At 35.5% G+C, this 72,089-nt stretch overlaps 3 protein-coding genes across 7 annotated transcripts in view; 2 read left to right on the plus strand and 1 right to left on the minus strand.

Moving 5' to 3' along the window:
• Positions 1-298: 298 nt before the first annotated feature.
• Positions 299-41,893, minus strand: LOC134841440 (uncharacterized). 5 transcript variants are annotated; one of them, XM_063857431.1, is made up of 8 exons: positions 41,681-41,893; positions 40,050-40,171; positions 8,833-8,883; positions 6,460-6,542; positions 6,125-6,178; positions 5,043-5,298; positions 3,424-3,497; positions 299-493 (listed from the first exon to the last, which is right to left on the minus strand). In XM_063857431.1, the coding sequence occupies exons 2-8, from the start codon at positions 40,151-40,153 to the stop codon at positions 420-422; spliced, it is 696 nt and encodes a 231-aa protein (XP_063713501.1). In that variant the 5' UTR covers positions 40,154-40,171; positions 41,681-41,893; the 3' UTR covers positions 299-419. The 5 variants fall into 5 exon arrangements, with proteins under 5 accessions (XP_063713501.1, XP_063713502.1, XP_063713503.1 ...); XM_063857432.1 differs by having other exon boundaries at positions 41,649-41,893; XM_063857433.1 differs by lacking the exon at positions 8,833-8,883.
• Positions 41,894-44,078: 2,185 nt separating this feature from the next.
• LOC134841617 (uncharacterized) lies at positions 44,079-44,816 on the plus strand. The gene has a single exon (XM_063857643.1). The coding sequence runs from the start codon at positions 44,079-44,081 to the stop codon at positions 44,814-44,816; it is 738 nt and encodes a 245-aa protein (XP_063713713.1).
• A 17,465-nt stretch (positions 44,817-62,281) lies between these two features.
• Positions 62,282-72,089, plus strand: part of LOC134842642 (tachykinin-like peptides receptor 86C) — a 96,061-nt gene continuing 86,253 nt past the window's right edge. Inside the window, exon 1 of the mRNA XM_063859079.1 lies at positions 62,282-62,445. Within this exon, the coding sequence (XP_063715149.1) occupies positions 62,294-62,445 (152 nt within the window). The 5' untranslated portion in view covers positions 62,282-62,293. The remainder of the gene's footprint in view (positions 62,446-72,089) is intronic.

Consider the following 72,089-nt stretch of genomic DNA (forward strand, 5'->3'; position numbering starts at 1 on the left):
AATCTTATTTCTAACTAAGGTATTTTTTTTAACTTGCATAAAAATTTGTAGGAATTGAAACTTTGTCACAAATCATTATTTTTGCTTTTTATTGTTTTTTTGTTTTAAATATAATAATGATCTTGATACGCAAATTGAATATTGCGTCTATTTAACTCAGTTTTTTCTTCTTAGCTGTAACGAAGGTTCGTAGGACTTCAAAATGTTATTTTTTCGTGCTAATTCATCACATTTTTTTATCTCTTCGGTTTTGTTTCTATGTCACTTCAGTCGGTATTGTAGCAAAAGCAATACCAAATTTCTCAAAAGCTGAAGCAAATTTTGAATTGACGTTTAAGGAATTTAAAAACAGCTGTTAAGTGAGCACTTGAGGTGATTATTAGTTTATTGGCAGCAGGCAGTGAGTATATTTGGCGAGTTTACTTCAGTGGAGACGATCCGATTCCGAAGTAGGACTTGTAAGCTCCGAACGGAGTGCCAAATTTAACGTGCGCTAAAAAGAAGAAACATTAAATCAAAATTTGTTTCCTTGTCAAAATGAACAGAAGCGCATAATTAAATCATAATAAAGCAAATCAAGCATTAAAGTGAACATGACGCGCAGAACAAAAAAGAGAAGATCTTACTACCAAACTCAAAAGGAGTTTTTCTCTCGACAAACTTCGGTAAAAGGTTCGAACTTTCTGAGTAATACTGATTGACCCCAATTCATTAACAACTAATCCATAAGTTCCATAAATTGAGCGTATGACCAAATGATGGTCCTATTTTTCTAAGATGTAAAACACATTACGAGCATCCACCTTATGGATGCGCCTAATTTTTTGTCAATTATTGACTGCAGAAAAGACGCAAAAAGCTTTATTATGTTAATGTTCTCATTTTAAAAACTGCGTAATAACTAAAAGTTATGTATATTTTGAAAAAAAATGATTATCTGTCAGACCTTAAACAGCATTTTGACTCTTGGGTGATATTATACAGAGCTGCTTTTAATCCAAGTTATATTAACCCTGATTGCATTTGAGAAATTGGGTAAATAGTTCTCTTTTTCAAATCCGCTGTGAAACTTTTAAAATCTCAATACATTATTGAAAAAAAAAGTGAAACCATATTTTTGAACCGTCGCGACTTTCGAAAATTTAATTATCGGAAAATGCAATTTGACTCTATTATCCGAACTGGAATTTCATGGATAAAAATTGGTTTAATTTGCGTTTTATTGTCAGTATCCATAAAAAGGAAAAATTAAAAGTGTCCACAAAATTATCCATTAAATAAGGATTATAAATCTATAATTAAAAAAGCAAACAATAAAAATTGATTATTTTTGTTCTGACTTTCGAAGAAAGTGACGGAATATTTAGGCTCGGGTTTTTTTACAGGCAAGTTCCGTTTTTTAACTAGCCATTTTTGATGGAAAATATTTATATCATTTAAAAAAAGGTATTGTTATTCTGAGCTCAAATTTAAAAACTTCACATGTGATGATTTTTGCAAAGTTATGGAAGTTACAGATTGGCAATTGGGAAAATTGGACGATCAACGCGCAAAATATTTTGTGCTATTAATGCGTAAGCAGAAGTTTAATCCGTCGCAGAATTTTTTCCAAATTGAACCGAGAACCGAGGCGTGCTGTTTAGTCTATTCAATACAATGCTGCATGCGAAACCTATCCTTTTGTTCTTCACATAGAGTTTGTTAGATAATTTTTTTGAAATCTTCATATTTTAAAGCGGAGACTATTGCATAGACCCTAAAAAGCAGTGGGAATATTCAGGGCTTTGCCTTGATACTAGCAGTCTTGTTTATTTTTATAGATAAAAATACAGAAATTTTAGAATTGGTTTTTTCCACTTTATTGAGATTCTTTGCACGTTTCAAATTCAAATTGGTTACATTTCGTTCAATTCGCGCAACTTCGATTTTTTTTCCTCGTTTTTTGTTTAATTTTGTTACTTTCAATCATTTTCTTTATTTATAGAAGCTTAAGGTGGGAGGAAAATTAGAGCCGAACAAAGTTTTTTGTAATCCAAAAATTCCCAAAAACTATTTTTTCCTTTACAAAACTAACATCTGTGGAGGAGAATAATTTTGTGTATATGAATGTTGTTTCACTAATATATATGACAACATTACTTTTTGCAGGAATTGAGTGCCGGAAAAATCCATTTTTTGGCCGAAATTTTGAAAATTGTATTTTGTTAACCTGTATTTTCAAAAAATAGTTAAAATCTGTCAAAAATTTTGGGGGTTTCAAAAATGTGGGGAGGGGTTGGTCGAAGGTGCAAATGTGGCGCAAGGGAATGGATTTTTTTTGCATTTCGAGATAGTTTAGAAATCGAGCAGGCCGTACACTCGTTTTGCAAAATTTTTCACGACGCGAAACAAGAATAAAGTGGAAAATAAATCCAATTTAATTGATATTCACTGGAAAATAATTATTTTTATCTTTGATAAAATAATTGATTAAAATCGATTTTTGTTTCATTTTGTTGTCTGGGGGCAACATGGGAAGCAATTATATTGTTTAGACCACAAAAATCTATTGTAACTGATTTCTTTTCAATTTTCCTTGATGCGGGTTGCTTTTCCTAGATGCGGGTTAAATGAGAAAACTAAATATCTAATTACGAAAAAAGAAAATAAAAATAACATTTTTAATCTTTTTTTCATTAAAAACATAGAAAATCAAACAACCTATAGAAAATTTTAAGCGGTTTAGGTTTTTTTTCACTGAAAAACTAAAAACAAGTAATGCAGGTTTTGTGAGTGTACGGAACTTTGTAGGTAGGACCCAAAAAATGCATGCTAGATCCTTGCTCAAAAATATTTTGACAGCCCTTTTGAGAGCATAAAACTCCAGAACCATTGAGTGTTATGCAAATTGACCTATAAAATGATGTGTTTAATTTAGTTTTAAATAAAATAACTTCATAAATAACTTGACACTGTGTTAAAAGTTTTGAAATTGCTTTAAAAGGAATTGAGCTTTCTGAATATAAGAAATTAGCAAAACATCGAAGTATAAAATTTTTGTGATCGTAGCAACTGTATTTTAGTTTTTGAGGATGTTAGACACTCATTTTTGCGTCATGGGGAGTGAACCGGAATAATTGTTGTTACGAGGGATCCCAACAGCAGTCTTTTTCAGCATTTTTTTCAACTCTTGGATTAAAAAATATTGACTAACAAGGTCCTACCCTACTGTGGTTTCATCAAATCAGAAGTTACAACAGCTAGCTTTGAAACAAAAAACAAAAGTGCACCCGGATCAAAAGTTATGTTTTTGTAGTGTGCGTTAGTTTTTGGCAATTAATCTGATTTAGGGCTTGAAGGTAACTTTCTACATTTATTCTCCAGCAATTGGTCGACAATTCATTGTTGTGAAATTTTGATTTGAGATAAAAATTAAATGCTTACGGTCAATTGTGACGTGTTTGAAGTCAGGGTCTTCCCACCAGTAGATGTGACCTCGCTTCGCCTTCAGGTGGTAGCTAGATCAGAAATAAGTTTTAGGTATAAATTAAGCTCAGAAAAAGTTTTGTAACTTAAATTCAAAGTGGACGAACTTTTCAAAAAAAAAAATGAAAATTTGGTTCATTAAGGCATCTATTTTTGACCAATTTGGCTAAACACGTTTTCAGAGCCGCATTTATTACATTACGTATAACAAAATTGCGTAGTTTTGTCAATTTCACCTCACGAAAATCATTGAAATTAACCAGACTGCTCATATATTAGTGCAAAGACCTGAATGTTTATGAACCACTTTAAGGTAAAATAAAAGTTTTTCATTTTTTCATTCCTTTCAATTTATCCCCTCACGCTAAAACAAATTGCTTTGGGATAGCTTTAGCATCTTGTAAAGTATTACTACTGGCATCAATTCAATTTGGAACGCATTCATTCGCCGCTTAAAAACGCAATATACCGCGCGTTAAGTTTCCAAATTGACCAACTTAGCATTTTTCAAACCTTAAATTAATTTTATGAAAAAAACTATCACAAGTAAAAAAAAATCTTAATCTTCTTATTTGAGCTTAGAAAAATTATATCCCTCAGATGCTATAAAAATTTTTGTAGGAAATGCTTAGTTAAAAAGTCGAAAATTGATTGAATAAAAAACAACACAAGCTCAAACATTCCGCACTTTCCTTGAAATTCACAAAAATTAATTTATTTGAATTGTTTATCAGCTCGTGGCATGTATTCAACACGGTGCATAGAACAGAACAAAACATAGACAAAAAGTTCAATATACAAAGCAGTCAAAAAATCATAAAACAAACAAAAAATACAGCCCGATAACCGACTTCTTGGCAATAATTTGCTTTAATTTTTGTATGGAGTCATACAATCATTAAAACACAACAAATAAAACACAAAATATATTTGAAGAAGAGCTGGTGATTGATCCCAACATTCGAGACCTGTTAAAGACTTTTGTCCCGATTTTTGAAGCTTTTTTCTCCAGAAAAATTTCAACTTTTTAACTAGGAATTTTATATGGAACTTTTTTATATCAGCCGAAAGGTATTGCCGAATCTATTTCATTGGTGATTACTTTTTTGTAAAAATATGAAGGTTTGCCAATTTGGATAATTAAGGCTCGTTATATTTTGTGCTAGTAACGCTTGAGCGGAATTAAAATACGTCTTAGAAATAAATTTAATTTAAATTGAGGCATCATATTTGGTCTATTTAATGCTTTGCTTCATCTGAAATCTTAAATAGCGTGTGGTTATGGTTTCGAAGAAAAAAATTTCAAGAAATAATTCAAAATGTTTTCACTTATTTTAAAAAATTTCATCATTTTTTTTAATAGCGAACACTACTCAATAGAGCTTAAGAGGCAGTCAGATTATCAAGGCTTTGTCCTGATACGAGCAGTCTTGTTAAAGTGAATTTAAGCCGTTTTCTCTTCTAGGAAAAGGACCAACATACGAGGCGCTCAATTCTTCACAGACAACCGCTGTTGAGCCACTGCTTAAAAATTAAATGAAATTTTTTGGCTGTTTTTCTGATTCGACTAATGTGACCTGTTGTTCCAGACGTTGGTTTCTCTTGCACTGCTCCTCCTCCTGAGACTAGGGAAGTCCCTCCTCCTTATATGTATCTCCCCACTCATTCCCCCTCCCCCGACTGACGGAAGAGTACCTCTTTCCCAGCTTGTCATTGGAACGCCATCCCGCGAGAATCCTTGTTGCTGCTCTTGGGTTTTTGAGGTGCTCAGTGCAGCTGCTGTTTTTGGTCGGCTTACATAAGCAGTCTCTTGTTTTCTTGACTTCCAGCGGTCTAAATATGGACATTTCATGAACCAGTTTTCAGAACAAAATGCTCTAAATACAACCGTTGAAACCCAAGAATAATACCAAATCTACAAACTATCCATAGTTTTCTATCAGTAAAACCTCTGATGCGCTCTTAATTAAGACTTCAGCCCGAATGTTTGGTTATTAACTATCGGGGAGGGGGTTGCTAGAGATGGGTATCAACAAGTTTCAATGATTTAGTCGACCCTTTTTTAGGGTGAACAAATAAATTTGCTGAGTTCTCCTGAAAATCTAAAAGAACCCAATTTAGGCCAAATTTTTCCCACCGCAGGCAAAAATAGGAAATATGAAGTCAAAAATACAGTTTTTCTTTCTTTAGGGGTTGTTTTGACCAACGTATAGCTTTTTTTTCGGCGCGCGTTCACCCTAAAACTTGGTATATAATGACACCAGTAGCAGCAGCTCAAATCTAGATGCAAAAAAATTCCAACAGGTCCTCCTTTGGCTCCAATATATGCTAATTTTGAGGAGAGCGCGTGCTGAAAAAACACATTTATTAGGTCAAAACTTTACAAAAACAGCTCAAAATTGGCTCGAAAAATCAAAGTGACAGACCTAAAAAAGGTAGATTTTCAACCCCTCCCCCGTCGAAAATTTCCTGCCCACACTGCTGATTGGCGAAAAGAATATATTCAGAATAAGTTATGTTTAATTGGTCGGTCAAAAAATGGGGAACCGTGAAGGTTAGGGTTTCAATTGAAGCTTCATTTGAGGCGGAAGCAATAATTACGGCTTCCATGTAACAAATGTTTTCAGAATTTATTCAACTTTTCATTAGGTATCCAAACCTGTTTCTGGCAGAGCAATTGGGAATCTTGGCAACAGTCCTTCCGATTTCAGAACCTAGAACAGCGACTGGATGTTTCTGCGACCAAGTTTTAATGAAATATTCACCGAATCAAAATGGAACTCGTAATTAAATTTTAAAGCTCAGTAATTTTCTTGGCTCTTCTAAGTTTAAGCTCAGCTGCAGAAAGTTACGACAAACTAATAGGTTTTTGATCAACTGCAAATTTTATAATCGTTCCGTTATATATAAGAAACAACTAATTTTAAGCTTAAAAAGTAGGCGTGATTAGAGAGTTGGAAGAAACAAAAAGTATCGCGAAGCCGTCTCAACTCCCCTCAGTCTTCATTTTGGCCCAGTGGTCGTTGCCTGGTCTAGGGGTGTGCATCGCAGGCTCCCAACTGCTCCATCTAGAAAACCTGAAACATCAATCAATCACATAACTACCTCAGCCACCATTGGAATTTTTATCGCACGTGCTTCACTTTGTTACAAAAATTGTGCCTACAGAGAATTTCTTGTTGAAAAATAAGTGCTTGTCGCCTCTTTGAGTACAAATTACTATAGGTTGTTTAATAGTTTCATTTGTCTAAAAATTTATCGGCCGCGTACTTCTTTTCTGCAAAGCTGTGTCTTCGGTTTCTTACCGGTGTTTCAGCGGGACGCATCTGTGGGTGAAATTTTTTTCAAGCTCAGAAAATTAAGATTTTGTAAATAATCAATTCATAATTTTGGGTTATTTTTCGAGTACATACTTTTCTGGAAAAGTTTATTGGCTTTACTGTCCTTTTATGATTTGGGGAGGGGACTATACTAAACATATTCATTCTGTCTCATTCTATCTCGGTTTACGGACCGCCCATAGGGTACCCATTTGCTATCTACTTTTGACGCTCGAACTCTGAAATTTAAGGAAAGAGTGAGCACAAAAAAATCAAATTTTTGATCGAAACATACTAGAAAGTGTCTAATTACAACAGCTTAGGCTTGTATTCTTGTGAAAAACTTGAATGCGGCACAAACTTTTCTCGTCTTTTTCATCTTTGAGGAGAGCTTGTAAAATCATTTTTGCTCACCTGAACAAGTATTGTTTTTTTAGTCGCCTATTTTTAGGGGATTTTAGCTTCCCCCGATAAAACTCTACGTATGCGCATGGGATATAAATTGAGAGGTTATAGTTTTTAAGTTTTTAAACAATCCAACCATTTAAAAAAGTTTGATGGAGTACAAAATCTCCAATTATCCTTTTCTCCTCATTCAGTTAGCAAATTTCGCGGAGTTCACGTAGTTGCCATTTTATATGTTCTTTTGAGGTACAGAGTTTTAAGTTCTGAATTCATAGCCTTGCAGATTGAGATTTCTGAGAAATAACAATCAGTGAAAAAAGTAATCATAAGTTTTTCATTGAAAAAATCTTTTTGTTATTTAGTTTTTGATGTCTGATACAATCGACATTGCTTTCAACCGAGTAAACGAACAAACTTTTTTCTTTGAGTTTTTCTTATTTTCTCTGCAACTTTTCACATCAGGTTCAGTAAAATTTTCACAAATTTTATCATGTGAAAAAAATTATTTCGTTAGCCTCCTAGATAACAGTTTCAGTGGCGTCCTTCATGATAGAAGGACCGACTGTTGGAGTATTATTCTAAGTTATTTTCAGCCAATCAGAAGTGAGTGTTCAACAACCTCAAGGAAATTGCAAAAATTTCGAAGAAAGCAAACAAATCCAGGTGATTGCAATTAGTATTGACCGAATAGAAAAAAAGCAGATACACGGATTTTCAATTAATAGGAAATTGAAATAGGGCATTGAAAAAAACTGAAATTGTTTTAACAAAAATAAAAATTGAACTGTTTTGCTGCTATAACTCATTTTCTGTAATTAGTGACTTCAGTTTTGTGCTAAACTCATTTAGCCAGAAGGAACGTCCAAACCATTCACGTTGGTGAAAAGTTTTTCATCATTCGGTCCCTCCATTATGCATAAGAAAACGATTACTTTGATCTCAGGCCCCAAAAATTTCTGCAGCTGTTATATAGCAAATTCTTTATAGCTTTATAGAAAAAACTGTTTTTTTTTTCTGCTCGATGGAAATTCTCATTAAGTACAAATTCTCATTGCGTTTAGTACAAATTAACTACTGTTTTTATTGCTCTTCAGAAAAAATCAATTTGAAAAACAAGCAGAGCACTTTCTGGAAGCAAAATAGTAAATTAGTGTTTCCGAGGAACTGAATTGCAGCTTTCATTTTGTTATGTTAAAAATCTTTTTTGGAAAAGATGGCAAAATCTGCCGTGTGATTTAAATTCTGCTGTATCTGCTGTTTAATAGAATATTCTGCTCATGAGCCGAATTCTGACATTTCTGTTAAATTCGGCTGTTAGCATAATCATTTGGGGCCTGCTTTGAGCTGCTCGGCTTCAAAACCGAAAAAAAATCTTAAGTTAACAATCATTCATTTCATAGATTGAAAACAAAAAGCAAACGATTTGTCACACGACTCTAAGTGGTGGTCACTAGCAAGTCTAATACTGAACATGTAGCTAGATTCGAGATCACTATTTTGACGACTGTTTGATCATGTTTGTTTGTTTTCTCGTTTAGTTTTTTGGGGGTTCTCAAATTTTTTGCAAATATTAAATTTTGCTCAAATTGTTCCATGTTGCGATGTCTGCTGGTATTCAAATTAATTTTAATTAAAAACTCACCCGACGCTACTGTGGGGCCGTCTTTGAGATGATAGAGCCGCCACGTGAAATCTGAAACAATTCAATCTCGATAATGATCTGACCTATGATCCGACTCTACTCGAACCTTGATTCGAAATATGATTCGACCCTCATTGACTTTCATTCAGTCGTCTCAAGGTGGGTCATAAACTAGGTAATCTTTTCAGTTGAATCTTAAGTCGTCGAGCACATCATTGCACGAAATCTGCTCGATGACTAAATTATTCGCTAAAAAATGAGGTCTAGCCCTGTTCATTTTTTATCGGCTTTTTATCCTAGAGTATTTAGTTCACAGATGAACTTAAGCGCTGTGGCCTTTTTTCTGTTGCTCCCATAGTCACCCTTTTTGCACGGTGACATATATGTATTAACATTGTAGTTTAAATGATGTTTTCATTCAATTTGGAACCAATTCAAAACAAGTATTTAATATCCAATTATATTCCTGATAACTATCACTGTAAAATATTTAGAACCAAACAATCAATATCCATGACTAAGACTTATAATAATTTGTGAGGCTGAAACTATTTATAGTTTCAGCTAGAGATGAATAAAATTAACTTGGCAAACAGTTGCTCTTCCTCTCCTCTAACCTCGCAATACCACCCCGCACTCAGTAAAAAGAGAAAGTTATTGATTATATTTTTTCTGAAACTCTCTTATAATCTCTTATAATCTCTTAGTCTCTTATAATCAATCATAATCTATTATAATAGATTACAATCTTTTTTTTTCTGTCAAAAGTCTCTAAAAGTGAGATGTCTTTTCACTCTTTGGTTCATCTGAACACAAAGTTTTACCACGAAACAAAAGTTTCATAGAGATATCTCCTTCATATTAGTTGAAAGAATCCCGCAGTAGGTGAAATATAACTCATTCTATATAAATCATGAAACTAAAGCAGTGTGCTGATATTTGGTGGGCAAAAAAAACTTAAAACGTGCATCAGGAAACAACTATAATCAAGAAGAAAAGAAAAAAACGTTATAAATTTGAATTGATTTTAAAACTGTTAAAACAGTTTTCCATTTTTTTAACATAAACCAACGCCTACAAAAAGCATAAAATACAAGCAATTTAGGGGGAAGTTCGAAGACCAAATTGGCAAACAAAAGGGGTACAATCATAATCGATTGTGATGGAATTTTTCTGCAAAACAAATAAATTAGAAAATTGGATAAAAATATTCGATTATAATCTATTATAGTGTATTATAATTGATTATATTTGATTTCAAAAAGAGATATTATAATCAATTATTATTAATTGATTAAAATTAATTTTTTCGCAATTTTTGTAAGACTTGTACCAAAATCAATCGATTATTAACGCTTGAAGCTGTATACGGGACCAGTATATACTAGATTTATTGAGACTAGGAATTATAAGATAAGTTTAGGATTGGTATTAGACTAGGAAGTTTCACGAATCTATCTGGCCGAAAAAAAAGTTGAAGAACAGAAGGTGTACTTTATCTGAAATTACTCTATGAGAAAACCATCCCCGGACTTAAACTTAAATTGGAGATGAAAAGTATTGGTTACTTATTCCCGATTTATGAGGAAAAAAAACAAAAAGTCTTTTTTAACTCATGTTTCATCATTCTCGAGTTATCGCCGGCTGAAGTGCAGATGAACTTCTCAAGACAAGCCATCTCAAGCGAACTGTAGAAAGCAAATTAACAACTGCAAACTGTCAATTAAAATTCTTTTTCAAAATTGGTAGCTCACACTTCAATTGCAGGTGATATCTTGGCATCCATTTTGCGAGAGTTTATGAAATAAATATACGCAATTATCATTTAAACAGCAGCGAACGTAAACGTTTGTTTTTCTCATTAAAAATAGTCGCTTGGGCAGAAAAATGCCAATTTTGAAGAAAAATTGAAGAAGCCTCATTAATTTTAAAATTTTATAGCAAAAAAAATTGGAACAAAAAAAAGGGCAGATGTTTTTAGTTTATCCAATTTTATGCTCAAGTCAGGCTGACTGAAAATCGGAAAACTAATACAAAATGAGTTTCTTGTCCAGTTTTTTTAGTGTGTTTCTAACATTTGCATTTTTTGCGGTGTTACTCTTACCAATTGTGGAATGTTACTTGAATGGTACTAATGGCGTTGACGATGAAACTGCAATTCTCGAGCATCTCAAACAAGGAATCAATCCTGAAATATCTTTCGTTGACATTGATAAATATTTGCAACTTTCAAAGTTCAATTTTGAAACCTTACAAATATTGAGTTTGAAAACAAAAAAACTGCTTGTATCAGGTAGATCCTTGAAAGCCCAGAACTCCCCATAAAGTAATTCAAATAGTTTTTATAAATAAAAAAAAACATATTTTATAAAAAAAATTTGGTAATAACCCCGCATGCAAAGGTGAAGTACAAAATGGCAAATTTCTCATATAGCGACAGGTTAGTAGGACCTTTTAAGCGGCCTTAATGAAATTTAAAGTGATGCCTGCAGATGAAATAAATATATAATTTTGGGGTCAGGGCATCATTATCTTTCAGATGATGAAAAAAATTTCAGTAAAAAAGTCAGTTTGCTGACAAGTTCAAACTTGTCTGGAACAATGACCCCTTCGAGCAAAAATGTTCCGCCACCTTTTTCAAAAGTCGGAGAAACACGGTTATCAGGTCAAAATTATAAATAGTCAATTGATTTAGAGTGTTTTTAGTGAAAAAATTTGATGGTGCACAAATCGATTTTTTTTAAATTGAGGCTTTTAGGAAAAATTATCCCCCATCTGCCATATAAAGTACAGAGTGATAGATTTAGTAACAAATTAATTATGTCAAATAAGCTGCCTCCAACCAATGCGGAACGGTTTCTAAGACGGATTAAATCTCCGCTTACGAATGAATAGCGCGAAATATATCGCGTGTTAATTGTCTCATAATGATTAAAATGGCAATTTTTAAACCCCCATAATATTACGAAAAACAATCAGGTAAAAGTTTTAAAATTTAAACTCATGACAACAATACTTTTTGAATGATATTAAAAAATTCCGTCAAAAATGGCTAAATAAAAACTCGAAATTTGTGTGAAGAAAAAAATCACCCCGAGCACAAATATTCCGTTCCTTTTGTTACGAAAGTCGGAAAAATAAATTAGTGGTTTTGACCATATAGTCAAGTTCAAAGATTCTCAGAACTGTTTTCAAATTTTTCAGGTTAAATATTTTAGTGTTCGATTGAAAGCTTTCATTTCAATCGCCGAAATTGATTTGATGAAAAACTACCCGATCATTAACATTCCGTTATTTTCGTCAAAAAAGTTTTCTGCAAATAAAAAATCATCGATGCTAACAATTGTTCAAAATACAGACTTCAAAAGCCTGTTTTCTTTAGTACGATTTCAATTTTTTGTATAAATTTTTGGAAAGCTAACTCACTTACTCCACTCATTCTCTCTCTCTCTCTCTCTCTCTCTCTCTCTCTTTTTCCTAGTGACTTGCCAGCTTCAATTCAATTTGGAACGCATTAGTTTGCCGCTTAGGCATGTTACAAGAAAGCAATATTTTGCGCGTTAATTATCCCAAATTGGTCAAATCAGTATTTTTCAAAGCCCTGTAATTTTACAAGTTTACGAGAAATAATTACAGGCAGATTATCTTTTCAAATTTGCGTAAATAATGCGCGATTAACTTTCAGCATCAAAGTATCGATGTTCACGATAGTAAATTAGTGAGTGTTTCACAGGAATCGTCGAATCGAGATAGTCTTGTGGTGAGCGCAACCTTCAGGGAGCACCAAGATACATGAACCGACTCCCCGCGGGAATTTTTTTTCGAGAATTGGTCTTGCGTAAAAAATCAACTCGAGCATATATATTCCTTACTTTCTTCTAAAGCCGAAGCAATAAGATTGCTTGAATCAAGGCAAAGCCCTGAATGGTCGGAGTGCCATTTTATTGGTCTCAAATAGTTTTTGTAAATTAAGTTTTCACAAAACTGGGAACTTTAAGCTGATAATATCAAATTTTAAGTCTTGAAATATGAATCGTGCATGGAATTAATCAAACCAATTAGCTTATTGCCTCAACTCAAATTGCAACCAATTTGTAGAGCGGGATAATTTGCCAGGTGTAAAATATGAAACGAGCAGTTCAGACAGCTTTGAGGAAGGATACTATAGAGGCGTGATCAACCTGCTGGGCCAAAGCAGATCAATGAGGGTCCAAAAAATATTGAAGATGGTGCCAATAAAAAGAATCCACTCGAGCATATATATTCCTCCCTTTCGTATTTCCCGAGAATTTCATGGTCCAAAAAAGGCAGTAGCACGAAATCTGTTTGCCCATATTCCAAGATTGCATATAGTATCCTTTTAGTTTAAAAATGACGACTCTATTGGGCGGAAAGAAAGTGACTGAAAACTTGGCTTGTGTTGAAAGTATAACACCCTCAATGATGAAATCAAAGGCCGAAAAATAAAAGAGAAAGGATGCTTTAAAATGCATCAAAACTTTGCCTGTACGCCTGTACGCCTTAGCACTTAAAAAATAACTTACACAAATTGGTTAAAGAACAGCTTAAGTACGGTGGTTTTAGTCGAAGAATTGCAGAGATTAGTTATTTGATTCCTTGTTCAATCCAGTCCTGCCTAAGTACAGTCCCCCCAAAGACATGCAAAATGGCAGTGTGTTTGTGTACCTGGACCTGTACCACATCCTAAGTGTGAACGAAAGGGAGGGCTACGTGACTGTGAAGATGTGGCTATTCTTCTTCTACTTTTCTCTTAGTTCCCAGTGGAATGTGTCTCAGACTGGAATAGCGTGCATGATTGTGCCTCAAGACACCTTCTGGTGTCCAGATATAGGTAGTGGCGTGCGAAAAAAATGGCCTTTACTTTTAGAAAATTTTGTCAACCTTTTTTCGGGTCGGTCATTTCGATTATTCCGAACTCTATCGAAAGTCAAAAATGGCCATATTTATCAAAATTTTGTTGCGCCGCTGGCAAGTCTTTGTGTTGAAAACTACAATTTCTTCGGGTATATTTTAATTGTCAAGGAAGTGCTAAATGAAGCTTCCAAATTATTTTTCCTGGAGTACATTAAATTTTTCACTAATTAGAGGAAACATTTTTTTTTCATTAGCCTACTAGCTTGTTTCCGTTTCTCGAAATTAGACTAAAACTAAAACATAAAAGATTTGAAAGGTGCTTATCTCGACACAGGGAAAACTTTCTCAAAATTTTAAAATGTCGTTCGAATCACCACTGAAAGGGGTTTTCGATGATATATTATTCGATCCATTCTGTTTTTATTTGTGGTATATGATTTTGCGTGGAAAAAAATTGAAAAAATAAAGCACACCGAAGACAAAGTTCCCCTCTATTTTCAATGGTCGTAACAAAACTGTAATTAAACTAAAAGAACTTTGGTCAGCAGCACAAATAAATGAAATTTATAGCCACCCCGCCGAAACTTATAAACTTTTTCTCAGTGATGATGGACGCAATCGAAACCCTGTACGAGCCCTTTACGAAACAAACCATTTGGGGACATTACGGGGTCGTGATTAGCTGGTCTTCTGCTGTTACTGTTAAGATATCCTGTCAGTTTGATGTCACCGAGTTCCCCTTCGACCAGCAAAAATGTTCGATTCCATTTGAAACGTGGGTTATAGACAACTCAATTTACACATTAGGTAACAGTTTTTCATAAATTCGATCAAATTTACCGAAGGGCGGGCGCGATGATCAAACGAGTGATGATGTTTAGATTTTTTGATACACAGGCCGGCAAAATAGAATATAGATAGAGATGGCATCCCTAAAATTAGAAAAATAGCTAAAATTGCTTGTGCCATAATATCTCATACAAACTAAAAAGCTACCACAACTTACGAACAAAATTTACTTTGTTCGATTTATGCCTGATCAAAAACAAGTCCGGAGTCAAATCTTTCCTATCAGATCTGTTCTTCATTTGGCAAAAATTCTACCAACGAAGCGAATTTAAGAAAATCAATTTTAAAGTAAACGTTTGTTTGAACAGTCACAAGGTCACAGTGTCTTTATAAAAATGCTGTATGGCGTAAAACTAGCGAAACTAAATGGGAAACAAACAACAAGTTTAGCAATGATTGCCTCTTTTTTACCACCTTGAGAAAGCAAAATGAATTCTTCGACTGATAAACCTCCCAAACAGTTTTTTGACGCTGAAACCAATTGATATCAAATAAATTCCCAAAATAATAGTTTGATTTTTGACAAGAACCCAGAACCTTTACCAAAAAATTACCAAAAAGTTTCAAAGCAGTTAAATGACAATCTAAAAGGTTTTAGAGTGACACATCAATTTGACAATTACTTTAAGTACCTGGCTTAGCGAATTTACAGCGAATTTAGTACCTGGGCTTAGCGAACTTATAACAGATACGCTTGTGTTCATAAACGCTTCCAAACTTCGGTGCACATGAAAAAAAAATGAAAAACGAAATTTGGATTTTCTAAACTCGAATCGGTGCTTGTTAGATGGGCAAACCCGGAAAAAAAAGTTTTGGTTAAATTTCCAAAAAAACTGAATTATTTTTATTGGTCTATAAAAATTCTTGATATAAAGTTTCTTGGTCTATAAAGTTTCGCTGTAAATTCGTGAAATTGATCTCCTCGCCTGGCAATGATAGTGTATGAGGAAGAATTCTTATTTGACCTCTAATTTCAGGTCATTCACAGCCTGAACGACTACGGGTGTAATAATGGTACCACGTGAAAGTTTTAGACGCAAAAACGGCCTTGTAGCGCAAAAAAGAGCTTCGCTCAGCAAAATAGCTTAGTCTGGAATGTGGGGAAATAAGAAAAACTGATTATGCTTAGACAGGCTGGATAGCGTTTCATAGATCATCTACGAATCGCAGAAACCACAATTATACCAAAGTAAAAAAGTATCATCCCTAATGAAAACTATGAACTTTTCAAATAGTATAGTTTGAAATGCTTTGTCCTTAAGTTTTTTTCGCTTTATAATACACTGCAAATGAAAACATGGCAAATTTATATAATTTCATATTAAAATTTCAGAAATATTTTATAATTGATTGAAAACAATTGATTGAATATGTAACTATTTATAATAATAATAACACTAAATTTCATTAGATTATAGTAGATTATAATGAATTAAAATAGATTTTAATTCAAGTAAATGTCGAAAAAATTCTAATTTAATACAAATCCAGTCGAATTACTTTTAATCCATTATAAATGTAATTAATTATCATTTCCTTCTCCTATTTTGTTCGTAAATATCAATTGCATTATAAATTTTAAATAAACGACAATTCTTGAAAATTGTGCAAAAGTTTTGTCGTTGACTACAGAAATTTTTTCAGTGACGACAGAAAACTGCAAAATTGCGCACAAGCATAAAAATTTCTCCTGAAATTACGAATCAACCTGTATCCGATCCAAATTTTATCAAGGGCCCCGGCTTACTCTATTTTACCTGAACGGGATGGATAGTCAGTATGTTAAAAGGTTTTCATTATCAAAGTAGATTTTGTAAAATCGAAAGATTTGAATTCTACTGCATCGTGTGGGGGCCTTGCGGTAGAAGTCTAAATATGTGCCTCTGAATTTTTTTTTAATTTTCGGTACTGAAAACCATTCATCATCATTACCACCCATCCCGCTCAAGGTTTTCTCAACAACACCAAGTTGAGCGCTATCTTAACATAAACTATTTCAAAACTAGAAATTTTTTAAACCAAAAGACTCCGGAAATTGCTCGAGCTTTAATTATCAAAAACAAAATTGTGCGATGGGAAAGGAGGTCGTGGGTTGGTATGGCGTTAGGGTTTTTACCAACCCAGACCCGTTCGACTTGGGATTTGGATTGTTCTCTTAGTTCTTCTTGACGTGATTAAGTTTTGTCAAAGTAAGAGTTTATAATAAGACGTGGCCTTGACTGGTTTTTACTCCCACCGCGACTTGTGGCTGCCGGGCGAATGCTGGGACTTCATGTCTGCAGGAGTTGCAGGATAAGCTACAAGCGAGGACTCCCCAGAACCCAGCGCCGGAAGAAACTCTCACTTCTTGGAGAATACAACCGGTAAGCGGCGCAATTGTCTCAAGCTAGAAAAAAAGGCCGTGAATGCAAGATACCACCAACACGACAACCAGGACTGAACGAGCACAAAACGAGAAACGAGATCGGATTCCAAGACCTGGCTTGGGTGAATTGTTTGACAAAATCAAGAATAACAGAGGATGCTATCCACTTGAACATCGGAGATAGTCGGAGATAGTTTATTTGACTTTTTGCAGAAGTTTTAGTCAATTTTAATTGTTTAGGATCTATTTTGCTTTTTGAGTTTTCTTAAATTGGAATTGAAAATAGTTTAAACATATAAAATTAATATTTGAAATTAAGCATAGTTTTGATGAAAATACAAAACTAAATTTAATTAAATTGTTTATTTATTGAGTACGGTTAAGGAGGATTGGAAAATAATTTTGTTATGAAACCAAAATTCACCAATGAACAAAATTGATGATAGTATTTTCTGGTGAGCGGTCTGTTAAAAGACAACCGCTTAGTCATACTCGACAATAAGTACAAAAACACTGTATTAAATAATCAGAATTGAGGTAGGAAAGCAATCATGATTATTCATTTCGACAGTTTTTTTCCTATCTCAATTCACGCTGGTTAATTTAGGATTTGTCTACTTACTGACAAGTAGGAAAACGTGTCCGTCTACTTACTTCTACGTATCCAATTTTGATATACAAAACACACAAACAGACAAGGATAGCCAATTACTGTGCAAGAAGCACAGAATGTTCCGACCATAGTCTTAAAAAAGCTTTTTCAAAATAATGTCGCTTTTTTAGGTGTGATAAAACAACTGAACCGAAAATTAGAGATCAGGCAAATTTGAGATAGTAAAATAAGCAAAATGATAAGCAAATGTTGTAGAAAAATTAGTAGAAAAACGAAAGAAATAAACAAAAAAGTTTCCGAATTTTTCCCATTTTTTTGCAGTTTTTTAAAATTTTGTAATTTTTTTATGCCAAAAGGTGCTGATATGTCACTCAGCTCTCTCCGATCGTGAAAGCTAGTTTTGCACGGAAAACAAAAAAAAAGATCAAAACACACGCGAATACAAAGTTTCTTCCCATTTTTCAAACGGTCGGAAAAAAAACCGAAACAGAAACTAAGAGTAAATGGTTCAAGCAGGTCTCAAGTGCTTGATGGGCTACACTTCCAAGGAGTTTTCTCATTAAATTTCAAAAAAGTCGGACCGCATCTCTTGACGAGTACCGTACACTTAAAAAGTTTTCAATGATTTTTTGTTTATGCGTAATTCGTTGATAATAAGCTTCAGATGATTTCGATTCGCCATTGGCTGAGACCAGGGGCGGATTTAAGGGTGGTTAGATCGCCCTCTTTCCTCAGAGAACTCAGGGATTCGACCCCCTGACTCACTACCCAATGGGAGGGTTCCCGCTTTGGTATTATTTTGAGACCTCCGTTCTTGGCTGACTGTCCCTTAAATTTTTCTAAAGGCTCCAATATATACTAAATATAAGGGGGAAGCGCGCGTCAAAAAAAATGCTATTTTTGGTCAATATTTTCCAAAAGTGCCTAAAACTGCGTTTTCTTGGCCTGCTTTCTGGCCAAAACAGGGTCTTTTTAGTGCTATAGGAGAGATTGGAAAATCAAATTGGTCGGCCTAAAAAGGTCGACAAAATTTGTGAAAAACAGACCCGCAATCCTCGAGAAAATCCGAGATCCGCCCCTGGCTGAGACTATAGTTTTTTTAATTTTGTTTCATTATATTTCTCTGTTTTAATGTCCTTTCAGAAATTGCTCCTGAATTGATGCCTGAAAAAGAAGTGAGATTGCGGAACTACAGAGAAAACGAGGAATGGGAACTTATCCGACCAGTGCTCATAGAGAAACACGAGTCATACGACGACAATGGTCAAAATTGGGATGTCATTTCTCTGAACATCAGCATCAAGTCAATTCATACAATAGTTCACATTTTTGGAAACTTCTACTCCTTTTACGCCCACGACAGAGCATTCGAAATGATGCAACTTTTAAACAAAAACCTCAGTTGTTCGGAAATTCCAGTTTCCATCCAATTGCCCACTCAAAAAAAACAAAGGAAGTATGAGACCTTTAAATGGTTTAAAGGTGGTTGAGAAAATCAAATAAGCTATCCGGATTGAGGAGGTTCAACTGTGTATTAATCGTATGGTTCAACCTATGTCCGTTTTTCGACCAAAATTCTATAGGTCGAACAAATATCAGTCGACCAAATTCGATACATATGTCTACCTAGTTTTTTTTGTCTACTTAATTTTTTGCTCTAAAAAAATACAACTCCACCCATGAACTATTGTATCAAATCACTAAACCAAACACATAATCGTAGACGGCGACATTTATTCTACTCTATCGTGTTCACAATCCCACTGGCTATCCTCTACTTGTTCTCTGGATTCGTCTTTCTCATTCCGGTCGAGTCCGGGGAGAAGATATCCTTCGCCATAACTCTCCTTCTGGCTCAAACTGTAGCATGTGGGACTATAGCTGACTTCCTACCTGCCAGTTCCATGCATGTACCAAGGATTGCTCATTTTCTGACAACTACTATGCTGCAAATTGCAGTCAACTCGCTCTTCTCTATTCTAGGTGAGAACTCGGTTGGTTTTGACAAAAATTGGGCAAAATTTGTTCATTTTCCTTTCTGTTTCATTATCTAGTAAGTTATGCAAAAGGTATAACAGATATGTGCTATGGAGTTGTAATCTATAATAAAGCGATTGAGGATGAAAGTTATTATAAATTCATTATAGTTTAAATCTCTATAACGAGGTATTGTATGCCTGCTTCTGAAAACCTGAAAAGCTGACCAACGTAATTTATTAAATAAACTGTTTGAATTGAGAAATTGAGAAATGACCAAAAAACAAATAGGTTAATTGAGTAGAACGACTTTTTGATTGAACGACTTAATTGCAAGATTCAATGATATATGGAAAAAGTTTGAAAACTGGAATTGGAAAAACCTAGCCGGTTTATTCCTGCGCTTTATTTTTTTCCCTCGGATCTGACCTCAACTCAAACTGACTATCATCAGGCTACTGTCATAGTATCTAAATTTAGATCATGTTCCATTTCTAGTTGTGCTACTTAATTCATTTACCTGTCTGGCGCTAACTGGTATTTAACCTTCGGATTTTGTCTGTCACCTTCGGATGACAGCTAATTTATTGTCTCCGACTAACTTTCTAACATACGGTTACTTATCTCACTGGATTAATTTAACATATCAAACCGTATTTTCACATGGCGCAGCCAACAGGCCAAAGTGGGGGAAAAACCCACTGGGGGTTACATCGTTTTGGCCCTCGACGTTCGCAGAGCCACCAATGCTATGGGAGTTTTGGTTCAATCGTTTTCAATGGGGGATGGTGGCCAAACATAGCATAAATCCGAAGAACTTTTATTATGCCAGTACGTTAACCGCAGCGCAGGTTACAGCATTACCAGAGGAGGTAGACGGGAAGGATCGCCAGGCGTCGGAGCAAACGCTTATCTTGAACTTGTATTTGTGTCTGGGGGAGAAAGGACAGGATGAGCTACATAACAGGAGACCACACCTGGATTTATCGACAACAAGGTACTCTAGAGTTTTCGATACCATTCAAACAGAATTTAAGAAGGAATGGAACGAAACTTACGAGACATTCCAATTATTGGCACGGAAGCAACAAATAGGAGAATCGTTGGAGCAGTTCCACTCAGTGTTGAGCGGGCTGGCCGCTCGATGTAATTTTGAAATATTGGAGACCACGATTTTGCGGGACGTGTTCATTGCGAACATGAACAAAAGGGAGGCCCAAAATGAGTTATGTCGCTCGACGAAGATACCAGAGGAGGTGTACCGTATTGCACTTTCATATGAACGTGGATACAAATATGCTAAGTCATACGGATTGGCAACCGGGGGAGGAACTAGTGGCACCGCCGGTGGAACTGGAGCGTTCCAAATCAAGACGGAACCGGTGGGAACCATCCGAGGAGGATACAGAAACAACAGACAGCGGGGCCGTGGATTGTTTAGAGGACGAGCAGAAATGAGAGGGTGTGGTTCTAGAAGATGCTATAATTGTGATCAACCCAATTTTACCCCGGAACACCTTATTAATTGTCCTGACAAAAATGCAACGTGTAATTTCCGCCGGAAAACGGGACATTACGACTTGTCGGGGAAAGCGGAACAATCGGGGAAGACCGGCAGTGGGACTAATCTAAAATCAGGAGGATATGGAAGCTAGTGAAATCGGCGACGCTGAGGATACTTATTCGCAACATGAGAATTCCGTTGGCTGGGTTAATACACCGGTAAAGAAGCAACAATCGTGGGATTCGGATAGCTGAAGAGATTATGTTGTCATGGCTATCAAATCTCGGAGAGAAACGGAAATAAAAGTGGCCGGCGCCCGACTACCAATTAAGGTAAATGGGAAGCAAACGAATGTCTGGATAGATAGTGGATCACCAATTTCAATATTCACTATTGGAGAAATGAAACGGTTGTTGGGCACCGCAGGCGTCAGCGTGAATGCACCGGCACCGGAGGACGATGAATTCAGGGATTACGGAAACATTCCTTTACGACTACTAGGAACGATGAACGTCTTGTTGGAAACGAACGGATGGGTGACTAACGCGAATATCAGAGTGATTGGAGGAAGCAGACCATCAATTATTGGGAGAGACCTAATGCCAAATCTTGGATTGCAGATAGTGCAGAAGGCACCGGAGGAGAATGTGATGTCGGTACAGAGCGATCAATCTGGGGCCGAGGCAACAGAGGTGGAGGACTCACTAGACCCCTGGCAGATCTATTTCAGTAAGCAATTTGAAAATCTTTTTAACAGAGTCGGAAAAATTAAAAATTATAGGGTACACGCGGATTTTTTCGAAACGTTAACTCCGATTCAACAAAAAGGACGTAGAGTGCCCAACACATTGCAGGATAAGGTCGATAAGGAAATTAATAAACTTATACGACAAGGACACATTGAAAAGCTGAATGAATGTTCAGACAAGTATCATGTTTCTCCGATTGTAATAACGGTGAAAAAGGACGGATCAGTAAAATTAGCGTTAGAATCCCGGGAGTTGAACAAGCAATTCCACAAGAATAAATACCAAATGCCGAAAATTGAAGAGCTCGTGGATACCGTAGGACAAACGATAAGCGAACGGAAACCAAGAGACGTATATTTTTCTACAATGGATCTCACGTATGCGTACGGTCAATTACCACTTAGCCCGGAAACGAGCGTTCAATGCAATTTTTCGCTGGTGGGAGGAAAATCAACGGGCACGTATCGTTTCCAAACGGGGTTCTACGGCCTTAAAACCATGCCAGCGGAATTTCAGAGAGTGATGGATACGATCCTTTTGGAATTTCCGCAGGCGCATGCTTTTATTGATGACTTTTTGGTGGTCAACAAAGGCACTGAGATTGAGCATATCTCGGCAGTTGAGAGAATTTTGCGGAAGTTGGATCGCCAGAATATGTCGCTTAAGCTCACTAAATGCCAATTTGCGCGGAGAGAATGTGAATGGTTGGGGCACAAAATAACTCGTACCGGAATAACACCGCTCGTCCGAAAAACGGAACCGATCGAATCGCTAAAAGCGTCAAAAACGGTGTCACAACTTAAATCCTTTATGGGTTCCATTCACAGCTTGCACAAATACCTTCCGGCGCTTGCGGAATCATCAGCGTCTTTACGCCCACTATTAAGCCGGAAAAACGATTATATTTGGAAAAACGATTATATCATTCGAAAAACCTGAAAAAGCAGGTGGCTAATTTAGTAGAACTTCAGCATTTTGATATACACCGGGACACAAGAATTGTGTGTGACGCTAGTCATAACGGGCTCGAAGCGGTCCTTGAGCAACTAAATTCCGACGGCTGGAGGCCGATATCGTTCGCATCCCGGTATTTAAACGAGGCAGAAAAAATTATTCTACGAATGAATTAGAAATGCTTGCAGTTGTGTGGGGGGCGGAATATTTCCGAAACTATGTGCTGGGAAAATTTTTTTTAATAGTTACGGATCATAAGGCACTAGTATCATTGCTAAATGGGAACAACAAAAAGAACAAAACAATGTTCAGCAGATTAACAGATGGTTGGATCGCCTTATACTGTTCGATTTTGAAGTAAAGCACAAACCCGGAGCAAAAATTGGACTCGCCGATTATCTATCAAGGCATCCCAGCTTGAATGCTCAACCGGTTAGCACCTATGACAGTATGTTTACGGTGGCGAAAATTAATCGAATTAGATCCGCCCTCGGATTTGAAAAAGAAGCTATCTCTAAAAATAGACTCGAGTCTCCACCGGTTATTAAAAATAAACGCGGTTGCAATATATCGAATAGAAAACGACCGGTAGAGGGCGAACGATCATGCGGTGGAAATTGGACCAATCACAGAGTGACGAATTGCATTTCCGGCAGGTCAATTAAGTCTAGTAATAAATTAGTTGGGACTATTATTGAGGCTGACTTTGCTTACTTAAATTCTTCAAAAACAAACACTCAAAATTCAAAACACAATTCAATTATGGAAAGAAAAATCAGAAAATTATTGGAACGACGCCCCAGCATTAGTAGTAGCGATGAAATAGAGGAGGTTGGTCTGGATATGCAAGCGGTTACAACAGAAGTTCGGAGCACAAAAACAAACACTATCATTTCCATTCCGTCGGTTTATCCTGGCGAAAGTTATCCACCGATTAATCCGGAAAAAAGGGTTATGTCCGTTATTCCGAGAAATTGCAAAGTCGTCAGTAAACAAACCGCTCTTCCCGAATTGTTTAATGTTCGATTTATAGAATCACAATATAGTTCAGATCCACAATTACAAGCCATTATCGAATTGATTAAAGGTAAAGACCCTCAGTTACACTCAAAAATTGCAGCGATGAGTAAGTACTATGCACAGTATACTCGGGAATTTCATGTAAGAGACGGATGCCTATGGATGGAGGAGCGGCTAGTGATCCCTAACACCTTGCAAGCGGCGGTAAACAATAGGCTACAATATTATCACCACGGAAAATCAAGTATGTATGACGCGGCCAAAGACATCTGGTACCCGTACATGTTCCGTAACTTAGCAACTTTCGCCGGTAATTGCCAGGAATGCACATTAGCTGGTAAGAACTTGAAAAATATGTGTTCGAAAGATGATATAGGGAAAATACCTGAGCCGAAAGAACCAAATGAATTGATACAACTAGATTTTTGGGGGCCCATTAACTATTTGAAGGAGTCTAAGAAGTATGTTTTGGTGGCGGTGGATCGGTTCTCACGTTGGCCATTGGCTATGGTCTGTAATTCGAACCGATCGGATAAAATTATTAAATTTCTAAAAGCATACATTATTGCCCACGGAGTTCCGCGCCAAATTCGAGTTGATCAAGGAACAAACTTTATGTCTGAGGAGGTTAGGGCTTTTTGTCATGAACAGAGAATTGAAATTCGCATCTCGCCAGTGAACGATCATAGGGCAACAGGATGTGTCGAACGCACGATTTGCAGCATCAAGAGCTCAGTACTTACGTATGCGCGGGAGGATAAACCGGAACCCTTGGATCGGATGGTCGAAAGAGCCCTCGGAGCTTTAAGATTTGTTAAAAACGCCACTCTCAACAAAACATCGTTCGAAGCGCACCACGGCCGGGAAGCTAACACGGTTCTCAGAAATTTGACTAAAAAGCCTACATTATGGAATCTAAATTGGAAAATTGTAGTACGATCAAAATCTGCATGTTTAGATGAACGAGACCCAATCGCCCAAGCAATGCCGGAGCCTATGGATACCAACTGGGGAATCCGATCGGACACTGAGTACGACCAGAAAAACAGGCGAAGACCACTGAAATTGGCCGAGGACCAAGCTGCTAACCAGGATGAGGAGCCTGGAATTGTGCGAGCACCAAGTGACCCAGTCAAAATACCACCGGCAGTGGTGATGCAGAAGACCGGGGAGCGGAATATGAATAGGTATAGACCATTAAAATCCAATATAGTTAATGAAAGTGAGCATACTATTGAATTGAGTAATGGTTCTGTGCTTAGAAAATCGGGAGTAGCACTAAAGAAGGCAAAGGTTCTGAAAAAAACGGGCGCTGGGACAAATCGCGGCACCACCAACGCGATGGGACCTAAAACGGAAGTTACTAATGAGTAGTAGCCAACCAAGTAGCTCAAAAGGCACCAGGGGAACTTTCCATAGCATCGTGGGAAAGAAATCACGATTCCAAAATTTGGAAATCGTGGAGGACTCCGAATCGGACGCGGTGAACTATTTACCGCTAATTACAATGAAGCAAGTCAAACCGACAAGTGGGGGAGCAAACGTTGGTGAAGAGGGACAAGGAACGTCCAGTGGGGGGCAGGACCAAAAACAAACTGAAACTATAACGATTCGACCCAGTAACTACGAGACGGCGACGGATTACACAATGGCACGCGAACAGGAAATCGAAGCGAACCGAAGGAAGGAAGATACCGGAGGAATCACACCACAGGAGACGGAACGCGAGACGGAACAAATTCCAGCAACCGGGGGGAAAAGGCGGGGTCGGAAACAACGACTTGTTTCCTACTCAAGTCAAGATTCGGCTAGTTCATTGGACGAAACTAGTTCTAGACGGTCGGGAAGAAAACGAACCACAGTGACTAAGATGGGGGCAGTCATGATCGATAACATCCAAAAGACGGATAAGTCAGGAGCAAAATGAGGAAAGTATGAGGAAAGAAAGTATGAGTAACAAACTTATAAAAACAAACTTACAAAACTGTTAACATATGGAGGTCCAGGGAGAGGGCATGCTGTGAATCGGCAAAAAGTCAAAAGTTTGTGTTTTAAATGTTGTTGTAGTAGATTGACAAAACTTGTTTTTAACCCTATTGATTATTGATAACAGCGATGCATTGGATACGTTAATTAGAGTCATGAATTTTTACAAGGAGGGAATTGTCATAGTATCTAAATTTAGTTCATTTTCCATTTCTAGTTGTGCTACTTAATTCATTTACCTGTCTGGCGCTAACTGGTATTTAACCTTCGGAGTTTGTCTGTCACCTTCGGATGACAGCTAATTTTTTGTCTCCGACTAACTTTCTAACATACGGTTACTTATCTCACTGGATTAATTTAACATATCGAACCGTATTTTCACACTACCCATAATTTGAATAATGCGAAGTTTCAGTGATCAACCTACACTTTTTGGGAGGGAAACACAAAATGAATTACTTCATACGCTGCATCATTTCACACAAAGCAATGTGGATGTTGGGACTCAGACCCTGCGACATGGAGAGAGCGTTCCCTGGATCCAATTCTGGAAGGGAATCGGTCGCCTCAATTCCGATAACGCCAGCGACCAAACCAACAGTCGAGATTGGTAAATGGAATCTGATTTCTGGGAATATAGCACAACAGACTCCTCAACAACTTCCAAAAAAGGAAATGACTGGAGCAGAAAGCCTGGCTACTTCGAACCCAATTAGATTGCAGAAGGCTGTTAAACAAGCAGTTCAACTGGAGAGCGAGGATAACATGGACTGCTTGTGGAAATATTTCGCACTTGTGGTTGATAGACTGTTTTTCATTCTTAATATAATGATCACGGTTGTGGTTTTGGTTGAAGTTTTCAAATGATTTTCAAATGACACTAAAGGATTGGCAAAACAAAAAGTTTGGATATCTTCAATAGCATATCCTTTTAATTAAAATCCTCCCTTACTGGTGATGAAAATATGTCAAAACCTACAAAACAGCCCAAATTGACCTTTTGGCTGCTTACTATATTTAAGAAACATGTAATATATGTGCTGAAAGCTCGGAAAATAAATCGATTACTCTTAGAAACTCTTGCACCTCGCAAAAATCTTTGCCTCCCCCAAATCGAAGCATCAAAGCGCACGTCCAGTTTGGTTGAAAGAGGGATTTTGCGAGAACACTTCCATAATAAATTTTTTTTTCTAGTTCCAACGATACTTTTTAACACAAAAAGTTTGTTGACGAAAGCTTCAAAAGTATTTTCCTCACAATTTCAAAAAAATCAGGTCTGAAATTATTGGTTTTAGGAATTTTGACGAAAAACTCACGCAACAAAATAAGATACTTTGACCACAGGGTGGGAACAAATGTATTAATTGAAATCATTAAGATGTTTAAGGTATCAAGTTATATCAAAGAAAAATGATATAAATAAAAACTTATAGTGAGAAACCAAGCCAGTTAATTTTTTTGAACATTCCTGCACAGCCGTTTACTGTGCAGGAATGTTCCGACCATAATTTTAAAGAAGACAAAAAAAGGCAGACACTTTCAAATTTTTTGCAGAAGTTTTTCAATTTTGATGAAAAATTATTAAAATTGGATTCTAAAAATGGCGCAAACAAACTCCAAAAATTTGTTTACTTGAGTAAAATTACAATCTCATGGCTTAAATTAAGCATAAATAAGGTATATTAAGCCTTCTCGCTCACTTTTTTGCTCGAAATCAGACTAAAAAACAAAAATTTGAAACGGGCGTTCTCGTCACTGAGAAAAATTTATTCGAAGTCTTTTAGTGTCGCTAGTATCACAACTGAAAATGCTCTAACATAAAATGTTATTCAAATTTGGTGCCTGATTTTGCTTGGAAAACAGAAAAGAAAAAAGGAAAAAAAACTAAAACACACCCGAATACAAAGTTTTTCCCCATTTTTCACACAAAAACAATCTTAAATAATCAGCTTGAGAAATCATGAATTCGAAAAAAATGAATTTTTGAAGTTTTAAATACGAAACTAATGCGAAAGAAAAGCATGAAAGTTGTATAAAAAGTTGATTTGAGATTGAAACAGCCAATCATATGAATAAAAAACTATGCTTTGCTGATACTTATAACTATACAAAATGTATGTGCTTACAGCTCAGAAATTTAATTGGTTCGCCCTATGTTTGTTTTTGCAATAAAATTGTTTCGTTATGGAGGAGGCTTTTTAATGGGGACCGACATTTTACCAGACCGACCTTTTACCAGAAAAGTTAAAACATCAACAAATTTCGATAAACAAATTTGATTGACAGATGTATTGACACCGTTTAGTCTGATTAAAGACAATGATTTCACGGCTTCTCAGCAAGGTTTTGTTTGTTCTAACCGTTTTCTTTTCGAATCGTCCAGTAATTTAAATTTATCTTAATTGAATTATTGCATTGTGGTCTGGTAAAAGGTCGGTCTGGTAGAAGACCTAGCCCCATATTTAGCATATCCTTGTTCATTGACGAAAAACTCACGCAACAAAATAAGATACTTTGACCACAGGGTGGGAACAAATGTATTAATTGAAATCATTAAGATGTTTAAGGTATCAAGTTATATCAAAGAAAAATGATATAAATAAAAACTTATAGTGAGAAACCAAGCCAGTTAATTTTTTTGAACATTCCTGCACAGCCGTTTACTGTGCAGGAATGTTCCGACCATAATTTTAAAGAAGACAAAAAAAGGCAGACACTTTCAAATTTTTTGCAGAAGTTTTTCAATTTTGATGAAAAATTATTAAAATTGGATTCTAAAAATGGCGCAAACAAACTCCAAAAATTTGTTTACTTGAGTAAAATTACAATCTCATGGCTTAAATTAAGCATAAATAAGGTATATTAAGCCTTCTCGCTCACTTTTTTGCTCGAAATCAGACTAAAAAACAAAAATTTGAAACGGGCGTTCTCGTCACTGAGAAAAATTTATTCGAAGTCTTTTAGTGTCGCTAGTATCACAACTGGATAACATGGACTGCTTGGGGAAATATTTCGCACTTGTGGTTGATAGACTGTTTTTCATTCTTAATATAATGATCACGGTTGTGGTTTTGGTTGAAGTTTTCAAATGATTTTCAAATGACACTAAAGGATTGGCAAAACAAAAAGTTTGGATATCTTCAATAGCATATCCTTTTAATTAAAATCCTCCCTTACTGGTGATGAAAATATGTCAAAACCTACAAAACAGCCCAAATTGACCTTTTGGCTGCTTACTATATTTAAGAAACATGTAATATATGTGCTGAAAGCTCGGAAAATAAATCGATTACTCTTAGAAACTCTTGCACCTCGCAAAAATCTTTGCCTCCCCCAAATCGAAGCATCAAAGCGCACGTCCAGTTTGGTTGAAAGAGGGATTTTGCGAGAACACTTCCATAATAAATTTTTTTTTCTAGTTCCAACGATACTTTTTAACACAAAAAGTTTGTTGACGAAAGCTTCAAAAGTATTTTCCTCACAATTTCAAAAAAATCAGGTCTGAAATTATTGGTTTTAGGAATTTTGACGAAAAACTCACGCAACAAAATAAGATACTTTGACCACAGGGTGGGAACAAATGTATTAATTGAAATCATTAAGATGTTTAAGGTATCAAGTTATATCAAAGAAAAATGATATAAATAAAAACTTATAGTGAGAAACCAAGCCAGTTAATTTTTTTGAACATTCCTGCACAGCCGTTTACTGTGCAGGAATGTTCCGACCATAATTTTAAAGAAGACAAAAAAAGGCAGACACTTTCAAATTTTTTGCAGAAGTTTTTCAATTTTGATGAAAAATTATTAAAATTGGATTCTAAAAATGGCGCAAACAAACTCCAAAAATTTGTTTACTTGAGTAAAATTACAATCTCATGGCTTAAATTAAGCATAAATAAGGTATATTAAGCCTTCTCGCTCACTTTTTTGCTCGAAATCAGACTAAAAAACAAAAATTTGAAACGGGCGTTCTCGTCACTGAGAAAAATTTATTCGAAGTCTTTTAGTGTCGCTAGTATCACAACTGAAAATGCTCTAACATAAAATGTTATTCAAATTTGGTGCCTGATTTTGCTTGGAAAACAGAAAAGAAAAAAGGAAAAAAAACTAAAACACACCCGAATACAAAGTTTTTCCCCATTTTTCACACAAAAACAATCTTAAATAATCAGCTTGAGAAATCATGAATTCGAAAAAAATGAATTTTTGAAGTTTTAAATACGAAACTAATGCGAAAGAAAAGCATGAAAGTTGTATAAAAAGTTGATTTGAGATTGAAACAGCCAATCATATGAATAAAAAACTATGCTTTGCTGATACTTATAACTATACAAAATGTATGTGCTTACAGCTCAGAAATTTAATTGGTTCGCCCTATGTTTGTTTTTGCAATAAAATTGTTTCGTTATGGAGGAGGCTTTTTAATGGGGACCGACATTTTACCAGACCGACCTTTTACCAGAAAAGTTAAAACATCAACAAATTTCGATAAACAAATTTGATTGACAGATGTATTGACACCGTTTAGTCTGATTAAAGACAATGATTTCTCGGCTTCTCAGCAAGGTTTTGTTTGTTCTAACCGTTTTCTTTTCGAATCGTCCAGTAATTTAAATTTATCTTAATTGAATTATTGCATTGTGGTCTGGTAAAAGGTCGGTCTGGTAGAAGACCTAGCCCCATATTTAGCATATCCTTGTTCATTGAGATTCCTTGTTGTTTCAAACTTTTTAATGATTTTAAGGAAAGCATTTATTTCAAGCCTCTGTAAATTTCATGATTCCTGTTATAGCTGCAGGTTAGTTTGCTCTTCTTCAGCCGAATCATTTGTTCTTGCTAAGAAAAGCAAATACTTATTTTCTAGAAATTTCTTCTAAAATTAAACTTCCCACACTATCGATGCGCTATTTTTCTATTCTAATACGAAAACTTTAACTGATTTTTATTGATGCTATTTAGAGTCATAAAAATTTTTTTATCAATCATTATAAGCAATTTCCTGCTAAAAATATTAACAAATTTTATCTGTACAACCCTATTAATTTGTAATTAATTTATTCTATTTATTCTAATTTGTTCCAACAATTTCACAAAGTGAAGGGAATTAATTATGGTGCAGGTCGTGTTTTTTGTTCGAAATTATGATTAACTCAAAATAAATCATTCGAGGTCGAGGGCAAAACAATATTAACAACCGCACTTTGAACAATAACTTGCAATTTAATAAAAATATTTACTAGTCTCAGTGTTGGAGTGTTGATGCTCGGGGTGATTATTCAGACAAATTTGAGCAAAAGAAAGATGAAAAAATTGTCGTTGAGCTCAACAAAATATCTTTGATCATCAACCATGTTTCTGAGGATTTGAAAAAGGCAATTAGGCCAAAATGTTGGAATATTGTATGCATGGGCGGATTTAATGGGACCTGCCTTCCCCGCTCCCCTCAGAGATTCGACCCTAAAAATTTTTTAAAGGCGCCTTTGGTGCCAGTATGTACTAATTTTGAGCCGGGAGCGCGCGCCGAAAAAACGCAAGTTTTTGGTCAAAATTTTCTAAAAAGTGTCTAAAAACGCCTTTTTTGACATGTTTTTTCAAAACTTTGCCTGCCTCTTTTTCCTCCCTCCACCTCACACCAGCAGCAATTTTATAGTCTAGCGAGTGGTTTTACAAGGTTGATTATGAAAACCAAAAATGTTTCTCATGGCCTAGTTAGTCTGCATGTCAATTTTCATGACAATCGGACTACGTGAACAGTAATTTTAATTATAGAAATTTGCAGGTGGGGAAAAAGGAAAAAGAGCCGGTTGAATTAATTAGAAAAGGTCGTCGAAACATCCAAAAAAAATTGAAAATCCGCCCCCACCCCTCGAGAAAATCCTGGACCCGCCCCTGATTGTATGCAAGTTTTTATCTGTGATGACCAACGCATTAAGTTTTTAAACGCGGTGAAACATTCCATTGCTTTAAGTTTAGGCAAGTTCAGTCGACAGTCTTATTATTTCAATACATAACTAAGTATCAAAAATAGAATGCCTCTTACTTACAATTACAAATAAAAACGCATGTCGTCTTTCATTATCCCAAATCGAATTCTAGTCGTTAAAACAGTACCATATTCAAACTCTATAACAAAGCAAACAAGATTGCTCGTATCAGGGCGAAGTCCTCCTGAAAGGTCCCGATTGCTTTTAAAGGTCTATCAATCAGTGAAACATAAAAAAAATTAAAAAAATATAAAACGTTCTTGGAGATTATACTTTCTTTAAAATTTTTTAAACTATTTAAGAAGCTTTTTATTATATTTTGCATAGCAATTGATTTGGCGGTTTTAGCGTATTTTTTCATTGACTAAAATTGGCACATTTTTAAGGGGTAAACTATGGTTCCAAGTTTGCTTAGAAAATTACGTTTGATTTTGGGTAAAACCTCTATGAGCGATTGCTCACGTCAGTTTGTGTCTAATGTCAACTCGATTTGAAGAAATGCGTTCAAACTTTCCAAATTTTTCGTTTTGTACAGTTATTGCGACTGTTGCTTATATTCCCAGAATGAAAAACAATTAATCTCAGAAAACAATGAAAAAACAAAAATCGGGACCTCCTTGTCACAATGTGAACATAAATAATTTTTGAAATCCAAACTATTATATTGAATCTCGTTGAGAAGTGGAGTTTGCATCTTTATGTCAACTCTATTGCGACAGAGTTTGGTCAATTCGAAACCAAGATGACAAAAATTGAACAAGATTGGTCGTATCAGGGTGAAGCCCTGTATGTTTCGACTGCCTTTTAAGGTCTATGGAGCAGTAAAAACATGAAAAAATTAAACATAATAAAAAAAGAAAAAATAATTATTTAAAAATTGAGACATTTTGTGAAAATCATACCCCACACGCCACAAAAAGTAGAGTGATGAGTTTCGCTCCTAGTAACAAATCAATTATGGCACATAAGCTTCCATCAACTTTTTTCGAATGATCTCTAAGATGATTAAAATCTCCGCTGACGCGTTAATAGCGTGCAATATATCGCGCGTTGATTGTCCCAAATTGGCCAAAATGGCAATATTTAGACCTCCATAAGACACAAAAAAAATTAATCACAGGTGTATTTTTTTAGTTTAAATCAGGGAAACAATGTTTTTCGAATGATAAAAAAAAAACTTAATCAAAAACGGCTAGTTAAAAAATCGAAATTTGTCTGAAGAAAAAAAAAAACGCCCGAGCACAAAAATTCCATTCCTTTCGTTACCAAACTCGGAATATTATGATTAATTGTATCCGGTCGAAACCCTTAATGTTCGACTGCCTTATAAAGTCTCTAGAGAAGTAATAATTTGAAAAAACTCAATGTAGTAGAGCAAATGAAAAAAGTTTTTATTAAAAGTTGAGATTTTTTGTGAAAATCATCTCCCGAGTCGCGATATGAAGTACAAAGTGATAGATTTCGCTCCTAGTAACAAATCAAATATGGCAAATAAGCTTCTTTCAACCAATTTGCAACGATTTCTAGGACGGACTGAATCTCCACTTACACGTTAGTAGCGCGAAATATATCGTGCGTTAATTGTCCCAAATTGGCCAAAAAGGCAATCTTTAAACCACCATAACTTTACGGAAAATGATCAAAGGCGAAACACCTCAAGTTAAAACTTAAAGTAAGGACAAAATATTTCAAATTTAAGCTCAGAACAGCAATGTCTTTTGAATGATATAAAAAAAATCCTTCAAAGATGGCTAGTTAAAAAGTCGAATTTTGCCTGAAGAAAAAACCACCCGAGCACAAATATTCCGTTACTCTCCTTGTGAAAGTCGAAACAAAAATAACCACAGGTAAAGTATTTCTTCATTATTGAACCCTGGTGAATAATGTTTTTCAGATTTCAAAATTGGTCTGAGACTGCTAGATAAAAGTCAAATTTGGTCTGGAGAACCCGGTCACAAATATTGCGACACTTTTTTCGAAAGTCGTAACAATAAAACTCAAAAGTAAATTTTGATTGGCTTCACTCTGTTTTGTGTGAGCTTACATCCTGTGTTGGTTCAAATTATCTGGACATCAGATAAAACACAGGGTTTTCCTTCAATTTTTCTTACAATGGCTTACGTTTAGACCGAGCAGAAAAAGATAAAGATTTTGGAATTTTTCGTGTGGCATCTTTTTTCAAAATTAAATCGCATTGTTTTTAGACGGAAATTTCAGTTTCATCAGATTATTCGAATCGACAAAAATCAACAAATAAATAGAGTTTACTATTAGTTGCACTTTGGATGGCAGGGTTCGTAGTTTTTCTCTATCCAAATTTCATCTAACAATGATGTGGACAATTTACTTCGCATTTTGTCGAATTCAGTACGACATACTTGGGTTTTAAAATAAGAAAACTTTTTTTCTAGAATTGACTTTGATTGACTTGCTCAATTTGCTATATTTCTCACTTAGACAAAAAAGACTCATGAAATTTTAGTTTGCTCAAAATTAGCACGAAGGATTTATGAATTTTTTTATTATCAATATTCTCGTTTTAAATTATAATAAAGGCTTATTCATGCAAATGAAATACGAATAAGTTTCTGTTCTGACCACTGAAAAAGGTAGGAACTTTGAATTTGAATGAAATTCAGTTTTTTTTACGCCAAGTCTGGTGTCATAAATAACTATCGGACTGGGTCAACTGATAAATTAAATAAAGCTTTTAGCCTTTTAGACGTGGTGTAAACAATATAAAATATTGTTGTCTCAATGTCGGAAAAATAACGTTCGAAATTTTTAATTTTAACTTTGAGCGAATAAAGCAAGCGAGTAGAAAAAAAAACAGCAGGATACTTTTTTTTCGAAAAGTTTAGTTTGTGAAAATGTTTTTTAGCGCGTTTCAGCGTCTTTTTTAAAAATATGGAAAAAAAAGATAAACATTTTTTGATTTTTCTTTTGTTTTGCTATTCTTTTTTCATGGAAAAAGTGTTGGCAAATATGCTTGATTTACAAAAACTATCAAATGTAGCTAAGATTGAACCTTTCTTTTGGAGTCTTTCATAACGCTCCGGGCAAAAAATTACTCAGTTAGAAAAAAAGAAAAAGCTAATTGCACAGCAAGTTATACCTTCATTTTGTTTGACCGAAAGAAAAGATGTTTCATTTAATTGTTTCAAAAATTGATTCGGGTTTTTTCTACAATTCATAAATAAAGCAAACAAGTCAACCAAAAAGCTAGCTTAAAAACGGTGAAAATTATGGAAAATTTAGCAAAAACCGATACACCATAATAATTCATATGAAACTCTCAGCAACTTTTGTCACCGTCCTTTTTTGAGACTCCTACCTTTTGAGGTGCACTTGTTCACAATTCTGGGTTTTATTTCTTTTTTTTTCTGGAATATTGGATTCAGCATTTTATAGATTTAAAAGGGAGAACAATGATTAAATAGGATGATAATCATTTAATCATTTAAGATTTTAGACTTCTAAACGAAAAGCAATGATAGCTTTTCTATGATAGCTTTCTAGAAAGCGTCACTTTGGTATTTAAGCATCCAGGAAAATCTCCAAAGATCTTTCCATCGATAATAATACGGGCTGTAAGCCAGAATTCATGAGCTTCTTCAATCAAACGACGAATTTTTAATATACAAACTCACCTGTGTCTAGTTTGCTTCAAACCTTGAGTATCCACCTCGAGCATTGTTCTGTTGGAAGGCGCAATCAACGTCAACGAAAAAAATGAATGCAATGGTACTGATCGCTATTGGTTCATACGAAGCGTTGATGAAATAACGTATAATGAATTGGACTCTGATGAACAGCGCAAGACCAAAGTATTAGTTTGCTTGCATTTTTTTTTCAATTATTGGTATGGTATCAGTTAAACCTATAGCACAAAGATGAGTTGATGGAAGATTTAAAAATCATTCAGTTGGGATTACAGTGAAAAGTTAGCCATTAATTGCTTTGCTTCAGATACTTCCAAGGACATCAAATGTTTTAGACTACTTTGAACAAAAAGCAAACATGAGCAGGTGAAGTTTTTTCAGCTCATGAAAATTTCATTCTCAATAAAAACTACAGTGGCCGACTGGGATCATCTGCAACAAAATCCTTGTCTAATTGACTCCATTGTAAATAATACATAAACTAAATCTGAGCAAAAAAAAATTCTTCGCGTTTTTGATGAACTCGGTATTCTGATATGAACGGCTTCAAAACAGAGAACGATAGTGAGAATTTGCTTTGTTCTAATTCTAAACCCTTTGCTTGCAAGTTATGTTTTTTCCAAATTAATTATGCTTAGGGTGGTTTTTTATGCGATCAGTTTTTATCTGAACGTTTTTGACGGCAATGTTTTATACCATCAGAAAAATTTTAGAAGAAGAAGAAGAAGAAGAAGAAGAAGAAAAATTAATTTCTCTATGTTACTTATTTTTTTAATCAGTTGATTTAACTCTAAATACATCGAAAACAAGGATCGGACGGCTAGCGAACCCACAAGGGTTGCCAAGTGCTGCCCTGAATTTGTTTGAAATCAATCTAGATACAATAGATAAGAAAACTTAGATATACAACTAATCAAGCCTAAATGCAACAGCTGACGAGAAATTTCTTGCAAATGTCAAAAAAAATACATCTAAAAAATGGTATATGGCACCATCTCAACAAGTTTTGCCCCTACTGAACAATAGGGTGTTTGATTTGAAAACATTAGTTTTATTGTAGAATAAAAAAGCGGAGTTTTTATGTATAAAAAACTACTTCTTTTGCTGAAAAATTTTGAAAATTCGTTAGTTGTAGGCACCTTTAATCGGTTTCATTACAAAAACTCATGTACCTGCCCCTAGAGCCACCGTAAAATCAAAATCATTGATTGGAGGCTTGAGAGTCAGAAGGTTTCTTTTTGTCATCAGGAGCTCAAATTCATGGTCTCTGTATCTGAGATGATTTTTGGTGAAGCTATGGGGGAATGAAAAACTTCTAATCTGACAATTTAGTACAATTAACGAGCCATTTGTTGTGTTCCTGTAACGCACATATACGACAGAGTATATCGGGCCAAATTTGGTTTTATTACTTGGATACGAGACGTTTACCACATCTATGTTTTTAATATAATAAATGGGGGGATAAAGTGGAAAAAAAAACTTCTTTTTATATGTTTTCAACAGTCGGGGTTTCGCTCTAGTAAACCAGTCTTATAGGTATTTCCTCTGAACTGATGAAAGTTTTCTTAGAATTTAGCCGTTCAAAATAGCCGTTCAATGTTTCTCTATAGTATAAAATTTATCCGTTTACGCTTCAAACGACTTGCAACTAACTAGCATTTCGGACCGCAATTTTTTAAAACAATTATTCGATACCTCGAGAACGAAAGCAGTAAGATATTTCACATGCTATTCTTTTCTTGCACTATTAGGGTTTGAAAATGGTATGGCTGGCCAATTTGGGATAATTATTGCCTGCAATTTGCACTTCGACCAAAAAACAATTTTAATAATAGGAAACTTCTGGTTTGAATAAAATTCGGAAACTTATGTTTGAGATTATCTGTCGTTCGATGAAAACAACGCATATTCATAACATTTATTATTGTTAATATAGGCCTAAATTTATGGCTGTATCTAAGACTCAATCACTTTTCACGACCAAAACAGAGTGACTTTAGTCAAAAACGTTAAAAAATAGGATTTTAGATAGGAGACGCAAGATCCGTATAAAATCCAGATGTTAGTTCTATTTATATCAATATGAGCGTGGCTTTCAAAACCTTTAAGTGGAATCATCATCATCATCATCATTGCTGGATTATACACCCTTTTTGGTACTCAAAGGTGTTTGTTTTGTCTGTCTCCTTAGTACGTGGCCGATGTGTAATAATGAGATCTGAATAAATGTGTCTTCAGTGATTTTCTGAATAACTGAAAGTCCGTTTCTTCTCGCATTTTCTGGGGCAGTGAATTCCAAAGTTTTGCTCCACAATAGCTGAAAGATCTTCTACCTAAACTTGAATTAACTCTGGGTACTACCAATTTTGGACCATCACGCAAGCTATAGCTATTTTGTTTTAATTTGAGTATGTCTCTTAAAAATGCTGGACATAAATAGTTTCGGTTTAGTACTTTGAAAACAATGCACAGTAATTTGAACTCAATTCGCTTCGAGACTGGTAACCAATGTAGATCATGTAGATAAGGGCTGGTTGGTGTTCCTTTCTTGAGTTGGAATACAAATCGTCCAGCTGAATTTTGTATTTTCTGCAGTTTCATCAAAAGGTAATTGGGTAAACCAAAATATAGGCTATTGCAATAGTCAAGGCGGCTAAGTATAAGGGATTGACAGAGTAAATGTCGGGTCTCAAAAGAAAGGAAAGCTTTTATGCTAAAAAGTTTCCGCAGAATGTAATAGGCCGAGCTACAAACAGAATTGATTTGTCGTTGTAAGTTAAATTTGGAATCAAAAATAAAACCAAGCACTGTAAGTGTGTCTTCTGATTTGACAATTTCATTATTAACACGTATGTTTATTTCTCTTGCAACCTTCCTGTCAACAAACAGAACTTCTGTTTTATCAGAATTTATTTTCAAATTATTCATTTCAAACCATTTGGTAATTTTGACTAGACTTGCATTCAGATGATCAACTGAACTATTTAAATCTGCGGCTGATAAGTAAATTAAACCATCATCCGCATAAATTTGATAATTCAAATCAAGAGATAAAAAGAGAGACCGTAGAGGTAAAAGGTAAATGCTAAAAAATAGAGGACCTAATATGGATCCTTGGGGAACTCCATTTTTCACAGATTCAGTCGAAGATAACCAGCTACTAATTTTAACTGCCTGGTAGCGACCACATAAATAAGACTTACAAAGTTCAAGAGCTGCTCCTTCAAGTCCAGTGTAATTTTCCAGACGGCGTAATAAAATATCATGAGAGACCGTGTCAAAGGCAGCACTTAAGTCAAGAGCCACTAAGATTACGGGGCATTTGCTTGAAAGCTTGTTAAGAATGTCATTACTGGTGTTCAAAAGTGCTAATTCAGTGCTATATCCTTTACGATACGCTGATTGATAAGGATCGAGAATATCAAGCTTGTTTAAAAGATGCAGCAATTGAATCGAGATTACTCTCTCAAAAATTTTGGATGAAAAAGATAATTGGGTAACAGGTCTATAAGAAGACAACAGATTTCTATCAAGTGTTGCTTTCTTCAGAAAAGGACTTATAATGCCTAACTTGAAAACATTTGGGAAATGTCCTTTCTGTAAACAATTGTTCAGTATGCCAGTAAAAGTTGGCACCCAGCTTTTTTGAATTTTCTTCATAATCTCAGTTGGCATAGAATCGCAGGGGCTGGTAGCATTGGACATGGATGCAATTGCTTTATAAATATCATCACAAGTAACTTTATTGAACGAACTAAATTTCACTTTGTCTCTGGCTAATGTTTCATTTGAGTCACGGTAATAAAAGTTATGAGGTTTCAATGAAGCAATGACGCTCTCAATTTTCTCAATAAAGAAAGTATTAAATTTATCTGCCAGATGTTTTTATTAGCTGAAAAAGTTTTGTGTTTGAACAGACTGACCCTAAAAATAACTTACCACAGGGTGCTACGAAGAAGATGAATAACTATTTACCAAAATAAATAGATTAAGAGTAGTTGCAAGTAGGATTTGGGGTAGCAAAAACAGATTGAATTTTAAAAACTTTTTTTAAATCGATAATCATTTTTCGAAAAGAGAGTTTTTCTGTGATATGCGCCTCAGGGACTCGAATTCTGTTCATCAACCACAAAGACCCGCCTTTTGATAGTGTTCAACAAAATCATTTGCCGCCGACCGACCCTAAAGTTTTTCTAAAGGCACCTTCAGCGCCAATATATACTAATTTTGAAAGAAGGCGCGCCAAAAATTGGCGTTTTTTGGTCGAAGCTTCCAAAAACTGCCCAAACACAGCATATTGAAGCGGCTTTTTTTCATCAAGATGCCTGTGGCGCAGAAAAAGTAGTCAAAATAGTACCTTTTTGATATTTTTAGAGAGCTTGCAAAATCAATTCCTTAACTTAAAATAGTCATCAAACTTTTCCTTTTCTTTGAAAATCCCCTCCTGGAGGAAAACCTCAATCTGCCACTGGATTCGATCTATCTTATGTGCAGTACCTGACTTGGTATGAAAAAAAATCAACTAAATTCAAAAAAATTTTCACACCAGCGAAATTTGGAACAATAATCGATTAGGATAAATAATGAATTAAACTGACTTTACTACAATCTGCCAAATGATTTTAAGTAGAAGTTAATAGAAAACAATAGCTTGAAAGACGATTATGAACTTACTTTGGCTGATGGTGTCGTTGTGCCGTCCTCGTCCTCTCAAATTCAGATTTGGCGATGGAGGGAAGTCCAGCAGGCTGATTAGCAAAGGGGTCCATGAGAGCCATACAATTGATAGTTAAAACCTGTACAGTCAACCACGACCATAAGTTTTAAAAATAGCAAAATAGCATAAGTTTTAAAAATAGCAAGCTAAAATAGCAAGCTGGCAAATTTGCCTTTTTTCTCCTCAATTATGTCGCGACGGATCATTGTGGATCATATGGAAAAGCCAAGTTTTTTCTATTCGATTATGCACCCCCTAGATGAATAAATAATTTTGGCAATTCAAACTTCCAGTTGAAATTGACAGCGGCGCAAAAGCGAATGAAACAAACACTTCAAAACCACTCAGGTGCAATAAGCAGCTGCTCGATTAGGAAACAAAAGCATTTGACAAAGTTATCACTAGGTTTCCTAATAGAGCAGCTGCTAATTGCACGCGAGTGATATCTAATTGTTTGTTTCACTCGCTTTCGCTCTTTCAATTTCAACTCGAAATTTGGATTGCCAAATGTAACCATTTAGGGGGCGGTATAACTGAAAAGACCCAAAGTCAAACCGAAAAACATGCCAAAATTTTGTCACGAAAGTCTGGGTATGCCCGGATCGAGGTCTGCGACTTAAGAAAAGACCGGCGCGACCCAAAATTTGGCAATTCCAGACCGGCCCGACTTTATATTGGCAATTTCAGACCGGCGCGACCGATGATTGGCAATTCAAGAGCAGCGCGACTGAAAAAAAAACCCGACGCGATTCAAAAAACCGCCGGGACCGGCGCGACCTAAGGTAATGGCGCAAACGGCGCGACTGAAAATTTTCAATTCCAGACAGGCGCGACTAAAAATTTTCAATTCCAGACCGGCGCGACTGAGAATAAACCGCGGCGACATGCGCGACTAAGCAAAATACCAAAAACCTTTTCTTAAGTCGCGCCGTCGGTCTTATCTTAAGTCGCGCCGTCGGTCTTATCTTAAGTCGCGCCGCTTGTGTCTTTTGTTAAGTCAGCCGCTTCGGTATATTCTTAAGTCGCGCCTTCGGTCTTATCATAAATCGCACCGTCGGTCTTATCTTAAGTCGCGCCGCTTATGTCCTTTGTTAAGTCAGGCCGCTTCGCTCTTTTCTTAAGTCGCGCCGCTTAGATCTTTTCTTAAGTCGCGCTGTCGGTCTTATCTTAAGTAGCGCCGCTTAGGTCTTATCTTAAGTCGCGCCGTCTGTCTTATCTTAAGTCGCGCCGCTAAAGTCTTTTTTTTTTAAGTCGCGGCGTCGGTATTTTCTTGAGTCGCGCCGCTTAAGTCTTTTCTGACGCCGCGACTTAGGAAAAAACTGACGGCGCGATTTAAGAAAAGACTGACGGCGCGACTTAAGAAAAGACTGACGGCGCGACTTAAGAAAAGACTGACGGCGCGTCCTAAGAAAAGACTGACGGCGCGTCTTAAGCCCGCGAAACGACTGCGAAATCCAGTCTGAAAACGGTATGCGGCGCGACTTACAAAGTCTTTTCTTAAGTCGCGGACCTGCAGCAGTAAACAGAGGGATCTCTATCAAAAATCATTCACTAACTTTATGCAAAACGTATAGCCGTGATGGATTACGTAGAGAACAGAAAAAAAATAAGAAGGAACAGGATTTGGATAACGTTAAATAGTGAACTACAAATTCTGATTTGTAATAAAACGATCAAAATACGCTCAAGAGCTCAATATATGCCTTTTGATAAAAGTAGCTTCAAACTCGCAGACACTTATTTGAGAAGAGTTTTCACAAGATTGGTTTGCATAAGAGAGCAAAACACAGCAGCTGCATGTTTACAAGACTAATAAAAACGTGAACAATGAGCGTCAATCTCAGAAAGTTAAAAACAATTAAAAAGTGTTCATATACACAAGATTATAGCAGACATTATCCTCCTTAGCGCGCAAGGTGCGCAGAAGGAGGAACAATTTTGTAACCTCCTGAACCGAAGGAAATATTGGCTCGCTCTGCTATCAAAGGCTTGCTTCTACTTTCTATTAGATTAAAAACAAGAGTTACCGGAAGTAAACAAGAGACACTGGTTAATTTGAGACAAAAATCAGACATCATTCGGCCGTTTTGGTCGAATCATGAAATGGGCGCCTCAGCCCAGGTGGCCGCGCAAGTAGCACTGTATCTTCTGGGCTCTGTTATTTTTTTTTTACAAGAAGCGTTAAAAGCAAAAACAGACATCCAAGAAATAATACTGTTTTGGATCTTAGAGAAATTCGGAAGAAAGGTAGTGTGAGGTAAAATTTTGGGCAATAAGCATGCATAGTTTAATCAACGCTCAGTTTTTGTACATTTGTATCATATTCATCATATCCTTAGTACATAGTTGTCTTCTTTTTTGTCTTTTCGCCTTCTTCTTCTTCTTCTTCTTCTTCTTCTTCTTCTGTTCCTATGAAACCAGTTGTAATGAGTTCTTTTTTTAAAACCAGCTCTACTAGGTCAAAATCCTCCAGCTAAGAAGCAATTTTCTGTAGAAAAAAATTAGGTTAAGAATTTAAGGTCGAGTGGATCCACTTATAAACTTTGTAAGCAGAAAAGATATACTTAAACACTACTACTGAATTCTGCAAGCCTCGGCAAATCTATTACTTCTATTCTATTTACTTATGTATTGTCTTATCTAACTATATCTTAATTATTTACTTATAGTGCAGTAAATTGATTCAAGGACAAATCTCACCAGCTAATTCGTTTGTCACTTGAGATTCGGAAGCGGTCATTTGCGAAAGCCTTAAGTGTGAAGTCAAGTCATAAAACATTATACCTTAAAACTATACATTCAATTCTGGATTCGATAATCATTTATTCGTTACTTTATTCTATCTATATATCTATCATATCTAATTCAATATCTGAATTTTATAACATCTTTTTCCCTACTCAAACTGAGGGAAATCTCATGGCGCAGCCAGCAGTTCCTGTGAATGAAGACAGGACTGACCTACTCGGAATACCACCCTTTTGGGCAAGAACATCGGTTAACCCACCTTTCATTTGGGAGACTTGGGGGTGGGACAATTTTTTGGCGGTGAGTCTCAAAGACAACATCTCACCGGGGGAGTTACTAGTTGCCCCAGCAGAGTTAGTGGATGAACCTTACCCGAAGCCCGAAGCACCGAGTGCTGATGAAAATGCCGCAGATGCGGCCAATAGGAACCTCCGAATTGCAGCAGCTAATAGAAGAATCGATGAGTACAATCAAGAGAGGAGAAGAAAAGGACCTCGCATTGGAAATAACTGGTGTTACCATGAGGCAGAGGCGCGTTTGAAATCGCGACTTTTCTTCGCCCTGAGAAATGAAGGGAAAAAACGATTTTTGGATTCTTACCCTCATTTGGAACTCAATACTAGCTCGTTCATAGATTTTCATAAGTGTTGTGAAGATGTCTTCAAGCAGAGCGTGATTACACAGTCGAAAGGATTAAGCTGTACAATACAATTTTCATGCAGGATAATGACTCATTCTCATCATTCTACGCCCGACTTAGCGCTCAAACCGCGTTATGTAATTGGCCGATCGATCAGGAAAGAGCAACATTGAAAGATTTGTTCATTGGCCACATTCGCGATGTGGAAGTTCAGAGGCAACTAATCAGAGCAAAAGCTAATCTTGATGATACTCTACAACTGGCTTTGGAAAACTAGAAAGGGGCTAAAACATCAGAACAATTTCAGAAATTGCTCCCACATAACAACGCTACTTTTAATTCTACAAACTCTATTCGAGTCAAACAGGAACCAACTTCGTCAGTACAACAATTTAAGAATCAAGGAAATAGCAGCCGGGGAGGTGGTGTATCTCGTCCTAACCAACGACAAAATCAAAATAAACCATGCTATTTTTGTCGCAACCCGTTTTCTTTGGAACATCGCCGGTCATGCCCGGCTAGAGAAGCTACTTGTAATGCCTGCAAAAAGAAGGGTCATTTTGCTAAGGTGTGTAACACTACGAGACGACGCGTTAACATGATACAAAATGAAGAGATGGCTACAGATCAAGAGTGTAATCTAATTGACGTAAATGGTGACAGCGAGCCGGAATATGGGGTCATGGCATTAGATGTTGTGCAGATTAACAATGTGGAGCTTCTAAAGACAGCGGGAGGACAACCAAGGAGCCTCAGCATTCAGTTACGGTCCGGTAACTCTTTTTTCTATTCCACGGTGGACACTGGAAGTCCCGTATCCTTTTTAAACAAGAAAACGGCGGATATACTCATGAAGTGGATTCCCAACATTAAATTTATGGACATCGCGAGACATCCTTTAGACGTTACTTATGTCGATTATAACAAGAAACCAATTAAACTGTTTGGTTCTCTGGAAATCCCTATTACATCGAATGGATGGAAAATCGATAAGGCGTGTTTCTTGGTTTCCGAAAATTGTACTCGAAATTTACTTGGTTTGAACCTTCATGAGAAGTTAGGAATTGAAACGGTGCAACGCAGACCGGCAGAAGTTAGCTGCGCCGAGGAAGATGAGGAATCGGACCCGACCTCAAAATTCTGGAGGAACCACTTTGTCAAAAGGTACCCTAATGTATTCAGCAGACTGGGGAGATCTAAAAACCATAAAGTATTCACAAATTTTAAAGACCCGTTGGTGCCCAGACAAGTTAAAGGTCGAAAAGTCCCTATACATTTGCAAGATCGGGTCGCGGCTGAGATCAAAAAGTTAATTAAAGACAAGCACATTGAATAGTTAGAAAAGTGTACAACGGATCATTTCATTGCACCCATAGTCCTAACAGCAAAGAAAGACGGGTCTATAAAACTCGCACTGAATGCTAAACCTATGAATGCCCAGATCTGGCAAAACAAATATCAAATGCCTAATATGCATGAATTGATTGACTCTGCGGCTCAAATTATAACTAAAGACACACCTGGGGAGGTGTGGTTTACTTCTCTTGACCTTAAATACGCTTTCAGTCAATTACCTTTATCGGAACTAACCAGTAGTCATTGTAACTTCAATTTTGTGCGGAGAGGCAAGACTGGTTTCTACGGACTGACGGACATGCCTACGGAATTTCAGAAAGTGATGGACTGTACGTTACAAGGATTGGAGGGTGTCATATGTTACCTCGATGATATACTGGTTGTCACTAAAGGAAGAGTTGAAGATCATAATGTACTAGTCAAAAGAGTCATTAGTCGATTGGATGAAGAAGGATGGGCGTTGAAACTTAGTAAATGTGATTTTTCAGTTAATAAACTAGTCTGGTTAGGGTACGAAATCGATGAAAACGGTTACGCTCCGAAATTCTCAAAAATAGAGGCAATCAAATCCCTGTTGCCACCCAAAACTCTTAAACAGGTAAGATCGTTTATGGGTACACTCAATCATCTTCAACGTTTGATCCCGGATTTGCACAAATACACAGTCGCATTTAGAGCTTCGCTAAAAGCGGAGAATAAGAAATCCTTTCTGTGGGGGGAAGAGCAAACTATTGCGTTTCAAAAGATCTTAAACCTCATCGCAAACATCGCTAATTTGTTTCACTACGATGCTTCGAAAGCTTCGCGTGTTAAATGTGATGCCAGTCATAGCGGGCTGGGGGCCTGTTTGGAACAAGAAGTAGAGCCAAATGTTCGGGCCCCGATTGCGTTTGCCTCTAGGTTTCTAAACTACGCGGAAATCAAGTATAGTACCAATGAGTTAGAGCTTCTGGCTATTGTATGGTCGTGCGAACATTTCCGTACATATTTACTTGGTACACGATTTGTTATTCTAACCGATCATAAGGCCATCATTTCCGCCCTCAATGAAACGTATGGTAAAAAAATCTTATCAGTCACGACTCTCTCGCTGGGCGGACCGCCTCATTCCGTTCGATTATCAAATCGAACATATACCCGGTTCCTCTCTAGGCATCGTCGATTATTTGTCTAGATACCCGACTTTTGAAGCACCGTTGCCATCGTCGCATGACGAATTATTTGTCATCAAATCTATTCAAGCTTTTCATAATGCTTTAAATTTGATTAGTACTCAGTCTAAACCTCAAATTGTGCCGGTGGGGCAAATTTCACAGTATAACGAGTTCCGACCAATCAGATCGCTTGGTGAAATTGGAGGCAACATTAGCTACCTCTTAACTCATACAACAGACCAATCAACGTTCGATTCATCTGACCAATCATACTGTTGCAAACAATTCAGCTCGTCGCCTCAAGAGGGCGTCGCGAACAGTACTCAATCTGTTAACCAATCCCAAAAGGATATGCTAATTAATCGTCGTTACTTCTCGCCACTAGAGGGCGTCAGTTCCTGCTCTCAGTCAACCAGCCAATCGTATGCTCGTATGCAAAAACGTGAGTATTTAACATCGCCACGAGAGGTCGACGTTTCATGCTCTGGTACTCTCGACCAATCACAGCACAGTATGCAAATGAGATACGCTAAACCAAAAGTTTTGGCTCAAACTCATTGCCTCCGACCTTACAACTTAGAAATCAGTTACGATATGGATACTTCAAATAATCTCGCTCAAAATACTACTCTTAACTCTACTCTAAATAACTCTACTAATACTGTTGACTTTGCAAATACTACGATCGAACAAACAAATCTCATCAATTTTGTCGAAAACTTTTCTACAAGTTCCCCTAATTTTTGCACCTCCAGTCAAATAAGACCTAAGATATCTACAGTTCGCCCTATGGATCGCCCGAGCCGTATTGATCAAATACGTTCCCGAAACATTGCCAGACAGAGACATTCTCGAGAACGTTTCGTGGTCACTCGAGGACCGAATACGCTAAAGGCCCTCACTCGTTTCCTCGATAAGTGCCGGAGGCAGCGGCTGACAAGACAAGCCAGAAGAGGAGAGGTACTTCGAATGGGGGTTTATGCTATCAACAACCACAAACCGCTAGTCACTCAGGACAAGAAGAAGGTGGTCGGATTGCCAGGACTATTTGATGTGGATCTGCTGGGAGAGCTGACAGGAGAAGACCCGTTCCTCGGACCGATGAGGACTGCAATCATTAATAAGGATGTACAATCCTTTAACAAACTGGGGACCTACATGGCCCAATTCTGGACAAAAGCGGCGGTAGTAAACAACTGTGTACTGATAGACAACAAACTAGCCATACCCGAACAGTTACGAAGTGCTATCCTGATCCGACTTCATCGCTCGCACCCAGGCCAAGCGGCCATGATGGACGCCTCGGAGTATATTTGGTGGCCATTTCTTAACCGCCAAATTGTCAACGTCTGCGAAAAATGCCCGGAGTGTACTCTATTTGGTAAAAACATCAAAACTTCTGCGACCTATAACTCAGCTGGGCCGTTACCAACTTTGTCAGCTCCAAATCAAGAATTGCAACTTGATTTCGCGGGTCCGTTAATAGATGATAAGAAGGGGAAAATCTACATTTTAGGTTGTTTTTCTAAGTTTCCCTCGGTGATGTTAACTAAATCAACCAGTGCGAAAAAAATAGTCAAATTTTTGCGATCATATATTCGTAATCATGGCATACCAGAAAGCATTAGGACTGATCACGGATCTGGATTTCATTCTGACGTCGTTAAAAAATTTTGCAAAATGAGAGGTATTAAACTCATCCTCACAGCGGTGGGGGATCATCGGAGTTGTGGGCTTGTGGAGAGATCGATCCAGACCATAAAACGGAAGTTAGGAACAGAAAAATTAGATCCTAATTTTAAAAACCTGAAGTCAACTTTACAACAAATTATCGACGATATTCGAAAAACTAAGCATTCTACGTTAAAAGTATCTCCGTTTGAGTTACACTTTGGGAGGAAGCCTAATACTGAGTTTTCATTAGCACGTGATAATGTTGTTCATTCTCCTACTTCAGCGCAAGGACTTGAAAGGAACCTCCTAACTCCGGAGCAACGGTCAAGCCAGGATTACAGCCGCGATAGGGCTAAAGTTGTACCCAGAGGATCGTCACACAGCCCAGAAATCCCCTTTAAGTTCCAGCCACTCTTTGGCGTGGGTGAGCGTATCACGGATAGTCAACTGTATAAAGCCTTGGAGAACCTTGCAAAGGCAGCTAACACCTGGAAGCAGTGGAAACGGAATGTGCCCCCACAACAAGGACAAGATCTTCTCCGCGAATTGGCGGCTCGTAATAGCGACCTCGCAAACTCGCTCAAGACAGGGATCACAAAGGGAACCCTACGCTTCTACGACAACGCTCGCGATACGTCAGCTCCAGCACTCTCGCATTCACAGAGAATGAACGTGTCGTCCTGTTCGAGGCCTAAAAGACTCTCAAAAACACGTAAATTAGAAAAATTAGTTTTACAAGATCCTCTAAGAGTCAAAATCTTTCGGAAAGTCCTTGATCGAAATTCGGGAAAGCCTCTGTTCAAATTAGCAAAAATCAAGATTACTCGCGTTACGGATCATACTTACATTACCGACAAAGGAAAAGTTTATCGGAAAAATCACATAAGCCTAGGACATAATTTTAATCACCCTAAGTTTTCAGCTACGCCTGGCACAGTGGGAGAACGCTTGCAACAACGAATTGCTCCTCGGCCTCAATCTCAACCAGCTACTACTTCAGCTACAAGGCAGTCAAATGAACCTTCGAAGGGCAAGATGATTGACTTGACAGCAGAGTCGTCGAGCGAGGACTCATTGATCACTGGCCCCCAGCTCGAATTAGTGGAGGCACTGGTTTCAACGCCTCAAGGATTGGCTCCTGTGATCGCTACTTCAACCACTCCGATTGTCGATCCCCCAACTCAACCCGCCTTGACTTCTACTACAGGGGCGGTAACACCACCCCAGGATCTGCCACAGACTTCAGACAAGGTCCCTCAGACTGCGACAGAGGATTCAGCAAATACTGGCCATGTGGAGGTTGACAATCCTACCTCTCAATCTTCGAGCGAGTTTCGATCATCTAATCGGTCTAAGAAACCAACGAGGTTTTATGGAGATCCTCTTCGCCATTCAGTTAAGAGTGTAACTGAATCTGACCCTGCGAAGCCTTTGTCACACGGACACAACGCTGATCAAATTACTACGCCACTCGCCGACCAAATTACTACGCCATTCACCCCAATTGTTCGGAAAGTGCCGATTCCTAGGACTAAGGAGCAAACTACTCCGTTTAAGAAAACAAGAACCGAAGAGCATGATAAACTTTAAAACTTTGTAAGCTCTGCCATACTAGCCTATTGATTAGGTTATCACTTACCCATTACGGTGCTTATTTTCTCTCTCATTATCCTGCCTGATTCAAAATTTATACTAAGATAAATTTTTTTCTAGAGGGGGAAGTGTCATGAGGCGACCTTCGGTACCTCATTATATTCTATTTACTTATGTATTGTCTTATCTAACTATATCTTAATTATTTACTTATAGTGCAGTAAATTGATTCAAGGACAAATCTCACCAGCTAAATCGTTTGTCACTTGAGATTCGGAAGCGGTCATTTGCGAAAGCCTTAAGTGTGAAGTCTAGTCATAAAACATTATACATTAAAACTATACATTCAATTCTGGATTCGATAATCATTTATTCGTTACTTTATTCTATCTTTATATATATCATATCTAATTCAATATCCGAATTTTATAACATCTTTTTCCCTGCTCAAACTGAGGGAAATTTCACAGTTAAGTAAAAATTTGCGCGCAATACAACTTTAACTTCAAAATGATACTAGCATTGAATATTTCACCCTATGCCCTAGCTCCTTCTTTCCCACTTCACTAAATTACCTCAACAAAATCTAACACGACAGTGTGTAACAAGTTGAATCATTGGATGACCTAACTAGCCTTTAAGGTGGCTGAGGTCAATTTTGGTTACAATTTTACAATATTTTTATTAAAGAGATTAAATTCATAATTAAACTCACAAAGACAACAACAAAGAGAAATAACCAGTTTTTTGGGTCAGTTTTTGTGCCTAACTTTAACTTGAAGTGATACATTAGCTGTTCTAATTTGCCGCATTCGCTGCTCGCTGAAAAAATTTGAATTTTTGCGAGCAACAATTATACCTAATTGGCGATTTTCAAACCTTCATAGTTTATCGAAAAACAAATTACGAGATGTTATCGAAATTTATCATGATAGTAAATTTTAGTTAAATTTTAGCTCATGTCATCAAATGTTGTCATTTAAAAAATGCGTAATTATGAAGTCAAAATTGAAGAAAACTTTAAAATTGAACTCAAGCATAAATTTTTTAAATCTCTTTGTTAGAAGTAAACAGCAGAGAGACTGCTAATTTGAAAATAGAACCATAAAAACGATTAAATCTAAGACTAAACTGATATTTTAAAATAAAAAATTGTTGAATTTTTTTGTCCAGTTTGTTGGCTAATGTTGGGTTGAATTTCAGCAAAAAAAAAACGTTTTGAGTTGATTTATTGGTTTCGAGATTTTTGTACATGAAAACAAGGCTGCTACTATCAAGTCGAAACATTGAAAAATTCGACCGCCCTCTTGCTGGTCTCATATACTCTCTGACCAAAAAATGGATAAACTTTTACTTTGAACTTAGCCAGTATGATATAGTAAGCGTTAAAACTTGATTTCTATATGGAATTTTTATGACCATTTATTTGTGTCACTTCCATTTGGAAAAATTTGACCGTGCTTCATTTCACCACGCATTACTTAATCGCATTTAATTTTTTAGCATCTTTGAAAAACTTCTAAAACTGTGAATAAAAACAAAAGTGATTATTAACAAAAGTGATCGAAGCTGAAAAATAGTTTCGAATTTGAATATAAGAAAATCAGATCTTGATTGGGCACAAAATTTTTTGTTGGAAACTATTATTTTGATTGCCAAAATTGGTCTAAATAGAACAATCACCCCAAGCATTTATGTTTCATTAATTTTGTCAAAGTCAGATTAATGAAAAGTGACCCATTTCCTCCACCAAAAAGCTAATTTGCCGATAAAACAGTTTGCCGATAAAACACTTATGTCAGTTTTACGATATTGCTGAAATGTGAGAATTGTTTTTGTCCGTACAATTTTATTGCTGAAATATTGCTGAAAAAAGAAAAGATTGTAGAAATAGGCAAAGTGTTTCTTCGTAGCAGCATATTTTTTTGTACTATTGAAATCAATAAAATTTGGTCAGCCATAACTTGGTGAGACAAAGAAAATTAAATTAGAGAGAAAACTCAATCATCTACTTTGGACAAGCAGTCAGAAGAAACAATTTTATTGAGAATAATCTCAGAACTTAATCAAAACTCAAATAAAAAAAAAGTAAATTTTATTTCAATTGAAATAATAAGCTGAGACACAGTATTCATACAATCATTGTTAACGTGCCAAACTGATTGAACTGGTTAATTAAAACTAAAATTGAAGTTCAGTTGAGAAAATTGTTGATTGAAATAGTAGTGTGCTGGGGGTTACCGCTTAGTCCTTGTTCGTGGTTGATATTTGTATTCAAAAAAGAAACATTTGGTTATTTTTTTTGTTTTTAGTTGAACAAATCTGAAAATTTTCCAAAATTGCCTTTGACGGCAACATATTTTTAATTTGAGAAAGAACAATTACCAATTTTTTTTAAAAATTGGCGGAGAATTTTATTTGCAAATAGGGTTTTTATTAACATTTTTTTTGCTGTTGTGGTAGACCTCCAATCGAAAAAAAACACAGCAGAATGTAAGCAAAATTCTTCATAAAAATGCTTCCTCCCGATAGAAAAAATAAACTTATATTTTAAAAAAAGGTAAAAATCAAATTTCCAATGATCAAAATTTCATGTATCACGGCGGTGCTCTGTACAAATCATTAGCCAATTGAAATTTTTTCTGGTATTAATTATTCATAACATTGAAAAGCAAGTTAAATTTTTTTTGTGTATGATTGCTTAAAAGCAAAACACTTTGTGGGTAGAGACACAAGTTGAATTTTATCTTATTTTTTTTAAGATGTGTTACAAACTACCGATTTGTTATCTTTTAAATCAAATTTTGTGTTTATAAATTTTATGATAAATCTTGTTTGTTACAAAATCAGGAATCGATTCTCAACTTCAGATTTTTTTGGTCGAAGTTTTTCAACCTTTTACAAAAAGTTACATTTTCATACGAAATCCTATCCGACTGTATTAAGAGAAAACCACTTGGGAAACCACCAAATATAATTTATATGTATGGGTTCTGCCACTGAACCTCTTGGTTTTTTCTATACAACTTTTTTGGTTCTTGTGTTTATGGATAAAACACGAAATCTTACAGAACGATTGAAATTTTTATTCGGTTTTTTGTAAAAAGCGCCAGTCAATCAAACTCTCGTTTCAAAAACTTTTTATCTTCCATGTGTAAAATCGCCGTTTATACAGGTCAAATAGGTTTTCAAAGGTAAGAAATTGAAAAAAGTTATAGGCTAAAAAGTTTTCGGATATAGAAAATGTACAATTAGAAATGTTGGTCAAAATGGTTTGATAAAAAATTTTGAATCAAGCTATGAAACTGATTTGACTTCTTTTCTTATGTATCTGTGGAAAAAAATTAAATGTAATTAATGCAACAAATAAATTTTTTGAAAAAACTGAGTGCCTTCAGAAACAAAAAAAGTTTAAATTCATGAAAAAGATGAAACCAAAGTTCCAATATGCAATTTTTATGTATCATGATAATGAACTGCATGAGCCAACAGCCAAACTAATTTTTTTGAAAGATTTAAGATCAATCACTTTGAAATGATCCCAATAAATTATTATATCCATCAAATTTTAAGTACTAACTTTCAGCAATATTTATAAAGTAGGGAAGCAATTTCTTCATCGCAGCCATGTTTATGCTAGAAGAAATATGTTCTACAACTTCGTGTGTTTTCGGAAAAAAATCTAATGGATTTGCCTAGGTTTTAATTAAATGTTAAAATTGTGTCTTTAGCTGTGACACTTTAAAAAGAGTTGATTAGATTTTGGGTTACAGCTTAATAAAATAAGTCAAAAAAGAAAAACGTTTGATAATTCAATTATGAAAAACCATTTGTTGGATTCGCTTTCCCACAAAAAACTACTTAACTTTCCCACAAAAAACTAATTATCATAGTTTCATAGTCTGAGTGTATGGAATATTCTTGTAATAAAACTAAAGCATAACTTCTCTTTGAATGTCTAAAAATTGGGTTAAACTATTCTCTTTAGTTTTGACTGCAGATTTTTCTTGCGTCTGATAGTATTTTTTATAATTTAACCTAAAACAATTCTATACCGCAATGCACAAAATTTAACAAAAAATATGACTGAAAGGAATAATTTGCGTCCAATTGTATTTTGTCCATATCTGAACCTACAAAATTGTCTAAAATTTCATTCACGCAATTTAACACAAATATCTTTTTCTTGGAAATCCAACTTTAAAAAAACAAGCCCTGATTCTCAATCACAGAATTTTTTTAGGTCAACGCTTTCTTGCTTCTTATAAAATGACGTTTTTTTACACATAACCGAAGGAAATCTAAACAAATTAAGCAACATAGGAAACCAGCAAAATTAGTTTATCTCTGTGAATAATGAATGCTATTTAAATTGTAAACTTTCTTTTATAAAAAAAAGTCTTGGTTTTTTGTGTATTCAGACGAACTACAAAAATCAAATGCATGTTTTTGGTGTTTTTTGGTTTTTATTTAAGGAAAAGAATGCTGGTCAATCTAATTGTTTGTAGGAAAAATTGCTCGTCTTCATACTTTAAAAAATGTTTTCTTATACAGGCCATACAACTTTTAAACACAATTGAAGGATAATAAGTTTTCAGACAGGGAAAATGTATGATTAGAATTTGTGGTCAAACTGTAATATTAAAAAACAATTAAATCGGGCCAAGAAAATGATTTGACTTCTTTCTCTATAAATGGTAAATGTCAGGTCGGAAAAAAATGAATTAAAAAAAAAACGCTGAGTTTCAAAGAGGGTAGAAAATCAAAACTCTAAAAATTAGTTTTTTTTTGTACCATAGTTATGCACTATTTGACTCAACAGTCAGTTCAATTTTTCTAAATATTTACGATTAATCACCATGGAAACTTTCAAAAACTTTAGCTACACGCCTGTGACACTACTTAGTAAGTGAGACACATTCAATAAAGCTAGATTGTTTTAGCAAACACAGACGCATTATCGAATCTTGCGCTTTGAAAGCAAAAACCAATAGCTGTGTAAACTAAAAAACTTGTGTCAAGTTTGTAAGCAATGAAAAATAAGAAATCTTTTCAATTTATTCTAAGGAAAATTTTAAAAAGTTTCAGTTTTGTTGTACTGATTATTTTTAAAGTACAAAGCAAATTTTCTATATCAGCCATTTGATGCGAGAAGGGAAGGGCTCTACAACTCAAATTGTGGTCATGCAAAAAACCAAAGAACTTGTCTTTTAAAAAAGTTTTGCTGTTACAATATGGTTTTTATATTGTTGTTATAGTTATAATTTGAAAAATAGTTTGAAAAATAGCTGTGATAGTTTGAAAAAAATTGATACGATTTTATAAAGAAGTTTATAAAACAAAATTACAAAATGTGTTAGCTTGAATGTTAGCTTAAAGGTTTAAAAGATATAAAAAAACACATTCCCGAATTAGCTCACCCCCATAAAGTACTTATTTGATAATTTTATTTTTTGAGTGTGTGAGAAAATGTTCATTCTACTATGATTTTGTATAAAAACTGGGTCATTAGCTTCTAATATTCTCCAATTATGGGATAAAACTTTTTCTGTTTTTATTCTGCATAGCAGCGTAATTGGCCTCTGGATTGAGCTGTTGTCTTCTGTGAAAATCGATAACGTTTTAGATTTTCATAAATTGATAAGACAAAAAACTGGATTTTAGCTCCATGAAGAATACTCAATCATCCATGATTAGACAATATGTCAGAAAACTTTCAAGATTGGTCTCAGAATATAATCAAAGCTTAATTTGAAAGTTAGAATTACATTTATTTGTCAGATGATGTTTTTGTCTAAGACTTTATCTATAACATAGTCTATAATTTAGTTCACATAATTTTGTGAAGAGTTTTGTTTTTTCGCGAAACCAAATTTTGAGTTGTTTGATTGTAAATATGATGGTAACTCTAAACCACAGAATTTTTCAAGGTGGAAGCTCTCTAGCATTATTTAAAAGATTACGTTTTTGTAGGTATACCAGTGTGAAATGTAACAACCTTAAACAACATTAGAAATCACCAAATGCTGATTTTTTGTCTGAATAATTTCATTCAAATTTTTGAGAAATTACTGGTTGTTGTATTTTTGGTCTAGGGAACAATGCTGGTCATTCAAATTTCATGTTTAAAAACCTTCATAAGGGGGACTGTTCTCATGTGCGGAGGACCGATTACCCGATAATTCTCAGCCAATCAACCCCCTTCAAACTCTCAAAACTTATCTTATTGCTTTTTTTTCGAATTGATGAATAATGATTGACTCGCCGCATTTTTTCTCATTCGGTCCTTCGCGCACCAAAACGGCTAAGGATGCTATAGATATAGTTTCAGTCGAACCAAGACTGCATCATAAATATTGTTTTCCGTTTTTGTGTGTTGACAGCACTGTTTGCAAATGCAAGGATAACGCGGGGAGTACGAGTTTGCAGTCATCAATTCATTTGTAATTTTAATTATCATTATTATCTGCCATAAAAACTTTCATACTTTCAATAAGGGCATATTCGTGTATAGTAAAACAAATACGATCAGATTAAATGAAAAAGTCAAAAATAAATTCAAAAGTCGATCTTAAGCAACCCCCCTATAGGAAATGAGACTGTATTTGCATGTGTTTTACGGAGAAATGACTGGTAGATTGGTAGAAGGAGATTGGTATCTCAATCTTGCAATGAGCCACGGAGGGTTTAGGGAAGGGGGGTCTCAGGGTTCGATCTCCGACAGGATGTTAAATCCCCCCGGACACCCCCCCCCCTCTCTCTCTCAGGGATTCGACCCCCTGCTGACCCAAAGGTCAAATTTTTTTTGAAAATCCGCACCCCCCCCCCCCCTCGAGAAAATCCTAGATCCGCCCCTGCAATGAGCAGTCAAATTTTTGTCCTCCAGTAACCTCCACTCGGAGATTTTTCAAATCCGTACCTAACAAATTGTTCATATCTGAAGATAATTATTTAATTTCCATTCAACAATTCCGGCCGGAAATCTGCCATGAAGTTATTCAATAAAGCATGAATTTTCGTTTAAAAAATTAGTCCTAACCTGCTTTCCTGGTCCGACTTTTTCTAATTAAGGGCTAATTGTAGTGGAAAGTGAAGTTCTGTTGGTATTCGAACCACCTACTTGCTTTCTTTCAGACGCATTAATTTGCATAACATTAACCGCTATAGCAGCAAGACCCGCGTTTCCACAATAGTCGAAGCAAAATCATGCAAATTAACATTTCTTAACTTCAAAAGTATAGCCAATTGCAAATCATTGAGTTTTAAGGAATATTTTCCTTGCCGCCTGGATAATTTCATTGCCTTTTTTGTTCGGTACGGGTCAAAATTCACATAGGAAATGTTCAATCCAAAAAGTTTAATGCTTTACAATAAACTGAATAGCAGAATGAATGTGGCCAAGTTATGAAGTTTTGTCGGCTGAGTGGTCGTTATGTTTGAAAACAATTTTTTCTATAGCCAAACAATCAATTAGCCAATCATAGGGCCAGTCAAAGACCCAAACAGAATTTGAACATGATCACAAAAAGGCTGGAAATTCCAAACCAAAAATGAAGCTAGCCATGTCTGAAGATAGTCGAAAACAAGCTTACATCTCGAGCCGAAGCCATATACAAGAAATGAGACGATAAATTGATGAATATATTTACTTTATGAGATCAGAAGACCTCTTTTGAAGCCAATAAATAATTTCTAAAGATTTAACAAGACTGCTCGTATCAGGGCGAAGCCCTGAATGTTCCGACTGCCCATTAAGGTCTATGGAGCAGTAATATCATTAAAAAATTAAGTAATAAAAAAAATGAAATTTTTCTTTTTCAAAAATTTGAAGTTTTTTAAATAAAAATCATCACCCCACACGCCATATAAAGTACAAAAGGATAGATTTCGCTACTTGTAACAAATCAATTATGGCAAATAAGCTTCGTTAAACCAATTTGGAACGATTTCTAAGACGCATTAACTCTCCGCTTACGCGTTAATAGCGCGAAATATATCGCGCGTTAATTGTCCCAAATTGTCCAAAATGGCAATCTTTAAACTCCCATAACTTTACGAAGATTGATCACAGGTGAAATATCTTTTCAAATTTGAGCTCAGGACAACAATACCTTTCGAATGATTTTTAAAAATTCCGTCAAAAATGGCTAGTTAAAAAGTCGAAATTTGTCTGAAGAAAAAAAACCCACCCCGAGCACAAATATTCCGTTACTTTCGTATCGAAAGTCGGAACAACAAGACTGCTCGTATCAGGGCAAAGCCCTGAATGTTCCGACTGCCTTTTGAGGTTTATGGAGCAGTAATAACAAAAAAAAATCAATAAAACAAAAAAAAAATTAAATTTTTTTTTCTCTAAAATTTGAAAATTTTAATGAAAATCATCCCCCCACACGCCATGTAGAGTACAAAAGGATAGATTTCGCTCCTTGTAACAAATCAATTAGCTTAGTTAAGCTTTTTTCAACCAATTTGAAACAATTTTAAGACAGATTAACCCTCCGCTTACGCGTTAATAGCGCGAATTATATCGCGCGTTTATTGTCCCAAATTGGTCAAAATAGCAATCTTGAAACCCCGTAACCTTACGAAAAACGATCACAGGAGAATTATGTTTTCAAAGTTAAGCTCAGGACAACAATATCTTTTGAATGATATTAAAAAAAATGTTAAGAAGTCGAAAGTTGTCTGAAGAAAAAAAACCCACCCCGAGCACAAATATTCCGTTACTTTCGTATCGAAACTCGGAACAACAAGACTGCTCGTATCAAGGCGAAGCCCTGAATGTTCCGACTGCCTTTTAAGATCTATGGAGCAGTAATAACATGAAAAAATTAAGTGTAATAAAAAAAACGAATTTTTTAATATGAAACTTTTTGTGAAATTTATCCCCCCATACGCCACATAAAGCACAAAGTGATAGATTTTGCTCCTAGTAACCAGTCAAGTATGGCAAATAAATTTCCTTCAATCTATTTGGAACAACTTCTAAGACGGATTAAATTTCCGCTTACGCGTTAATAGCGCGAAAAAAATCGCGCATTAATTGTCCTAAATTGGCCAAAATGGCAATTTTTAAACCCCCGTAACTTTACCAAAAATGAAGTCGAAATTAATCTAAAGAAAAGAACCCACCCCGAGCACAAATATTCCGTTACTTTCTCATCGAAAGTCGGAACAAAAACTGAAAATTACGCTTTCAATTAGTTTTCAAAAGTTTTAAGTCCAACTTTAGCTTTGATACTTAAAAATAAACGAGACTGCTCGTATCAGTGCGAAGCCCTGAAGGTTCCGACTGCGTTTTAAGATCTATGGAGCAGTAATAACATGAAAAAATTAAGTGTAATAAAAAAAACGAATTTTTTAAAATGAAACTTTTTGTGAAATTTATCCCCCCATACGCCACATAAAGCACAAAGTGATAGATTTTGCTCCTAGTAACCAGTCAAGTATGGCAAATAAATTTCCTTCAATCTATTTGGAACAACTTCTAAGACGGATTAAATTTCCGCTTACGCGTTAATAGCGCGAAAAAAATCGCGCATTAATTGTCCTAAATTGGCCAAAATGGCAATTTTTAAACCCCCGTAACTTTACGAAAAATGAAGTCGAAATTAGTCTGAAGAAAAGAACCCACCCCGAGCACAAATATTCCGTTACTTTCTTCTCGAAAGTCGGAACAACAAGACTGCTCGTATCAGGGCGAGGCCCTGAATGGGCTCTTTTTCCTTAACATGAAAAAATTAAGTGTAACAAACAAAAACTAATTTTTCAATTTGAAATTTTTTGTAAAATTTATCCCCCCACACGCCATATAAAGCTTAAAGTGATAGATTTAGCTCCTAGTAACCAGTCAAGTATGGCAAATAAGCTTCCTTCAATCAATTTGGAACGATTTCTAAGACGGATTCAATCTCCACCTACGCGTTAATAGCGCGAACTACATCGAGCATTAAATGTCCCAAATTGGCCAAAACGGCAATCTTTAAATTCCCATAACTTTACAAAAAATGATCACAATTAAAATATCTTTTCAATTTTAAGCTCAAGACAACAATACTTTTTGACTAATTTTTAAAAAATCCCGTCAAAAATGGCTGGTTAAAAAGTCGAAAATTGTCCGAAGAAAAAAAACCCACCCCGAGTACATATATTCCGTTACTTTCATTACGAAAGTCGGAACAACTAGCAGGACTCAAGTACAAGCCCAAGTGCTTAAATACAGAATGCCAGATGAAACTGTTTTGTTGAAAGAAAATTGCAACTAATTCTTTTTTTTTATGGTTGAGTTAAACTCTACTCTAGCTGAACTCTATAAAATACGGAATTAAGCGCCACCCTAATTTTTTTCATTATCTTTATCTGATGACATTAAAACCAGTTTATTAAGATAGGAAAAAGAATCATTTTGCAAATAGTTTGTTAGATTTTACCCACCACTGAAAATTGACACTACTTTATTAATTCTAACATCGAAGACAAGCCCTTGGTGCGCACGTAGGATGCAGGAGAAACTGACAACCGTCTTGCAAAATGTATATGCATATTTAACGGGTCCAGTTATAATCAGGGGCAGATCTGGGATTTTTTCTTAGGTCAACCAAACTGATTTTCCGAGCGCTCCTTAAAGACCCTTTAAGAACACCTTAAAGACCTTATTTTTACAAGAAACTAAACAAATTTGCGCCGCACACAAATTTGTTTAGAAAAAAAACTTCAAAATGCCGTGGTCGGCCACTTTTTGGAAACTTTTGACCAAAAAGTTGCGTTTTTTTGGCGCGCGCTCCCCTTGGAAATTTGCATATATTGGAAATTTGCCCCCCCCCCCCCCCACCTCCCTACTATATCCGCCACTGAATAAAATATTTGCGCAAGGTTTGGTTTCCATTCCAAACACGCTTCAACGAGACAGTACAATAATTGACAAAAGTGACGAAAAAAAAATGCCCGGGTGGACCAAAGTAGCTTTCTTGGATTTTTTCTTACAAGAATCTTACAACTTCTAACAAAATTAGGCTCTAAAAATAATACAAGAAAGAGAATTTTTCTAATAAGAAAAATGTGAGACAGTGATTGTTCTGGCAAGAAAGTTGTGAAATACGAACTTTTCCCACAAATGTTTTGGAAAGTTTTTTTTTCGTTTCTATTTTTAAAAATATTATTACAACAAAATTCAAATTTAATTGCTGTGGAAAAATACAATAACCGAACCTCGTAAGTAAAAAAATCGATTTCCTACACGCATAAACGAAAAATTTTGAGCTAGTTTTTTTGCTGAGTTTAAAAAATTTTGTTTATCTACATGAACCCACAATCAACACGTCCAAAGCTATCTGACATGATTTGTCAAAATTGATTTCTTATTATCTCCAAAAAAACCGCTTAGAACTAGGAGAATTTTTCAAAAGATTTTGTGTTCCAGAATTTTTTGTTCAAATGGCATACGTTACTAAACCTACCGGAAATTTTGTACCTACATAAATCGAAAAACTTCTGACAATTTTTTTGAGTTGTGCTGGAGATGATTTGCTAAGAAGAAAAAATTGCCAAAACACTTTGAATATACTACACCGTACTGAGAATAGCAAATTTTTCCAAAATTTATTATTGCCTGTTATTACGCTGTAGTATATTCAAAGTGTTTTGGCAATTTTGATGAGCTTTGGCGAAGATGTTTTGCTTATAAGAAAAATGGAAGAAAATTTGTTACAAATCTTATAAGAAGTTCTTATTTTACTTTTTGTAATGTAGTCAACCCCAATAGTGCCGAAATTAAAACAAACTGAAAAGTTAAGGCAAAGGCCACTAACCCGGAAGTCTTCAATTCAAACTAAACGGTGAGAAGGCTTTGCCGCGATAACCAGCTGCTTCGCGGTGATAACCGGCTCTAATTTCTATAAAGAACCCTACACATTGCTGGCTAGCTCGCATCTTGTTGACGAGAATGCGGCGGATACTTTTGCGTTTTTTTTTAAATAAAATGTTCTTAACAGTACCAAATTACATCGTTTTTCGGCTCAGTTGAAAATATTTCAGTTTTGGCAATGTTGTGTTTAAAAGGTCGGTTGATGAACGCGTTGTTTTGACTCACAAAATTGTATTTTTTGTATTTTTCATTGCATATCGAAGATATTAGATCTACGCATTCAAGAAAATAAGACTGCTCGTATCAGGGCGAAGCCCTGAATGTTCCGACTACCTTTTAGGGTTTTATGGAGCAGTAATAACATTAAAAAATTTAATGTAATTAAATAAAATCAATTTTTTTTCTAAAAATTGAAATCTTTTTATGAAAACCATTCCCCCACACTCCAAATAAAGTATAAAAAGATAGATTTAGCTCCTTGTAATAAATCAATTATGGCAAATAAGCTTCTTTTAACTAATTTGGAACGATTTTAAGACGGATTAACTCTCCGCTTACGCATAATAGCGCCAAATATATCGCAGGCTAATTGTACCAAATTGACCAAAATGGCAATCTTTAAACCCCCATAACCTTACGAAAAATGTTCACAAGTAAAATATCTTTTCAAACTTGAGCTCAGGACAACAATACCTTTTGAATGATATTTGAAAAAATCCGTCAAAAATGGCTAGTTAACAAGTCGAAATTTGTCAGAAGAAAAAAAACCCACCCCGAGCACAAATATTCCGTTACTTTCGTATCGAAAGTCGGAACAATAAGAAAGAAAAAGTTGCCAGCTTGGGCTATTTGGATTTTAATCAATGCGTGTATTATATCACTCATGAATCATGCCCAGCGCTTTAGTTGCGAATCAATCCAAATAAGTTTTCTGAAATGAATGGAGGCAAGCTGATCAGCTCAAATATTTCGTTACTTGACGAATATCTTACTTGATGACTTGAAACTTCAATTGGTTCAAAAAAAAATTAACACTTTTTATGTAAGGTTAAATGATAGTCAAAATGTTCAAAAATTGGCCGCTATGCAAAAAACTTTGTTGGTTTAGCGGACTTTTTAGAGTTGATCTGTGTTGCATTGTGTTTTTTGTGTTGTAGTGTGTACAGTTTGCTGATGATAGCACTGGACAGATATGTGGCAGTGGTGACACCCTTCTCCATGCTGTTCAAGAGAGTCACCCTCAAGTGGTGGCTTCTCCTCATCTGGCTTCTCTCCTTCTCGTCCGCCCTCCCACCCACCATCATCTCACACATCACACACATTAGGTACATCATGAAGATTCTAGAGTTCTAGAACATTCTGAAAGTATTCTAGAACATTATGAAACTATTTTGATGTAATTTGTGGCGTTGACTTCAATGTGGGCCAATTAATTTTTTTAATCCTTGGGGGAACGTATCAAAATTTGTAAAGAGTTTTTGCTGCTCCTCACAACTTTCGTTTCAATCAGCTGATTATGCTTCTTTTTTGTACTAATCTCAACCCCCTCCTCAAATACAGATCTTCATGTTATTATGGTTATCGCTTTCAGTCCCAAACTTTTTTTACAGTTACTGAGAAGTATACTTTGAGATTGAACCAGATTTTTGAAAATTGAATGAAAACGAGAATTAGCTAAACTAAATCAACTCCTTTGCTCTGGCGTTATTCAGAAAAATCACAGATTAGTGCAGCATCAATTGCCCAAGTTTAAATTACTTCCAACGGACGCATTTATTCATCCCGGTTTTATGGCCACGGGGCATAAAATTTGCAACTTTTTTTTCAACTAGAAGATGAACGAAGTTTTTCTTCACGTTTTTGTCGTTTCCTCTGCAATTATCTTAAGTTTAGGGCTCAAATTTTGACACATGCCAGATAAAATTAATTTAAACATTTAGTTCGGCCAAAGTTTGAAAAATTTGTTTCGAATTTGTAAATTAGCCAGCATTTCATAACTATTTTAGAGGCCTTCTTGCTTTGGAAACATCCTCGCACAAAATATAAGGATTTCGAATTAGTTGTCTCAAATTAGTTATGTTGAAAGCTGATGTTGGAAGCAGATTCAAATTCCTTGTATTTTTGCGAGGATGTTTCCAAATCAAAAACAATCATAGCATAATTATGAGATACTGGCTAAATTCTGCATTCGGAACGAGATTTTCCGAACGTTTAGTCCAGCTAAGTCCGATCAATTAGTTTTATCTAGCATGTGTTAGATTTTAAACCCTATATCTTAAATAGCTGCAGAGAAAACAACAAAAAGGTGGAGAAAACTTATATTCATTTGCTCGTTGAAATCAAAAACCTGCAAAATCTATGTCCCGTAACTAGAGAAGGGTACTATACACTTATTTCTGCTAGTATGAAGTGGTCATAAGGAAGAAAAATCAGCTCTTCGACTATCGCACCTATCAATCATAATTGGAGTACCTTTTCACCACAGGTTATGTAATTTGCTATTGTTAATTTCATAATTTTTAATGCAACAATGAGAATATAAACTCACAACTAACATCTTTATTCGTGAGGAGACAATAAGTAACAGGCGACAATTCTTAACAGACAACAATTCGTTACAAGCGACAATTTGTAACAGTAGGTTGGGCAAGGATCACAGATTCACACGCAGTATTCCTCTCGTGCCTGGTGCAGCGGAGAGAAGCCGAGCGAGTATGCTACTTGTCAATGAGTTGTTACAAGCTGTCGCTTGTCACAAATTGTTGCTTGCCACAAATTGTCGCCCTACCAGTTTTATTTGACGCTACTTGACAATATTTTCACCACTTTTAATTTTATTGTTGATTAAAGAGGTCCTACGAATAAATTTAGGATTTTACAGCATACAATAAATTTTTTAAAAATGGTGAAAAACAAACAGACTGTTAAACATGCAAAATTTCAATGCATTGATTTCACTACAGACTGCAAATAGGTTTTGCAAAAAAAAAATCCAAATATGGGGGGAATTGGAAAATAGCCAATTTTAGATGTTTAAACGGTTCATGATTCATTATAATGATAACATTTTGGGTGAAATTTTAATAAATGATAATCAATTATAGTTGATTATAATTTTTCCGAAAATCTTTTATAATCTTTCACAATCTCTTGTAACCTATTTTAATCTATATAAAAGATTATGATCCTTATTTCTATAGAAAATCATTTATAATGCATTACAATTTAGCTATTCTGCATGAAATCATAGTGAAAATCAGTAAGAAATAGAAAATCAGTACACAATAAACAGTAAGAAAACAAACAGTAAGAAAAGATACCAACTGAAAAAAAAAACACAAAACAAAATAAAATGAAAAGGAGCGAAAAGGATTACAATTCAATAAAACTTCCAAAAAAAATTCAAAAAGTTATCGATTATAATCGATTTTAAAGATTATAGTGTTTTTTTTTGTTTCGAAAAATAGTAACATTATAATCCATTTTAGTCGATTATAGTCGTTACTTTTTGAAATTTATGGAGACTGACAATCAAAATCCATTATAATCTATTCTTTTTTCTTTTTACTGAGTGCGGGTTGTTTCTGATCATGCTCTGATCATAAAAACAAAACCATGGCTCTTTTACAGTCCCCCCCTTTCAAATTCAATTTTGAAAAGCTTAATTAACGTTGTCATATTGCAATGAAATTTGGCATGGTGAACAAATCTTCAACTGTGAACAGATTTGTTCGTCATACATAACAGCGTAACATCACGCATTTAGCCGTAACAACACGTAAAACAAACATAAAATTCAGTATTTTGAAAGGGAAAACTGGAAAAGAGCCAAAACCATCTGTTGGAGCCAGCAAAGGGTCTCAGCCTGAAACAAAAAAAAACTTGAAACATTTGATGTTTTGATGCTTTATTACAGGGAGCATATTTAATTGTCTCGTCTATACCCGGGTTGAAGTCCCACCGTTAATTATCGCTTTTTCTGTAGTGTCCCAGTGATCGCTATTTTCCAGCGCTGATTCATGTATAATTCAGAGTTTGCTGCATAGATAAACTTGCGATTTTTCAGAGCTATTTCAGTATTGATTCCGTAGAAAATCATCGCAAAAACTTGAGAAATTTTAACTCATTCTAGTAGCTTTTAAATGAGGGTTATAGAAGATAAGCTCTTTAGCTTAAGTGTCATTAAGGGTTGATAGCGCAGAAGTAGCATACAGGTCTACAAATGTAAAGCGCTGTTTTTTCTCATTTTGATAGGCTTTTTATTGCTGTTTCATTGCTGAAAATAAGCCAAATTAGCGATATTTATCGATAAAATTTGCTATTGTGGCAATGAACATCGATAATTCATCGATGACGATTGCTGTTTTTTTTTCACTTTTAATCGCTAATTTTTAATGTGAGCTCAACCCGGGTAAGCTTTGTTCTTGTGCTCATTCGACTTTTTTCAGCACGCATGAAATGCTCATTTAAACATTTAATTTCTTGTGAGAATATTCGAAACCTTCATTTTAGCTTAGTGGAAACCATATCCGGTCTCAACAAACGTTTTCGCCCCAAAACTGAGCGCCTTTGGCTCACCTTATTTATCATCAAATTGTGCTTCATGTGTGTTAGTACACGCCATACTCATTAAAATACGACAAAAATATTTGTTCATTAGCTTTCAAGGCTCACCTGTAAACCTAAGTTGTCTTGATATTTATCTATCTGTCTGTGTATAACTCAATATTATTACTCAGATAGCGACCTGGGTTGTAAAAGGCCGAAGTAACGCTGCATCTGATTGAGCAGAATTTAGGAGGCGTAAAATCCTAGATTTTTTGGGTTTTCATTATAGTTTCTGTACTAATTCGAGAACACTTCAACTTCTTCGAAACTTCAATTCTGCTTTTCGCATAAAAAATGGACATAAAATCCCAGGCTTCCTTGTTATGTTCCGAAAAACAAACTCAATCCACAAGAGAACAAAAGAATCCGGGAAGGCCAATAAAAGAATCTGAATCTAAACTTGAAAGTCAAAATCCAGTTTTATGCCATGAAAAAAGATGCAGAGCAAGTTTGAGTGACTGCAAAACAAAATTTATCTGCAAGACTTGCGGTGAAAAAGAAGACCCCGAAAACACTACCAAATATTTTTGCCTCGATTGCATAGCCGTGCATATCCGAAATTCAGATGAAGTTACCGACCAGAAAGGTATTCCGGTATCTGTAAAAAGCATAAAAGAATCGAAAACTTTATCTGCTCTACCTGTGATCTGAAAATGATTTGCCTGAAATGTTGTTTGAATCATCACAAGGCACACGATTTCTCGGATGTTATTGAAGATGAGGACGCAATTTCGTTCCCCATTTATGAGACCCAAAAGGCGCTGGAGCAACTCTGTCGTGTCGATAAACAAACTGTTACCGTATTAGAAAAATGCAAAGCTACAGAAACGAAATTTGCAGCTGTCACCGATATTTATAGTGTTGATTACATCAATGACATGCTTCAAGATATATGCTCAGGGGCTATACAATTGGTGCAACCAGAATTAAAATTCGTGAAAGAGTTTCAGAAAGAGCAAAAACGATTGCTATCAAGTGCGTCGAGCAAATGGGAATCGCTTTTGAACGAGATAGGAAAATCACAAAGTGCCGCTCGAGAAGTTTTATCTTCCTCTCCCTTAACCGCTGCGGGGCTCTTATCTGACAAACAAGTAACTTCGCTGATTCAAAAACTAGGACAAGAACAAAAGTATGGAGTATTCTATTTAGCAGCGGGATCGATTGAAAACTTTCACTCAAACATTGTTAGGAATCGCAAGCAGCTGCAGAACGATATAGCTCAATACTTGCAAGAGTTTTTGAAGCATTTCAAATATGAAAAGATCACAATATCAAAACTGAATGCCCACACGATAATTGATCCATTTCATGAGACAAAAATAATTGGAAACAGCGGAAATTTACTGTTAGCGTCTTGTACTCAGTATTTTTCTGTCGCTATTCCAAAAGCCGAGGGGTATCAGATTTCCAAATTCTGTATGACAACGTGTGAATCAAGTTATTCTTATCACAAATCGCAACCAGAAAACCAGCATTTTAAATTCAAATTCATTCCAAGCTTCAATGAAATAAGTTATTTTTGTGGTGGGAATCTTGTATATAATTTCAACCAACAATACGATAGTTCTCAGGTTCTCAGAGCCGAGAAATCTCTAGCTTATTTTGATTTTCGTGAATCGTACCCAATGGTGATTATGAGTTGTCAAACTACTGGTTCCTGGAAGACAACTTACCAGTTTGTTCAATTCGAGCAACTCAGTCAAAGCCCTCCTGACACTAAATTCCCACCTAAATGCTCGTATAACACCTCGCTTAACGTTGGTACTGTTCATCTATGCGCATCAAAACTCTACCCAGAGGAACCATATTCATTCAGTTTTGCAAGCGCATCTGGCTGCCAGTGGGGTTCACCCATTATAGCATGTATCTCGAAAAACTCTCTTTTCCTTTATGCGATATCCAATTCTCAAGAAACAGATTTTGGAAACTGCCCCGTGAATTGTGATAAGATTGAAACCAATACACACAAAGGCAAATTCGGATGTGGTTTTTTTCATGAGTTCGGATTCAGTGGATACACAAAACGCAGACTGCTTCTTGGAAGCTGGTGTGTTGAGTGTCAGAACTTACAGGTGCTCAGAATTGAAACAGATATCACTGAACTACCTACAAACAGTCTAAATGATAAATCGGAAGTGATAATTGATCTTCAATTCCAATTCGCAACTGGAATTGAAAGTGTAGCGTCATATAAGGGTGGACTCTTGATTGTGACCAAAGACTGGAAACTCTTCACTTGCCATGATATCACAAGTGCCGAAATGCAGGCTTTGTATTATAAAATTTAGAAGACCAAATGAAATAATTGTTTCATAATTATTTCCCAATTTAAGGTAATTAGTTAAGACCTAGCTTAAGTTCCTCTGATGCATTATGAATTGCGAAATTCTATCTTTTTCTTTTTACAGTTTTATACTGAAAATCGAAACCGTGACATTTGAGCATATTTTGTAGCTACCAAAGTTCATTTTGCTGCTTCATGGTTGCTCTGATCAAAGTAACAACCCAAGTTTGTTTCATAGATCGAAAACGCTCTGCATCCGTCAAAGCTGTTCATTTTGATGTGGGCTGACATGAAAATTCATTACTCATTTCATCACACGTAGATCAATAAGTCATTAAATCCAGCTAACCCATAAAGTACTGTTTTTGACCAAAGAAATTTCTAGGATTGTCAGTTTTCTTACATAACTATATTTTTATCCCAGAAGTTTTGGCACTCATTGGCAATAAGAAGTTGGTCCAAATTTCAAAACTTTGTGCAGATTCATGGAGAGATGGCAAATTTTTTTTATCAAATAATGGTACGTTTTGAATCTCATAAACAGGAATTGGTGTTTAGTTTCAATGGATTTATTTCGGTATTGAGATACGAAGAAAACTTTCCAATTGCTGCTTATTAACATCAATTGGCTCCGAAAAACCCTAAGGGGTCAGATATTGCATCATAATGTTCTGTTAATTGGACTGTCCAAAAATAAAAGTGACTCAGTTTTTTATTGAAGTTGGTTGAATCATTTGATAATACCCAGGGGCGGATTAGTCAATTTAAAACATCTTTTGTTTTTGACCTATTCAATAACATTGATACTTAATTGGATTAAAAATTTTGTTTTACGTAAATGTGGCAAACTAAGTCCTTTTTCTAAGAATACTGTGTTTATCTTCATTCAATTTAAAATTGAATATTGTTTGAGTATTGTTTTAATAATAATTTTTTTTCGATTAAACTGAAAAAAGACAACACAAACAAAAGTAGGTGAAAATCGCTCCCAATGTTCTTAAATGGTGTTTAATATTTTAAAGGTAAGTTGATTGACCTACAAGCAGGGTCGACTGATGCCGCTTTAGGGTAAGGCACTTTTTTAGAGTTGCGTTGTTTTGCGCTTGCTCTTCATTTTTTGTGTCTGTTGGTGCCGAAGGCATCTTGGGAAAGTTATGAGAGTTGGACTTTAGTTTATTTTTGTGGCCAGAACGACTAAAATATATATTTGATTATTTAATAGCAAGTTTCTAGAAGATTTCAAAATTATCAAAATGAAGGGTGAACCATTCTTATGCGTCCATCGATTGTGTCCGCTTTTCGTGTGATGATATTAGAATTCATCCAAATTAAAACTTTATTTAAAATTAAAAGAGAAAAAATCTACGATATTACCTGATATATTGAAGTTCTTATAACTTTTGATGTCTTTCTTATATCAGTTTGAATTTAAACAGCTGTCAAAATGCGTCAATCAAAAATTTTCTCAAATAAATAATCACTCTCATCAATTTCAAACTGAATTTTTAAAATAATTTCCAAAACAATTTATTCTTCTAAGACCTTTAAACGATCATTTTGAAAAACTCCCCAAGCTTAACAGAGGTTTCAAGACGTCTTCAAACGTATAAATAGAAATGACTGAAGACCTTTATCAGAAGTTTAATCACACTTCAAGACGAAAGTTTAAGCCACGACTAAAAGAGAAGGCAAAATCTATCGAGTTGATGTGCCCTTCATACTATCAATATTTAGAAGGCAAAGCATGAACAGTACTCACAAAACAAATCCTGGGAGACTGACAACCAATTTTTTTTACGAATCGTTATGTGTCGGCCTGGCATATCACAAGATGTGGAACGACCTTTCACTAGAAGGTAAATTTTCCAGAACAACAAAAATTCACTCGGAATAACAGTGTTCAATGAGCTTGAAGCAGACGTATGTGATTAACTTCATATAATCTAGGCACAAATCAAAGAGCAAGGAAACTTCTTGGTCGTTTTTGACACAGAAGTGGTTTGATCGAAGTTTTCTTTACTAACGATAGAACTACTCTGGTGTTGCTGAAATGCCTGCCATCTGTATTCGACAGACTTGAAAGTAAGAACTCTAGTGTCCAACAATGGACCCAAAGTTGTTAGCGTTGATTTCAAAGACTTGTGCAAACCTCATGGAATAAGCAAAATCAATTTCCCATCTACCATCTACGAGCAATTGGACTGGCTGAACGAGTACCAAGACAATCAAACAAGTAATGAAGGCTTGGGTCATAAATACATCAGTCAATTTTTTTTCAATTCTGCAAGAATTGCTAGTGACGCATCGTTTTGTTCTCACATTAGATGAGAAACCCGATTGCCGTAAATCATAGATTTTTACGTTTGTGTAGCTTTTGTTCAGGCCAAATGTATTTATCAAGACAAACAAGAAACTTTCAAGATTCTTTGCGTCTGTTTTGGATGCCACTATATCAACCCATTGCATTTTAGATATATTTTTTTGATTATTACTGATTCATCTTCTGCTTTTTTTGCAAAAAAAACTATCAAGTCAAATTCAAACCAAGAATAATAATTTTAATATGACTTGACATCAATTGAAAAAAAGAAAAATTTTCTCAAAAGGGCTGCTGTATGGGTTCTTTGGATTGTAAATGTGATCAAATATTTGTGTAGAAAAGATGAAAGTTGTTGAAATGGTCTCTGAGCAGATCGCTTTGATTGTTATTCGCATCATATTTTAGTTTGATCTTTGTTAGGTATTTTTTTTTTCAAATCTGATATTTTCGGGTTGCAAACCTCGCATTTTTTCTTAATAAGACTAACTTTTTGAGGCAAGCTTGGTTCTTTTTTGGGAACTATTTGATATAAACGTTGGTTGTGGGATTTTGATAACTTTGGTGTTACAAGATATAATTTTAAAAGTTTTTTTAAAACATCCTGCTACGTCGCATTTTGTTTATACCAGCTTGCTTAAGTCATAAAAAAGTATTCCAATTTTATTCGTCCAGAAAAGGAGATTTATGAAATCCAAAAAATAAATATATTCAATAATAAGAGTAGAATAAGTATATCTGGCAACGGTTTAGTCAAAATTTAATCGGAAAATGAAAAAATATTTAAAAAAAGTTTTGCATTTTTTTGTGTATTTTATTTGATTGTTCTGATTTCAAAAAAAACGCTAAAAAATTTTTAAAGACTAAAAAAAAACTTCTTGGGGTTAAACAAAGAATTTACGTCCTATTTGGGTATTAAAGGCCTGCTGGCTCGCTTTATTCGCTCGAAATTAGAAAATCAGGAGTTTTAAGCCAATTTTCCTCTGCACTGCAGGAATGCTTTTGGAAATCTTTAATATCATTCGAACCCTTCCGACGATTATTTGTGGTATTGCGTGGAAAGCAAAAAGTAGAAAAAAAAACTAAAACACTTCCCAATACAAAACTCCTTCCCATTTTAAGTGGTCCGAGAAGTTACTCAAAAGAACTGCACATTTAAAGTGTTGAAGTGTTTCAATTTGTTTTGATAGATTGAATCAGTTTGCAAAAAAACGAATGTTAATTCAAAAGATGAAACTTTGAAACTTTTCAAGTTGCTTCAAACAGTTAGCTAAAAGTTATTAATATTTCAAGCAAGCCCCCCCCCCCCCCACCCCAATTATGAGGGTTAATTTTCTGCGATGGCTCTTTACAATCAATTCTATATCCTTTTTTTAAACTTTCACCATGATTATTTTGGTAAAAGTTGCGTATGAGCTCTATGTTTAGTCCTTTTTGGAAACGATTTTTTTTTTGCATTCATGAGCTCCAAAAATGAGCAGCAGTTTGCTCTAATAATGGCACTCATTCTTCTCGTTATACTTTAAATTGAGCTAACTTCTGAAAAAAGAGACAAGAATGAAAAAAAAGACAAGACTGCTCGTATCAGGGCGAAGCTCTGAATGTTCCGACTGCCCTTTAAGGTTTATGGAGCAGTAATTACATTAAAAAATTCAATTAAATAAAACAAAATGAAAAATTTTTTCTAAAATTTGAAATTTTTTATGAAAATCATCCCCCCACACGCCATATAAAGTACAAAAGGATAGATTTCGCTCCTT

The sequence above is a fragment of the Symsagittifera roscoffensis genome, chromosome 3 (genome assembly GCF_963678635.1).
Source record: "Symsagittifera roscoffensis chromosome 3, txSymRosc1.1, whole genome shotgun sequence".
NCBI lineage: Eukaryota > Metazoa > Xenacoelomorpha > Acoela > Convolutidae > Symsagittifera > Symsagittifera roscoffensis.

Excerpts from the sequence above, each read along its gene's own strand:
- LOC134841440 (XM_063857431.1), bottom strand. The coding sequence starts at position 40,153 with ATGGCTCTCATGGACCCCTTTGCTAATCAGCCTGCTGGACTTCCCTCC. Across the intron at positions 6,543-8,832 it reads CGGCCCCACAGTAGCGTCGG|GTTTTCTAGATGGAGCAGTT; the intron begins GTGAGTTTTTAA and ends TTGATGTTTCAG. Across the intron at positions 3,498-5,042 it reads ACCAACGTCTGGAACAACAG|CTACCACCTGAAGGCGAAGC; the intron begins GTCACATTAGTC and ends TTTCTGATCTAG.
- LOC134841617 (XM_063857643.1), top strand. The coding sequence starts at position 44,079 with ATGATACAAAATGAAGAGATGGCTACAGATCAAGAGTGTAATCTAATT.